This window comes from Crinia signifera, chromosome 1 (assembly GCF_055691185.1).
Source record: "Crinia signifera chromosome 1, ASM5569118v1, whole genome shotgun sequence".
Taxonomy (NCBI): Eukaryota; Metazoa; Chordata; class Amphibia; order Anura; family Myobatrachidae; genus Crinia; species Crinia signifera.
The window spans coordinates 415091755-415163843 of NC_139217.1; the positions used below are offsets into that span (position 1 = coordinate 415091755).

The 72089-nt window shown below is 40.9% G+C and overlaps 1 long non-coding RNA gene across 2 annotated transcripts; it reads right to left on the reverse strand.

Moving 5' to 3' along the window:
- Window positions 1-2001: 2001 nt before the first annotated feature.
- LOC146017620 (uncharacterized) lies at window positions 2002-59807 on the reverse strand. Of its 2 annotated transcripts, XR_014450496.1 has the most exons (5): window positions 59683-59807; window positions 10473-10534; window positions 8309-8418; window positions 6586-6671; window positions 2002-3631 (listed from the first exon to the last, which is right to left on the reverse strand). It is a non-coding gene; the product is annotated as an uncharacterized LOC146017620 (long non-coding RNA). The 2 variants fall into 2 exon arrangements; XR_014450490.1 differs by having other exon boundaries at window positions 2002-6671.
- Window positions 59808-72089: the final 12282 nt, after the last annotated feature.

Genomic DNA, 72089 nt, shown 5'->3' on the forward strand with positions numbered 1-72089 from the left:
AGTAGAAATGTAGCCAATCTAAGTGACAGATTAAATAAAGTGCAAGGTTCCTCTACAGACTCGTGCAGATACAGATACTGTTAATTAAAACATTGCTTATTTTTGCTTGTATCCTAAACATCCCATGGAATTAATTGACACACCACTCAAATTCCTAAATAATAAAAGCATACAATATTCATGGGGAGCCCCTGGAACTCTGGAGTGGGATGACAGTGGTCCTAATTTACCCTTACTCAAAATCATATTCTACAAATATATTTTTCTTTTTTGTGTAGAAAGTATTAAATGTATTATTATTATGATTATTTTTGAGAAATTACTTTTCAGAGAAAATGTTTCCTGTTGTAATCATTTATAATAAGGAAATGATGTGCTTTGAAATAAATGAAATCTCAATAAACAGATTGGATTTTAAGGCATATTACTGAAAAAAGTTATAAAATATCTACAAATTCTAGGAACGAGGAAATCTAGTAGATGTCAGTGGCGTGCGGTTGGTGAGGCAGGTGAGGCACAGCCTTTACTGTCATAATAACGTATACGCTGGAGTTTTGAGTTTATAAGTTATGTAAATACTGTATACAAAGAATATATAAAAAATATCTTATTTTTATGATTCTAATAATTTTTTTAGTCAAAATTCTGGGTGTAAAAAGTCTATGGCAGGTGAGGCAGTGCCTCACCTAGCTACCTTTTCTGCACATCTCTTATTAAAACTCAGCGAATCTACAGCAGTATATACTGCTGCACATGTGTATAATGCTGGCATGTACCCCATGGCTCATAAATTGTGTGCAAATCTGGCTCTGGTACTTGCCATGGACACCTCAGCCATTTACATCCCTGGTAGATGTTTAGCCAGTTAGAATGTACTCTGCATAAAGCTATATTAATGTTAATACCTACTATCGACCTACCATTAACATATCTATCTACATAGAAAGTGTGTTACAATATACGGTACACACATTTTCTAAATATATTAATGAGAAAAATTATTCCTCTAGTGTCATCAAAAAAACTGTTGGCTACATAACTGATTATAGTCCACTAATGATAAAAAGGGTTTACTCAGCCCTCTACTCACACCTCTGTAGTACATAAACAATATATACTATGTTTGGTAGATGCCTAGTAGACAAATCAGCAAGATGTGTATTAAATAATCATCAGATCTTATAAATGGTGTGCCACCTGATTCAGCATGTAGGTTGGAAGCTTCATTTATTACTAAGCCTATACTCAGGAATAGCATTTATTTTTCAGTGCTAACTAAGCATCTTTTTACTATGATGTAGCTGAAGGCAGGTCTCATATCAGATTTCCCCTGTAGTTGGTGACAAAGCAAATTTAAATGAAGCCAATCATTATTCTAATATGTTAACGTTAATCGTATATATAAAAAACGTTTATAAACTAGTGAAGTTTATAATATATGTTTAATTAAATGTATTTCTGAAGATGACCACTAATACTATGGTTTCCCAAGTACAGATGGAGCAGGTCCCATCCTGGCAGGGGATGGCGCTGGCGAGAGCCATATCGATGGCGAGAAGGGGACGTCCACGCACGAGAGGCGTGCGCGTCCCCTTCCGACGGTGCTTCCATCCACTCCCCTGTGTCCCCGCCGGCTTGTCGGTGGTAACCCGGGGTCCCCGCCACCTGCCCGCACCCCCCCCCCTAACCCTGTCCGTCTCCCTGAGGCAGAGACGGACAGGGTTTCCATCGCCCCGCCGACTGAGACGCGTGTGCGCGTGAGACGCACGCACGTCTCAGTCTGATGGATGACGAGGCTGCTGGCGGATCGCCAGCGGGGACGTTCTGGCGATCCGCCAGCCAGGATGTAGCCTGCCCCATCTGTATATAGACTAAATTACATGGTGGACAATGAAAAATTCAAATGAAAGGTGGTGATTTACCCATGGTGCTAAGGATCCAGGACATTCTTATTGATTGTAATCTGAATATAATGAACAAACGGACTATGAGAGATTAAAATAAATTATAATCCATCATTTTATTTTACACATTCGAATTATCAGTTAAACTTGTACCTGCAACTTCTTATAGGGAACTATTTTTAAATATGCGTCACAAAACGTATTTATCGCCACATCACCTTTGTCTTATGGGAATGTTACCAACTCATTTATGTTCTAGGTGCGAATCACAGGGAGCAGAATTGTTCCACTGCTTATGGGATTGCCCAATAATAAAATGGTTTTGGATTCAGATCTGGTCCTATGGTATGTACAGAAATCGGTGAACACTGTTGCGCTGTCTTAGATTAGAATATACTTGTAGTCTTCTCCTCATCCAGTAAATAAACTCCACAGATAATGACCACCTACAGGGATGAGATAAGACAAGAGAGAACAGGTCAAATAATATTGTCACCAAAGCATCTCAGTAGGTGAACAGCCTCTTTAAACTGACCTGTCTTCCATGCCCTCTGTGCATGTAAAGGTTTATTTACACACTCCTGGTACCAGCTCCCAGATAATAATAATAATAATAGCTTACCTTAGCAAGGTGCCCTATGTCCACCAAAAGGTATCTTTTACTGGGTGCAGGACCCCTCAGGTAAATTTGAATCCATGTTGTATTCACAGTTAAAGAAGGTATCTTTATTCCAGGTACAGAAAAAAATCCCAAAACACAAAGAATCCAAAAACACTTAAAAACAGTTTAAAAAGTAGCAAAGAATCAATTTATACACAAAAAGGGGTGACAAATTTTAACTGCGCTTAGAGCTGCTATATAGGGACTAAGATGAAGGTTGCCACCCCTCCCAAAAGCATGAATACAATAACAAAAGACTGATGGTCCCTTAATTGCGCTCTTATCACCTGATTTATACCGGTGATTCGTATATAACAATATCCTTTGAATGTTTTTCTTCAAAAATTCCTCTTCTTTTTTTATCTTGTTCTCCGGATGTTTATAATATGTGGAGACAATAAAGACAAGGAGAAAGTTCCATAGTGAAGTATGCCTCACAAATATGAAAAGACTTCTTTAACCTTATAATCGATAGTATCTCCCCTATGGGATGTTTAGATTCTTCTATAAATCAGGTGATAAGAGCGCAATTAGGGGTCATCAGTTATTGCAAGAATCCGTTTATCACTGGAGCCAAAAAAGTCCACCTCAACTTACCTGGGTTATACAGACGTCTATATGTAGATAAAAATTAGGTATATGGAGGAGCGCAGACAACTGTCCTTGGTAAGAGGGTAAACAGAAGAAATAGTATTCCAGTGCTGGCTGTATTATTATAAAAAGATGGGTTTCTCACTTAAAAAATGTATTAACAATCATAAAATAAGTCGAATAAAAATAATCACATTACAATATTGAAATAAAATCATGGGGCTAGTAAGGAACACTGAAGTATTAGGTATATATCTCAGGACTAGGGCCTTTTCCAGCAATGTTAGGCAGCTCAGTTTATTACCAGTTCCTGATAATCGATTTGGTCCAATCCTGTAGTGCTTTAGGAACATGGCTTTAGTCCCAGAAGATGGTAGCACACAGAGTCTTTCTCAGGTGGAGCCAAGATGAAACAGGAAGGTGCTGCACATTTGGAAGCGAGGTCCCAATCAGGTGTCCTGGTTCTGTGATTCACCTGGTGATACAGTAGGTGTTCCAATGGTATATGTAATAAACTGTCCCTATAGTATAAGCTCAACTCGTTTCTCTGGTAAGTTCCAGCTTCTTCAGGAGCATATGTGTTACTGATCAATTGTAGCCCTATACAGTATATACCCATGATTGATTGGGTAAAAGGTAACACCTGTGGTAGGTGTTGAGGTAAAGATAAAATAGATTATAATGTTTTGTTAAGTAAATTTATTTTTGTGTTAAGCAATATTGGTAGTGGGAATTGCATAAGGGAACTTCACTAGGCTGTTGAAGCCTGGGCTGTTGGGTTATATTCAAAGGGTTATTTAAAAGGGTGATGTAATGAAACCACAAATTCAGGACTTATTCAGGACTTACATAGTGACTATATCTGTGCCAGGGACTGGACTGTGATGTGATCTTGTGTCCTTTCCTCTCATTACAGGTAACTATCGATCCCTTGCTATATTGGCCTGTCTGCTCCTGCAGTTTATCAAATATCTTAATTTGGGTAACTATCGATCCCTTGCTATACTGGCCTGTCTGTTCCTGCAGTTTATCAAATATATTGATTGGGTAACTATCGATCCCTTGCTATACTGGCCTGTCTGTTCCTGCAGTTTATCAAATATATTGATGGTCTGCTTCCCTCACCCAAGACACCAGCCACTATCCATGCAAAATATCTTGATTTCTACTTCTGGGACAAGTTTGACAAGATCAGAGATGAATTGGTATGCTCCAACTCAGTTGGTGATAGGCTCAATTCCATACCTGAGCCCTCTGACACATTTGCTTCATTAGATCCCACAAATGAAGATGAAATATCTGCACTTTTCTCTGCCTCCCACTCTGCTACCTCTCCTCTTGACCCTATACCCTCACAAATATGTAAATATCTGTCTACTGTGCTCATCCCAATCTTAACTAAAATCTGTAACCTCTCTTTCTCTACTGGTGTCTTCCCTTCATTGTTCAAAAACACAGTTATCCCCCAGATTCTGAAAAGCTGAATTCTGACCTGAGCTCTCTCTCAAACTACTGTCCCATCTCTCAACTGCCATGCACCTCCAAACTACTTGAAAGACTTGCCTACACTTGCCTCACACACTTTCTTAACTGACCCATGTCCAAACTACTACGTCTTACAGCACCCCAGGAACCTTTCCATTCTGCAATAAAGAATATACTGTAAATCCTTGTGTATCAATTCCTATTTCCCTATAGATTCTAAGCTTGCGAGCAGGGCCCTCATACCTTTGAATGTTTGTAAATACCCAGTTTGTTGTATCACTGTCTCCTATTGTAAAGCACAACGGAATATGCTGCACTATATAAGAAACTGTTAAGAAATAAAATAAAATAAATAATAGTGGGTCATCAGAGATACTCCACCTAGGTGCCACATAGGTGGGTTCTATAGAGCCAGCACTTAATCACATTCCTATTGGAAAAATACATACATTTATAGATATAAAACACTTATCTGTCTCGAATCTAATGGGATACATTTACTAAAGCTTCTAAAATGAAAAGGTGTGATGGTGCCCATAGCAACCAATCAGATTCTGTCTATCCTTTCATAGGATGCTTTAGTAAATTTACCCCTAAGAATCAATGGCTATTATCACTCAGTTGCCCTTTATTTATTTATTTATTGATCTTTCTCACATGGTGCTGTAATCTTATTATATTATTCTTGATAGCCGTAGCTTTGTTCTTGCTCACAGTCCCTATCTGTCTGACCTGTTTTAACTTTAATATTTTTTCTATTAACTTTGTATTTCTGTCTGTTTTTTTAATTTAGTCTACTTGACCTCTCATGCCCTTTTGTTGGTTGATAGTTAGACATAATGGTCCGTAGATATAGCAACCTATACTGGAACTACTTTCAGAAGAGTAGTAGTAACTACACCAAGGGGCATTTGTACTAAGCATTTATTAACAGTTATTTATATAGTGCACACAGATTCCGCAGCACAGAGAATAGTTGAACATTCACATCATTCCCTGCCCCAGTGGAGGTTACAATCTATGGACCTTATTCTGGTCCATACGCAATGCTGTGAATTTTGCAGCATTGCGTGTGCACTAAGTGCCACCCGCCGCCCGCAGGGATGGCTGTCCCCCCCCCCCCCACATGGCATGATTCCCCGCACAACTGCAAATTGATTATTTGCATAATCATCCTTTCGCAGCCTTGAGTGCTGGGGAGAAATTATTTCATAGTCGGTGACCATGGAATGATTTTTCCAGCGCTCGCAGAACTGAGACACATCTGTCAGCTTCCCGCACCCACGTCACGGGCCCTTTTGAATGGGAAGGCCCAGCGCTTTCATGGGAATGCCCATGAAGCCCTGGGCATTCCCATGGGCTGTGCCCCCCCAGCCGCCCCACGCCCACCGGCTCCAGTGCCAGGTGAAAGTGGGATGGCGTACATGTAGTTCACTGTGCCCGCTCGCACCCAGCATCTGCACTAAAAACATATAGACATGAAAACAAATAGTAAGGAGGGTCCGGCTTGGGAGTTACTTTTCTCTTTAGGATATTGGAGGAATGGGGAATAACTACTATGAATATATTAGCAGATACTATCTGCCCCTATACTACAATGATGACTGATTCAGTCTCAAAAATGTAATTATTGGTGTATCTATTCTGCTTCTTCCATTGTCTACATAACATAAAAGATATTGTCATTCAATACAAGGAAATGACTCGCATTCTACAGATTCATATGATTTTATCATAAAAATGAATAAAAATATTCTACCTTTAAGAATGCTGATGAAATCATGCTGAAACGTGTACATTGCCATATGAGTAGTCGAGTCCACGTATTTCCTATTTCTTACCTACCCCTGATTAGTCATGCAAACCTGCCTAGAGATTTCCTATGTAAGTGGCAGCCAACTCGGGAGCTGTGTGCGACTTCTCTAGTAGTTAATTGTTGCTTACCATCAATACCTCAGACAGTTCTTCCCCGAAATTTTGAATGTTACAGGCTGTAATAAATGTCAATTTTGGAATGTATTCCAAAGTCTCTAATGGCAAAAAAAAATAAAAAATATGACAAACATCTCACATTATAACTAACAATTTAAAAAAAAAAATGTCTACACATTTGTTTTTTGTTCTTGAACTAAAGTATATATATTTTCTAGCCAATTTGTATCAGTCAATATTTAATAATGACAATTCCTCCAAAGTCTATGGCATGTAAATGGTATGGAGCTGAATGCTAGAAGTATAATAGTAAAACATGTATAAAGTTTAAACTGAACTTAAAAAAAGCTTAAGCATTTGTGACATAATTTCCGATACATGTAATATGGAAGAAAATGTCGAAGTGATCTTTAGTCCATTAAATATTTTCAGTCCGCTTATGATGTATTGCATATTCAAGCATGCCACAAGTAGAGCCAGTCTATCTTTGAGAGATAACTCCCCAGACATTAAATGAGTATGGCATTCAAGGGCATAATGTATGAATGTCCAAAACAGAGAAGCAATTTTCTCAGAATATTTTGACAGATTTGTGCTCAGTTTATTATACATGTAACCTTCATATAGAATTGCACCATGCATTTCGTTGTCTAGCAATGCTGAATTAGAAAGAGACCATCTCACATAATGTAATATTTAATATTTGTTATATTCTTTGTGAAGATAAAACTCAGAAAAATTATAATTCATTTTTGCAAGATTTGTTAGAGATTATATTCCATAGAATAAACAGGAAGATAATGATTTAAGATAATTGATGCATTTATCTTAGAAAGCTTTGAAAGCAAAATGTTTTACAGAGATACGTATATTATTTTTTTTAATGGAAAGATGGAAAGAGCATTTGCAAGGCCCTAGCAGCGGGGGTTATGGTTGACATTTGTTAGAAAAATTTACTGACATCAAAACATTAGTCAAATTTGTTTTCGACGGTTGGAAAAAAATTAGGTGTCGGTAAAAAATATGGCATCCTTCAGACACTATTGAATTACATATGACATGAACCACTAATGATATCTGTGCTGAAAAGATAACATATTGATATAATAGCTAGATATATTGACATACTTGAAAAAGGAAGAGATTGTGTAGAGCCAAAATATTGTTCTACTACTCTCAAACCCCAAACACCAGCAGTACCAAAATTGTTTCAGGACACGTGGGGAAGTAACTACGCCACCCCAATAATAATGCAAGCAGTTGTAATACCATGTGACATTTAAGCAATATTAAGGATCAGTGGTATTCATATCATTCATAATATCAATTAATATGCAAACAGTTTAAATTCTTTACAATCAAAACCTTATTATGTTTTTTGTTGACTCCAGGGCATTTAACTTGTAATGGCCCCAAAGTTATGTTCATCCCAGCATTCTGCACCCATGCTATGAATCCATACGTGCTCTGCTTAGGGGTGCCAACTGGTCCGTTGAGGTAGGGGTAATGAACTTGTGGGTGACCAGTGTCCTGGTAACCTTAATTCTATTCTCAATTTGTCTGTACTATTAACTGAAATGTATATTAATACTGTAAGTGTAATGATAGGCACATCATTCTAACAGCAATAGAAAAGCATAAGAAGGGCCGGCAATGTATCAGAAATCATACAAGCAGGGGGAGAGGGGGCATGATCAAGCATGGTGACATTCCCATAGTACAATATATACACTACCATTATTTGCACTAGTGGGTAAAGATCAGAAGTGCTGAGATCTGAATGGAGTAATGGTTATGGAGGAGAGAGCAGAAGGGGTCCAGATCCAGTAGATGTGGCCAAGGCCCCTGTAGGGGAGAAACGAAAAAAGTGTAACAGATGAACCTTGGTTAATCCAGCAATCCCAAGCCCGCATAATCAGTACTGGCCTTTCTGCTCAGCTTCCCTGCCTCTATTATACCGGTAATGGATATGCTAAGTAATATTCCAGCAGTAGCAGTATTGTCCTAAAATGTGAAAGGCAGAAAACATGCAAAAAATCTATGCAAGAAATAACAGAAAAACAGAATATGTATGATAGGAAATATTCTTCACCCATTAGATTTACATTACCTATATTTCGCACACTACATTTGTGGGCAACTGAAATGCTACAATGCAGATAATGAACAGTTTGTGATGTACTCTGAAAAACATTCTACCATTTTTATGCTGAATGACAAGTATAACACCTTTCTGCCCTTTCTATAGTCATAAATAGCTATGTCCTTTAAGAGTTTACATGTGTGCTTTTAGGTCATATTTTCATAACACCGAAATGCTCTTGCTTCCGTTACTTTTTGAAACTCTAATGCCAATGACCCTTTCAATGTAAAATGTATTACTGTATGCCGTTTTCAGCCTTCTATTACCAAGTGAAATGTACAGAAAAAGGATTAGGTCTTGAAAAAATAGCCGGTATTCAATAATGTATCTCTAAAGTTTTTTTTTTCTATCACATAAATTATTTAAAACAAATAAAAAAACAATTTTAAGTTTATGCACATTAAAATGAATGTTATATTTTTAGATTTAGATTTAGATTTATGCACAAGCAAAAAGTCCTGTGATTGTTTTCTTATTAAACTAAAGGTTTTTAAGGCCATATGAAAATATGGTCTGGTGGTTGTGCTAAGGCTCCATATATAATGTAGTTAATGAATACACCAGAAATAAAGAGATCATCACATATGTACACAAAACCCTCTACCAAATCTAAAATGAAGATTGACCAGAGAGCGATTTATCATCATATAAATCTGGATGAATGGAGTAATGAGTTATCTCTATGTTTAAGTTAATTTGTACAATGATTTCTATGCTATTTTTCTGCTTTGTATTAGAACTGGGGTTTATAATCAATAGTTTAGATGCCATTATATTATTATCATGGGTAATGACCATTGGCTGGAGCCATGATTTATTTAATTTAGTTTTTATTGTGTTGTACAATATGTATTGAATTTTACTTTTGCTCCAGACAAATTTGTTTGGTATACTTTTGTTATTATACTTTTCTTGACTTCCATTATGTTAACTCTAAGTTTGCTGATGGCCATGATGATAAAAAAATAAAAAGATTAACAACAAAAAAATCGAAATGCTAAATGCTTGTCAGTAGAATTACAAATAATATTGTAAACTGGTAGACTATTGATTGTTCTTTTACCGTTACTTGCATATTTTAAATTCTTTATGTAGAGAATATGCTCCCACTGCCTCTTCATCCATTGTCTCCATATTGTAAATATATAATTGAGGAATTCTATATTGTTTATAAGTACCTTTGTACAATATGTTATCTATTAACGCTTTTATGTTGCTTTATTTCTGTGGTTAGATTTGCTTCTTCTTTTAGAGATGGGGTACTTATCTGCTTATGTAAGTTGTACTTTTCCTGTTGATTTGTTTTCTATTGTGCCTTTTCTATATTCAAGTTCCTAACCTAAAGCTACTGTATCTGATTCTGGGTCTGTCTTTATTTCCATTTGCTTGAATTTACTAGGGCCGTTTTGACTATTTCAATTGTAAAGCCGTGTGGACCTTTATGTACCATATGATAATAAAAACACACTTCTTCCCATGTCATTTAACATTCTGTGTCTCTAGAACATACCCATCTCTTTCGTGACTGACGCTTTGATGCTGCCTCCGCTACTGCAGTAACCCATTTTCTATGGATTTACAAAACTCCAGAAAAGTAGATGATTCATAAAGGTCTGTTACCTTTCAACATGTTTTTGAGTTGTAACTGACAATGACTTGAATAAAATCCATGACAAGAATGGTCTTATTACAAGCTAATGGTCTTTGTGAATCACTCCCATTGGTGCCCATCAAGGATCATTTTTCATCAGCTTACCTTCCTCAGCATTAGAGACTGGAGTGTTCTCACTCCCATTTTGCCCTCTGCTTGATCCTTTCCTTTGTCAAAAAAGAAAGAAACATGCAATAAACTCCATTAAGTTATTGTACTAGCATCAGATAATAGGCTCAGTAGAAGGACTGTAACAGATGTAAAAGAGATACCTTTTCCCTACAAAATGCCTCTAGCATATGGCAACCTAAATGTAGACATAGAAAAAAATGTAAAGAGTTATATCTATTTTGTGTTCTATTGTTGATATTTACAAAGTCTGTGTATGACTGTTTATATTATTCATTATAGAAGATAAATTATAATTATACAGGCTTACTTTGCTAAACTGTAGGGTAGCTCAGCATTTCTGACCCCTCTTAGTGTGGCTTTATAGAAGTGGGGATGTTGACTAGAACAACCAATCAAATTTTACTTATCACTTATTTAGCACCTTCTAGAAAATAATAGCTAGAATCTGATTGGTTGCTATAAACAAGCGTCTCCACTTCTATAAACCTGCACTTATATACCTTTTAAGGCCGCCACACAATATTGCGATTTAGACCAATTTGACCCTATTCCGATGGATCAGGCCGATAAGTTGGACCAAATTACATGTGTAGACATCCCATCTGACTCGATGTTAGACCCTACAGACTGAACCTGCTGCACTAAAGATTTATTGGATCAGACCCATCAGCGGCACATCGCCCACCCGCAATTTATTGGGACTGATTTTGTAGGTGTGTGCCAGCGATGAAGCACTGTTGACACACACCTATCTGCAGGTCCGGGTGGTGGGGCAGGGAGCAGGCAGCAGAGGTCCAAACGACATGGCATGGAGCGGGAGGCAAGGTCTGGGTGGTGGGACAGGCAGTGGGCGGCAGAGGTCCAGGTAATGGGGTGAAGAGTGGGCAGCAGAGGTACGGGGGGCAGGGTGGGCAGAAGAATAAAAAAAGACAGTCAACAGACTGGCTCAACAATCAGTATTTTGACAGTTTAAAAAAAAAAATCTGCATCAAGTGCCAAATCATAAGTGAGCCATGCCGGGGAGTTGCCAGGGAAGCTCAAGGAGAATTTGGTCGGACTTGGGTACTTGTTTCCTAGCACGGCGCCCGTCGGGTTGATCGCATGCCTTAAGTTTAAGGTACTTAAGGCATGCGATCAACCCGATGGACCCGATTTTATGTCAATCACCAGTGTATTTGCCGGTGAAAGACAAAATCGCGTTGATCGGGTCCATTATAATGGGTCGCGACGCGACCGATGCGATCAACGCGATTTTCCCATAGAGAATAATGTTAAATTAGAAAATCACGTTGATCAGGTCCATCGCGGCCCATTATAATGGGCCGCGACGCGATCAACCCGATTTTTCCATAGAGAATAATGTTAATTATTTTTAAAGTTAAAATCGGGTTGATCAACCCGATTTTACATAGGGAACAGTGGGAAATGGGCCAATATGGCCAATTTCTCATTGTATAGGGTTAGAAAGTATGGTTAATGACCCCCCATTGTTAACACCACCCCACTATTGACGCCAACCCGAAGCGTAGCGGCCGCAGCGAGCCCGCGAGGGGCGGCGGTACGCATCCTCCGACCTTTTCATACCCCCACTATCCATGTCGGCGTGGAGTTGATTTTATATAGAAAGCCCGAAGCGTATACCTGTGAAGTTATGCGCGTCCGCTCGCCACGCTTCGGGCACTATCAACTCCACGTCGACGTGGATAGTGGGGGTATGAAAAGGTCGGAGGACGCGTACCACCGCCCCTCGCGGGCTCGCTGCGCTCGCCATGCTTCGGGTTTGCGTCAATAGTGGGGTGGCGTTAACAATGGGGGGCCATTTCAACCATCAGGGGGGGTTTGCTATTACAATGGGGGGTTGGGGGCTTTTTACATTGAAATCAATGTAAAATCGGGTCGATTGCGTCGGTCGCATCGCATGCGATTTGGATGGCATGCGCTGCGATCAACGCAATTTTCCGACCCGATCAATACAATCAAAATCGGTGGCGCCGTGCTAGGAAACAAGTACCCGGACTTGTCCTTAGGACGAGTTGGACTAGTGTATGGGGTCATTTACTCATTGCAATGATCATGTAAAGGATCAGTAAGAGAGACATGCATCCTACATAATAATAGAAATGCAAAAATTTCAGTTACATACATTTGCAAACACATGGGGAGCTATGATCCCTGGCAATGTGTCTCTACTCATTGTTTTTTATGCTATATGTATATGTAAATAACATCATTTCTAAATTAACCTTCTAACCTTAACCTCTAGTATACGCCCCATTCACTCCTCTCTACTCTCTCTCTCTCTCTATCTCTCTCTCTTCTTCTCTGAGGATCAACATGCAGTGTGCACTATAGAGACTAGATATAGTTCTACAATGTGAGCTAAAAAATTTATGAAGAGTGGGGGTGTATTAATACAATTTGTAGGTTGGAGGGGGGGTTCATATTTATCTGAAGACGTGTGTGTGTGGATTTGATGGTATGTGCATGAGATCTAACTAACATGTGAGGGAGGTTCTAATGGTATGTGGAGGGAGGATAGGTATATTCAGGGGTTAAAGTGAGGGGGAATGGGGTGAAACTGAGTTCGACCACCTCTAATGGTAGGGGGAACTGAGTTCCACCTCTACCACATCCTGAACAGTAATTCCAACAGAGAAGCCTGCAGCTTCTTCTTCTGGCATGGCATATGTGATGTTATACCATAACTGCTGTTGAAGTGAAGAAGGGCCAATAAGTAGAACAGGCTCTGTGCATGCTGCAGACAGGTAAGAGGGGGCTGGAGGGACTCAGAGGGGGGGGGGGGGGAGGAGCTGCTGGAGGGACACAGGGAATGGAGCTTCTGAGGGACATGGACAGAGAGCTGCTGGATTGACAGAGACAGATGTGTATAAGCAGCACAACTGTGCACATTATGTGTATAAGGGGCAGTACTGTGTGACTTAATATGAATCAAGGGCAGTACATGTGGTGTAATGTGTATATGATTGTTCTACTGTATGTTGTCATTTTTATTGGACTTACTATTGTGTGAACACACCCCTTCCTTGTGGGACCATTGTCTATTTACAGTAGGTCACAAATTCCATGGCACTGGTCTAGTCTTTGCCTAATGTACGGGGAGGGGTTAGGGGAAAGGAGTTCCACCACCTCTTTAGAACCACTTTAAGGCCTGGGTATATTGGAATATCATCAACCAAGAGGTGGTATTGGTAACAGATTATTTTGTATGCATAACATCTTTAGCACAAACTGTGCATGCTGTATGACCACAATATTCTCAATCAACATCTGTTTTCCAAACCCAAAGACTTTGTATTGAAAACCCTCCAGTCTCATATGCCTGGAGAAACACGAATTTCAGGTGCAGAAGGAGGTAAATATCTACTGAATGTAAGATTACATTTCTGCAATTTTTGAAGGTCATGTATTATGAGTGATATGTGCTTTAGGAGTTCCCATTTAAAGAAGCCATTTTCATATTCTGCAGTTCAGATTTGATAGTCTTGCCTATATACCAATTCTCTAGCTACCAGTTGTATAATAATGATCTAAAATGTGCTAAAAACACTTAAAATACATCAGCTCAGTCTTTAAATCAGTAACAGTTGTTAATGGCAAAATTACTGTTTTTATTTTCACAGAAGAAGGAATGTATCTCCATTATCAGTATTACATGACAGGCAATATGGTTATCTACAAGATTAAACACCCTTACACTCATTATTCCGATCTCTGTTAATATTACTACTCACAGAAACTTTTCCAGTGGGAAATAGATCTAGATGATTATATATAAGCTAAATTCTGTATATAGAACATATAGAGCACTGTACATTTAAACATAGACAATATACAATATGCAATAAAAAGCTTAGGGGGTATTCAATGTCAGCGGCACGGCTGTCGAGTTAGCCGTGCCCCTGTCCCGTTCTCGCTTTGCTCGACTGGAGCTCGGCAGTCGGGATTCAAAGTACCGGCCGCCGAGCGGCGAGAAGGGGGCGTGGCCATGAGCTCCCGGCCGGAAAAAGTCAAGCTCCGGCCGGGAGCTCGACTATTTCTGACTTTTCTCGGCAGAAAGAGCCCGACAGCTTCTGAAGTTGGACTCGTTCTGCCGAGAACCACTGTTCAATGCTGTCGGGGAAGACAGCATTGAATAGGGCCCCGCAGCCATCTCCCCCATTGGGAGATGGCTGCGGGAGCACGACAGACATTGAATACCCCCGTTAGTCTGAAAATTGGGTGCTTTGTATATTACTAAAATCTTCATTGTTACAATTCCCATGTTTAGGTTGATTGCAGAACCTAAATCCAAGTTATTATTGCTGAAGGCCCCTATACACCAGAACAACATTGGACCCGAAAGTCCAATCTCAATTGTTCGTGCGACGGATCGTGTGTACATCATGTGCACACGATCACACGATAGGGGGTCCCGTAGGTCTTGAGGTCGGCCCTCAGATGAGATAAGCTGCACGTGTCATCCGTCAGCTCTCATTACAGTCGTAAGCAGATCGTACGTGCTTTTTAAGCATAAAAGATCGCTCATTCGACTGCTCATGACCTTCATACAATCAGGTCGTCCTAATGTATGGCCAGGTTAAGTCTCCTAGTCTAAGTGTGGATACCAAGACATCATGTTTTTCATATAAGCATATAAACCTTATAAGAGGAGTTTTAACACATGGGGTGTCCATGTTAGCATAACGCAACATACTACATGTGCTCCAGTAGGTATATTTTTTCTAGCAATACCTATGGTGAAACATTTGCAGAAGGCATCAAAGACTCTTTGACAGAGCCTTCGCTATCTCCCACTGCACAGCACAGCGGTAATCTGTCCTGGGTGCATTGTGTGCAGTGGGAGAATGGGGGGAGGATTGTGACAGACGAAGTACAGTAGTTTACAAAGAATCCTTGCAGGAGATATTTACAGCAATGATAATAAATCATTTTTCTATTATATTTTTACCATAGTTAGATGGTTATTATTATTATTAGAATTGTGAATTATTAGAATTTTATGAGTACACTTGGGGGTAAATTTACTAAGGTTTTTAAAAATGAAGAGAGATGGCGTTGCCCATAGCAACCAGTCAGAGTCTATCATTTTCTAGGATGCAATATAGAAATTATAGACTGAATTTGAAAAGTTGCTAGGGACAAATTAATCTTCATTTTGAAAGCTTTATTAAATGTATTATATTAATATTATATTTCACTCGAAGCAGTGATCAAAGAGCCTGTTATTTTTTGGTAAAAAATGGTCAAAATCGAGCATTTACCAAAAATCACACATGTAGTGGGATGAGAATCGCACGTCTTGCCATGACCAAAAAAAAAAAGCCCATTCAAAATCTCATAGAAAACATCAAAATTGCAAATGTAATGGGATGCGATTTTTCAAATTGCACCTGAAACTATACCAAAATCCCAAAACAAAATAGACCGGGTCCAGGTTGGCATGTTTGACAGAACCATACGGGGGTGACTAGCGCTCTGGCTTTAAACTGAAAATAGGAGTGATGTAGTATCTGTAAGGCTGGATAAGTAGCAATGATGATGTAGCCAATAAATGTGATAAAATAAATATTTTATTCAATATAAATGGGTGTAAATACACCATATGGGGTGCGGGTGGAGGGGGGGATGGGAATGTGGAAAATGAAAAAGACCCCAGCGGGGTTGAAACGCGTTGGACGACACCAGCATACCTTCAAGACCTCTCCAGCAGTCTCCTCCCCACCGGGAGTGCAGCCCGTGTCACTCCAGGAGTTGGAAGCACCCGGTAAACGCACGCCAGCGGGACCCGGAAGTGCCTCTATTCCTGTGGAAGCGACACGGTTCTCTACACTGGTGATCTGCACGGCTGTGCAGACACCAGCAGGATTAAGTCCGTCTACAGCGAAGCGGCGTGGGACGGAATTACTGAAGATTCCAGCGGGCACCAGGTAAGTGTTAGGTGCACCGCTAGGGATTCCCCGAGCGACACCTGGCAAACTTACACTGACCTACTGCGAGAGACTTTCTGTTACCATCCAGGACCTGCACAGCGGTCGCTGCTAGAAGGACTCATCCTCCAATTTCCATTCCCCCCAGAACACACGGACTGCGTTCACCTCAGGAGGTGAAGCAGGGTGTGCTCTGTTTTCCTATCCCATCTATCTGGACTCAGGCTAGTTTTAGCCAGCACCCGCCCTCCTGCACCCCTGCAGAGAGCCCCATTTTCCACATTCCCATCCCCCATCCCCCCCCTCCACCCGCACCCCATATGGTGTATTTACACCCATTTATATTGAATAAAATATTTATTTTATCACATTTATTGGCTACATCATCATTGCTACTTATCCAGCCTTACAGATACTACATCACTCCTATTTTCAGTTTAAAGCCAGAGCGCTAGTCACCCCCGTATCTCTAACATTGAACCCAGGTTTGGACAAACCAGACTGAGCAGCCGGCACCCAGGCAGAGCGCCCATCTCCCTCTTTCTCTCTCTCCTGACAGAACCATAGACAGATCAGTGAAATATGTGCATGGTTCTGTCCAAAAAAGTGTGTAAAAATAATTAAAAAAATGGCCCCGGGCTTATTGAGCCGGTCCTGGTTTCTCAAATACAGGTGGGAAAAAGTGAAGGGGTCTGCCGTATTTAAGAAACCAGCACAGGGCTCTTGGACTGGTCCTTGTTCAGCACCAGCTCCGAGCTGCATCAGCCAGCAGGTTAATGACACAGCCGAGGGAGACTTTTTATACAAGGTCCTCAGGCCAACACATCACCCCATTGATGATCAGTCCTGGAAGCGGTCCCTGGGGAAGTGGGGACCCTTCTTATAAAGGGGTCCCCCAGGCTTCACCCTTCCAGGGCTAAAGCTCATGTCTATCCTCGCCACCCCTGGGCTGTGGATTTTGTGTAAAAAATGAACTTACATTTATCGTTGGGTTGTGCTGTGGAACTACAAGTCCCAGCATGCGGGGCATTAAAGGGCCCACTGGGACTTGTAGTTCCACAGCATTGCTAATGTTAATATAAATACACAGCCAGAAAAGTAGAGCTTTATTAACATACATGCATACACCCATTCATGCATGCAAACATACATACTCACCATGCCACACGCTCCCCCGCAGGTCTGTCCTCTTCTACAGTAGACTCCAGGTGGGTTAAACCTGGTGCTGCTTTCTTAAATACGGGGAGACCCCATCATCACTTCATCATCATCATACTGACAGTTGCTGACAAGAAACAGACTCTGCTATTTCAGTCCTGTTTTAAGGATATTCATCATCTATCTATTCACCTGAATACAAACACTTTGGCATATCTGGCCCGATACAGACCTATTCGGACACGTCTGAATTCGGCAGGTGGGGGGGATATTAGGCGTGCTGGGGTGGACCCCGGCATTTCATGGGATTGCCCACAAAAATGGTGGGCACACACATAGAAATGCTGGGAGGGCCCAGCCGAACGCAGAAGTTCCCTTTGCCTGCTTGGGGGGGCGCTTGACATCGGCGCCTGTCTGATTTCACATACATACATGCAGCCACCGAGTGACTCCTGGGTCACATGGTGGCTGCGGACAATGGGGGTTATTCAGACCCGATCAATGGGCTGCTAATTTGCAGAACCATGCGATCAGGTAACCATCGCTCAGCCAGAGTAAAATCCCGCCCTCTGCAAGGCTGTGATAAGCCTTTGAAAGTATTGCGGTCCTGTGACTACAGTAGCTGCAAATCCGTTCGCAACTCCCATGATTTCCCCATTCTGTGCAGTATGTGCTTAACCCAGGAGGACCTACAATACTTGGCCAGTGCAATAGAAACAGGCTGATCGGAGACGGAGCTGATGTCATATACCCTCCATGAAATTGCTTGGACACCCCTGCGATTTCCATGACATTCCCAGTAAGCTGCTAGGTGATGACAACAAAGCATACTTGCCTACCCGACTCTCTCCTTCAGGGAGAAAATGCTCTGTTCCTGGACTTCCCTGGTAATGTGTGATTGCCATCACCTGTGGTGAAACACCTTTCTTATCAATTACCTAGCTCCCCACAGGTAATGGCAATCATACATTACCCGGGAAGTCCAGGATCAGAGCATTTTCTCTCTCATGTAGAGGGTCAGGTAGGCAGGTATGCAACAATTGCCAACTTCCTGTCAATCAACTTGTGTAATGGGCAGCGATGAAAAAAGACACTGGAATTTATCACAGGATGGCCTCGATCTTGTCTACTGTGAGCCATACGCTTGTGCAGTCGATCAATATTCGCATAACCTGTGAATTTGCTGCCATGTGATCAGATCTGAATAACCCCCAATGTTAATGGTGGAAGCAGAGTATGAGATAATTAGCGCTGAAGAATAAAAGATTGCTTAAACATGTCTTTCTTATATTAAAGATTCCCCATATCCCAAAATTTACATTTTTTATATAGAGAACATTGTTGAGTGTTACTTGATATTCCTCTGCAATTCTGATAAATTGTAACGCATTACCACACCAATCTATTGCAGACAGCTGACACGCCACCCATAGCCCTGATAGGAACAGAACAGCTCATAAATCCTCAGTGACATTCCTGGCATTAGAATCTGTCTTATAAGCATCCCGGCTCCCAGTACTGAGGTGTTTGGCTTGTTCGATTCAAGAAAAGACCTGGTGTGGAGTTTGTATGTTACTGCTTCAAATGGCAGAATCAATGGAGTTTCTGCGCTAATTAATGACTTTATAGCACCATGGATGGATACACTCACACAGACACTGGGAATAGCAACAATAAATTGTATACATTTATTTCTATAATATCAATAAAAACGTAAACATTACTTAGGCGGCCGCCTAATAAAATATAATGACAATGTTACATAAAGTAATACTAAAATAATAATATATTTTTCTATAAAAACATTTCTATACTTTTACTTGAGCCTTGAAACAATTTAATAAAGAAATCGCTATTGTATTCTTAGAAGTAAATTGCACCAAGTCCGTACTCCAGCTACCGGTTATTTCACACTAGTACTTTTGTAAGCATGTACTTGCCATTTTATGTATAAACAGATGTTTCCATATGAAGAGTCAATTGCCAGGCAGTACCCGCAGTACCTGCAGTGGTGATGTGCCACGGCACCCACATTGGGGAGTAAGTCGGTTACTGCACCATTCATTAGAGAGTAAATATTGCATAGAAATTATGTTATGTAATGGTAAGCGTGTCTCTCGCCTGCGCTGTTGTGTATAAATGGTCTAGCTGGTGCTTAAATGTCAGAGTGTCTCTCCGGTGTGAGACTTGGGGAGAAGCCGTGTAAGTGATGCGGTTAGCAGGTCTCTCCCTCACACGCTACCGAGGATGGTACTTTGAAGGGGCGGTCAGCGCATCTCTCACCTGCGCTGCCACGTGCTTCCACTCTCAATGGTGTTCTCTGTAGACTCGATGGCTGCGGCTGTGCGTAATGATGCTGGATTCCCACTAGCGTTCCTCCAGATGGTTTGTAATAATAACTCAAACTTGGACTGGTGTAAGTGTAAACCGGATGGTTTCTGAACAAACTAACGCGTTTCACCCTCTGACATTCACCCTCTGAATTTTTATTGATATTATAGAAATACATTTATACAATTTTTTTTGTTGCTATTCCCAGTGTCTGTGTGAGTGTATCATCCATGGTGCTATTAATTCATTAATTAGGGCAGAAACTCGTTTTTTTTTTTGCCATTTTGGTTTTTCCCTGTCCCTACCTTGTACCTATAAAATATAGGTCCACGCAAAAGACAGGTCATTGTACACACACTTGTACATGTAGAGGACTGCTGCTTACTTCTATTAAAATTTACTATTTTGTATTGATATATATTTTTTGCATACTCATTAATATCACATCTTAATTATTTGATATATTAGCGCCAAATATAACACTAGATTCTAGTGTTTTTCTTGTTATGTTACTGATTCAGCTTTGTTAGCAAAGTAAAAAAGCACACAACTGGGCAAAACAATGCTGCACTGTAGGGGGGGCTGATGGAACATGTGCAGAGAGATTTAGATTTGGGTGAGGTGTGTAAAATCTATATTGCAGTGTAAAAATAAAACTATTTAATATCTGTGGGTTGCATGTGAAAGCAGCTAGTATTTACCCTCCACACAGAAGAGTAACTTTGGGAGGCAATGGAGTCATCTGCCGCCGGGCTCCTACGACTCAGTTAATTGAAAGCCGTTGATATGACATCTGTGGCTGACTCCCCCTCCTAACATAATATTTGCAAGTGTCACACCCTGTGTTAGAACCCATGACCTGTCTTACTGGAGACAGACACCTAACAGATTGAGCTATTTGGGGGGCACCAATATTTATATTGCCTCCGGGCAACTGGGACGAATTTACGCCACGGCTTCCACATAAACAATATAAATACATTTGCTCCCATGGTATGTTCCAAATCCAAAATTATTATTATTAGTTTTTTCGCATTACTTAACCTGGCCTATAGAAAACTAAAGAAAAGTCTTTGATTCTGCACAGTACTTAATAATTTCTATTTCATCTAAACCAACCAATATGTAAAAACAATGGCATATATTCAATGCCGTGGGCGAGCGGTGACTGCGAGCAGGACTTTTTGCTCACAGTCACAGCTCACCCTGTCAGTATTCAACTGACCCCCCTCATACGCAAATTCCCCCTCGCTCCGTTTTTTGAGCGAGGGGGAATTTGCGTATGTGCCTCCAAAAGCTGCGAGAATCGAGGCTAATTACAGCAAATTTTCTGCACTAGCCTCGGCTCTCGCAGTTTAGGGGAATCCTCGCCGTTCTGTGACTGCGAGGATTCCCCCGGAATGTTGCATAGTGCGAACGGCCGGCGCGGGGGTTAAACTGCGAGGATCACTGGTTTTCTGTGATCCTCGCAGTTTAACCCCCTCGCCGGCCGCTCGCACCGGCATTGAATACATGCCAATATATCAATGTAAATATAGTATACTAGTAAGCCCACTTAAAGCAAATGCTTCGAAAGCTTGTCTGCTACCTTGTGATTGCCTCTTTGTATGTGTATGTGTGAGAGAGAAAGAGATGTAATTTTATTCACTGCCAACAGATGGCAGTGTTTTGAAGACACACTCAGACACTAGACAAATTATATATATATATAGATAGATATATATCTATCTATCTATATATATCCAACGGAGACAGGGTCGGCACTCTGGAAGAAATGATGGATGCCTAGGTGCCTTCCAAAGCAATAATATACAAGTAGGAACCGAAGGTTGCTGGTGTGCTTCCTGCGGATGAAGAGGCGGCACTCAGAGGACTTCACATAAAGATTTTATCGGAATAAATGATGCATGTAAAAACGACAACGTTTCAAGGCCCACACTGGCCTTTTCATCAGGTCAAATAACGTGCATAGTGGTATAAAGATAATATATAAGTGAACCAGGAGCTTACCTGGATATCAGGTTCATATAGCATGTGTCAAACAACGTAAGACCAGCGTTCAGTAGCCAGGGCTTCCGGGCGTGCAGGCTCACGGAGCACCGCCCCTCCTCGGGTAGGCACTGCGTCAGACACCCCCCCGGCGCCATGGCAACCAGGACGCTAGAAACAAATGTGAACTCAAACTTAGTGACAAATCAACAATAACACCGTGAATAAGTGCTGTCAAGTATATAACAACAAACTACATTAAAAACTGACAGGACTACTAAACGACTTCAACTGCACTTTCGGCTTCATGAAGCTATGCATAAATATATAAATATAAATATAAATGTGACTGTAGAACACATATATACTTCAGAACACATATATACTTTACGGGTGCCCAGAGTCTTTCCAAGTCACCGATCAGGGAGCATCATTAGCGGGGACCGCGCTATGTTAATAGCGGAGACCGGGACCTTCTAGCTCGGTAACTATAACTTGACTATATTCTGGTCGGGGCCCCTTCCAGGACACCCGACTATTACTAAGGCACCGGACATCTTCTGTACTACAGATAATTCCAGTACGTAACGCAAGTGACACAAGTTGCTACCTTGGATTACAAATCGACACAACTGCATCGTTCACTGCAGCCACCATGGAAAAATTATCATTTGGTGATCTACAAGAACACTTGGGTGACAAATTGTCTTACACCACCGAACAGGCAACATCGATCCTGTTCCAACAGGACCTCAGCCCACCTCAAGACGAAACATCAGCCGAGGATCTATATAACTTACTCCTAAAATATTGTAAAAAGGAAACAGATTATCTCCTTCATGGCACATCATTGTCGGACTATTACCGAGCAAATATGATCCCTAGAGGATTTCGCATACGTAATGTGCCTACCATAGGTCGCAACAGTGCTGATTTCTGTAGGAAGTGGGTTTCCATCTTGAATAAAGCAAGTATGGACTTAATGCTCTTGGTTATTTCAGAATCCGGCCGGATTCTAGCGGAAACTAAATCCAAAATACAATCCATCAGGACTATCCATAAAACAACCATCGATGACAAGAAAAACATCCCAACGTGGGACAAATTAGAAGCACAATGCCACAAATATAAACAAGATCTAATCCAATATAAAAAAACTAAGCTACTGGCAGTGCAAGCCGATTATGAAGATCTAAAAGTATACCGTTGGCTGACAGGCTCCAACCAACCGCCTGCCCGACAATATCAAAAATCTAAACAATCCTGGAGAAATAGGCGACGGGATCCCAATCGTGGAGGGTCTCAGTCGAACAGCGATAGCGACTTTCAATGTCAGGAATCAGATGATGGAGTTTCCAGCCCGGCAGTCCCTTTAGGGACCGTCACTCGGGCAAGAACTGGAGCAAACCGACCCGTAGGGGGGGCCAGAACGAAAGACTCTTCAAGGCCACCAATAAACAAAAAGAAACCTTAGTGTTTAATTTGTCATCGCACCAATTATCCCCCACGGAAGCGGCAGTACTAAGCCGTGGCTTATCATTTGTTCCTACTACCAAACACCATGACCTGAATTGGAAAATACAATCTTATGACTTTCACAGGACTCTCAAAACCAAAGAATTCTTCCAAAACTCGGTTTCCAGCACAGCTCCACGTCCAGACTACATACCCATCAAAGGACAGAAATCTTCCTTTGATCCTCCATCGTCCAGTGCTACACTAAAAACGTTTCACCGCCTACTTGATGAGAATGTGTCTTGTACGACCACATCAGTTCCTAAATCGTACAATAATTTATCCCAAAAGGAACTACAGGCATTGAACAACTTAGCAACACTTCCTCAGGTAATTACACGCCCGGCGGACAAAGGAGGCGGGATTGTCCTGCAGGACAGAGATACATATGTGAGAAATTTGGACATTCTTTTGGAAGATTCCGTGACATATCAAAGACTTCGTTTCAATCCCACCGACAAATTTAAAAAAATACTGGACTCAATTCTTTCTGATGCACTAAAAACGGGTCAAATGAACAACCAGTTAATTAAAAAACTAACAACAGAGCACCCTATTGTGCCGGTGATGTACTCGATCCCTAAATTGCACAAAGATGCATTAAATCCCCCACCTAGACCGATTATATCGGCACGTGGATCACTGACTCATCCAATATCACAATTATTGGATGCTTATGTACAGCCGTACATTTCGAGGGAACCGACATTTCTTAAGGACACCTCACAATTACTGAATTTACTAGAAAATCTGAAGGAGGTACCCAGCAACGTGATCTTATGTACCCTCGATGTGAAAAACCTATATACGGTGATTCCACATTCAGGTGCGCTCCTGGCAATGAAAACATTCCTTCACAAATATCAGTTTGATCGGATACCTATACCCCTTTATCTTCAATTACTGGAATACACCTTGAAGCACAATTATTTTTTACATAACGGGCAATATTTCTTACAGAGGACTGGATGTGCGATGGGGTCCCCTGTGGCCCCGTCGCTAGCAAATATATTTATGTTTGAACAAGAAGCAGCATTTTTTTTCAATGATCCTGTCATAGCAGCAAAAATTCATCTATTTACGAGATATATAGATGACCTCCTGATTTTATGGCTGGGCTCTGAGCAAGAGCTGGTGTCACTTATACAGGACATTAATGCACGGGACTCCCCAATTAAACTGACGTTTCAAATCAACCACAATATCATTAATTACCTAGATGTGTCAATATCGCTGATAAATAACAAAATCATGACCACGGTGTACACCAAGGAGACGGACCGTAATACCTTTCTCCATAACAGTTCTTGTCACCCTCCTGCCCTCAAACGGGGTTTACCCCGATCACAGATGCTGCGGGCAGCGCGGATCTGCAGCGACAGACAGAATCTGGAACATACGTTGGATGCAATGATCATCAAATTCATGAACAGGGGATACAAGTACCGTGTATTAGTACAACAAAAAGATGAAGTTATGAAAATTTCCCGCACACAATTACTGACAGGAACTGCTCCCAAAATTGATTCAAACAAAATTCCTTTCATTACGTCCTTTACCCCAGCAAGCCCGTGTATTGCCAATACCACAAAACATCTGTGGCCGATGGTAAGGAGTGACAAATCTCTCCCATTCCAGAATACCCAGGTACGTCCCAGCTATAAAAGGGGACGTAGTATTAAGGACAGATTGGTTAAGACCAATTTATCTCCGATCTCCACCTTGCCTTCTCAGAAAGCAGGCTGCCATAAATGCCTGTCATGCACCACCTGTAATTACATGGAATCGGGCTCGTACTTCAAAAATCCTCATACTGGTAAACAATACAGTATCAAACACCCCGTAACGTGCACCACAACGCACATTATTTACACTATCACTTGTCCGTGTGGACTAGTGTATGTGGGACAAACAATTCGGGATCTCCGCACAAGACTGGCTCTCCACCGTTCGGCAATAAAGGCAGCCCTGGAGGGTAAGCCTATGGACCAACCAGTGGCGAAGCATTTTAAGAACTTTGGACATTCCCTAACAAGCCTTCGCTGTAAGATCATCGATCACATCCCACCCCCCCCTAGAGGTGGTGATCGCCAACGAGCGCTTTCCCGATGTGAATCTAAATGGATTTTTGTCTTGAATACGCTGTCGCCGAAAGGCCTGAATGAGAAGTTCTCATGGAACGTTTTCATCTAGTCACGCGACAGTTACCCTTATTGGATATAAATTTACCGAGCTAGAAGGTCCCGGTCTCCGCTATTAACATAGCGCGGTCCCCGCTAATGATGCTCCCTGATCGGTGACTTGGAAAGACTCTGGGCACCCGTAAAGTATATATGTGTTCTGAAGTATATATGTGTTCTACAGTCACATTTATATTTATATTTATATATTTATGCATAGCTTCATGAAGCCGAAAGTGCAGTTGAAGTCGTTTAGTAGTCCTGTCAGTTTTTAATGTAGTTTGTTGTTATATACTTGACAGCACTTATTCACGGTGTTATTGTTGATTTGTCACTAAGTTTGAGTTCACATTTGTTTCTAGCGTCCTGGTTGCCATGGCGCCGGGGGTGTGTCTGACGCAGTGCCTACCCGAGGAGGGGCGGTGCTCCGTGAGCCTGCACGCCCGGAAGCCCTGGCTACTGAACGCTGGTCTTACGTTGTTTGACACATGCTATATGAACCTGATATCCAGGTAAGCTCCTGGTTCACTTATATATTATCTTTATACCACTATGCACGTTATTTGACCTGATGAAAAGGCCAGTGTGGGCATTGAAACATTGTCGTTTTTACATGCATCATTTATTCCGATAAAATCTTTATGTGAAGTCCTCTGAGTGCCGCCTCTTCATCCGCAGGAAGCACACCAGCAACCTTCGGTTCCTACTTGTATCTATATATATCTATATATACAGTCCACAGGGTCAGATGATGACCAGGCCGGCACTCAACAGTAAAGAGATTACACCATTATGGTGTAGTCTCTTTATTGTTGATTCAAGTCTCCTGAGTGCCGGCCTGGTCATCATCTGACCCTATGGACTGTGTATTATATTTGAGGCATGGTCACCTGGAGCAGCTGCTATTTATCCTGAGTGCCGGACGCGATGGATGTCTATATGTGTTTACTGTTGATAATACAAAGGTTGGTGGTGCACCACATACAGTACATGGAATAGTTAGCTAGTCAAAAAATGAGAGAACCCCACTGGGATCAGAAGGAGCTGTTGCTTAGTAGTGTACTCCTTGGGGTTTAATATTTATATTTAAATTCACACAACATAGTAACATAGCAATTAAGGCTGAAAAAAAGACGTTAGTCCATTGAGTTCAACCTATCTAACTTGTAACTACTGGCTTGAATAAGTCATATCTATAGGATTCCCTTAGTGGCCAAAAATGCATCCAGTTTTGAATTAAATTCATGAACAGTAGTTGCTGTAACCACCCCCACCGGCAATGAGTTCCAGAATGTTACTGCTCTAATGGTGAAGAATCCTTTTCTTAATTCAGTACAGAATTTATTTTCCTCGAGCCTCAGTACATGCCCGCATGTCCTAACTCTAGGCCTGTTAGTGAACAAATAATTTCCCAGTTCCATACAACTCCCAATCCTGTTTTTTAACATACTAATCATATCACCTCTCAACCTCCGTTTCTCCAGTGAAAACATATTCAGCCTGGTTAACCTATCTTTGTATTCTAGTGATTCAAGACCTTTTACTAGCTTAGTCGTCCTTCTCTGTACCTGTTCTAATTCATTTATGTCCTTTTTAAGGTGCGGTACCCAGAACGGATTCAGTACTGAATCCCGGCGGTCGGGATCTCGGCGTTCAGAATCCCGACGCCGGAATCCCGTCAGCCGAAATGCCGACAAGGGGGGGACATGGATCGCCCCCCCCTTGCGGGCTCGCTGTGCTCGCCACGCAGCGGGCCTGGTGCCTTGCTACGCTCGGCACACTAATTTATTCTCCCTCCAGGGGTGTCGTGGACACCCACGGAGGGAGAATGTGTCGGAATTACGGCGGTCGGGATTCCGGCGTCGGGATTCTGAACGCCGGGATCCCGACCACCAGGATTTTAACTGCATCCCCCCAGAACTGAACCCAATATTCCAAGTGTGGTCTCTGCCTTGTAAAGAGGCACTATCACATTGGCAATCCCTTGAATCCATATCCCTTTTAATGCATGCCAGTATCCGGTTTGCTTTTGCTGCTGCATTTGAGCAGTGTGCTCTATTATCCAATTTTTCATCTATGATGAACCCCAAGTCCTTAGTAGTAGTTTGTTTATTTATAAGGCGCCACAAAGTGTCCGCAGCACCGTACACAAACAAAAAACAAATTACAAGGTAACGTACAGGGTGTGTTGATAAAATAAAGCATAAATAGGGGTTTAGCTGGTAGAACTAAAATCAGCATCAGTTCTGAAGTAGGTGTCGAAATTGTCGAGGCGACTGAAGATGAAGTAGAGGAAGGGAAGAACAGGGCAGGAGAACTGGTGAGGTAAAGAGGTAGGGTGAGTACGTGAGGTAGGAGGGCCCTACTCATAAGAGTTAACAGACTAAAAGGAGGTGGGTGGACGAATGAAAAACAATAGGATAAGTAGGAACGGATGGGAACGGATGGAGGGGTAGGGTAGGCAGGATAGAGCGAAAGAGGTTAGGAGGAGGAGGGATAGGCTAGTCGGAAGTCGGAAGAAGTGGGTTTTGAGGGAGCGCTTGAAGGAGGTGAGGGAATCAGAAAGCCTGATGGGTGGCGGGAGGTTGTTCCAGTGCAGGGGGGCAGCGCGAGAGAAGTCTTGGATACAGGAGTGGGAGGAGGTGATTAGATGATTAGGTTCTCTACAGCAGAATTCCCTATAATAACTCCATAAGGTACTCCACAAGAAAATATATACACCTAGATGCATATGGTGGGCTAGTAATTTTTGGCCAACAAATATTCCAAGAACCTTGATATATTGCTCTATATTAGATAGCAGAGCTTAATATTATGGATTGTGCATCAGCACTGCATGCCATTCTTTGTAGAACTACAAGTCCCAGCTTAATAGCACCTCATGATACATGTATGTTATTAGCAGGGGCGGATTGGCCATTAAAGTTACCGGGGAGTTTCCCGGGAGGCCATTCAATCCCGAGGCCGAAAGCTGCTGGTGGCTGCTCCTGTCACAGGTGCAGGGATCGCAGGGCCGGATTACCAAATAGCCCCACAGCACCTGGAAAGCTCTCTGCTGCTGCTGCTGCTGCTGCTGCTGCTGCAGATGAAAAAAAGTTTTTTTCTTCTGTTCTGCTGCAGCGTCCTAAGCCCCGCCCCCTCCGACCTCAAAACACAGTGTAATGTGTAATGAGCATAGCTATTGGTGCGGGGTCACTAGGGGTGTGTGGCTGCCCCTTCCCCACAAAGCTGCAGCTGCACAGGAAAGGGAGGGGGGGTGCCGTGATTCGCGGGTATTAAGGGGGCAGGGCTTAATGCCACAAAGTGCCCTCCCCCGATCAGATACCTTGGCTGGATAAGGTAGTATACTGTGCTCTCCCCCTGTACCTGACACTCTCTCCCCCTCTGCCGCCCTGCCCCCCCTCCCTCTCTGCCACTCTACCCTCCTGACATCCTGGCCCCCTCTCTCCCTGACACGGGGGTATTCAATGCTGTGTGCGAGCGGTGACAGCGAGCAGAGCTTCCTGCTCGCTGTCACCACTCACCCTGTCAGTATTCAACGCAGCCCCCGCAAACGCCATACTCCATTTTTTGAGCGAGGTGGAGTTGGCGTATGCGGCTCCAGAACCAGCGAGACTCGCGGCTAAATACAGCGAGTTTTCTGCACTAGCCGCAGGTCTCGCTGTTTTAGGGAATTCTCGCCATCCTGTGACGGCGAGGATTTCCCCAGAACATTGAATAGAGCGGGCAGCCAGCGCGGGGGTTAAACAGCGAGGATCGCTGGTTTTCTGGTTAACCCCCTCGCCGGCCGCATTGAATACCTGCCTCTGTGTCCCCCTCTCTCCCTTTCTTTCTGCCCCCCCCCCCCCCTTCATCTCTGCCTGACACTCGGCCCCCTCTCTCCGTGGCAGTCTATCCCCGTTTTCTCTCCCTTATACTATGGGCCTGATTTAGCTTCAATTGGCCCGCAGCAAATTTGCGGCGTGGACCAATGATGCAGTTTTGCAAATGCGTATCAGCAAATATACGCATGTGCAGGGCCACAGTACGAATGCCTTCTGCGACTGTCACAGTCGCCGAGGTGTTTGCACAGAGGGGGTCGGCCAGTAAACTGGCTCATGGGGGCTCCCAGTGTTTTGTGGGTATGCCCAGTAAAACGTTGGGCATTCCCATACAAACAAAGGTGGGTCGAAGCCTGCACAGGGGGCGGCTGATGTCACATGATGTCAGCACCCGCCCCCTATTTGCCCATCTCCGGCCCAGATAAAGTCAGATCAGACTGATTTTAATCTGCGAGCGGGAGAAAAATCATTCAATGGTCGCCGACCATCGAATGATTTTTCGCCTATACGGCGGCATCCGAATGGATGTGTAAGAGAACACATCCATTCAAATGCAAATACGGTCTTTCGCTCGGCGCAGGGGGACAGGCGTTCGTTTGCCTGGCAGGCGACGTTTACCCGCTCGGTAAGCAGCAAATTTACACTGCTAATCTAGCCGACCTGAATCACCCCCTCTCTCCCCGTCCTCTCTCCCCGTCCTCTCTCCCCGTCCTCTCTCCCTGACACTCTGTCTCTCTTGTCCTTTCTCTGTGACTATACTGTCTCTCTCTTTCATTGGCTAGACCACCAGGAGTCCCCTTGTGCCATCACAAGGAAGCTGACAAATCACGACGCCCAGGGGGTCGCACGGTGTGTTTTTTAAAGTGGCCTGTTCCAGTCGCCGGATGTTGTGTTCAAGAGCCGCCATAAGAAGAGGACTAGAAGCCTCGCCGCTGGAAGCTCAGATCGGGCCTCGCTGCGGATGAACCCACGGGAATCAGGTAAGCCCTCACTGAGGCCCTTTTTCTTTTTATCTTGCTCCCACTACACCACCACCAATCTGGTGCTAGACCAAGGCCCCATTGTTCTCCCCCATTTCCTCATGGACCCCTCTCACCCTGCTTCTCCCCTCTAACTGCGTCCTCTCCTACCTTGCACCCCTGACTCTCACTATGTCCCACCTCTCACACTGTGTTCTCTCCCTCCCTGCGTCCTACCTCTCTTACTGCGTTCCACCTCTCACTTTATCCTCTGCAACCCTGCGTCCTGCCTCTCTCACCACATCCTCTCCCACCCTGCATCCCTCCTCTCACCCTGCAGCCACCCTCTCACCCTGGTTTCTTTCCCAATCTGCACCTTACCACACTGCATACTCTGTCACGTTGTACCCCCTTCTCACCCTCCGTCCTCTCCCACCCTGTACCTTGTAGCCGCTGTGTGGACCAGCCATTCTTCCGTCGCTGCTGGAGCCTGTTGGGCACTCACGTGGAGTGTGTGGCCTGGCTCTCCTGTCGCCCGCTGATTGATCCCCTCCGCCGTGTGGTCTGGCTCTTCTCCCGCCCATCGATGGATCCCCTCTGTCAGGTGGCGGGGCTCTCTTCCTATTCAGAGACGCTAGCAACCGGGAACTCCCATCTTGATTGAGTGAGATTCTCTAAAGCAGAAATGCAGTAAAACCCCTGTTATCTGGGTTTTTACTGCATTTCTGTATGCTCCAATGGCCCTCCACAGTAACAGCGCTGCGGAAGGAATCGCCAGCAAAAGCTGGCGATTCCCTGTTGAAGCCTATGGGCTTCTTACTGCAGCGCTACTGTGAGGGATCCGTCCCAGCATGCCCCCCGCCGTCCCCGTCACTCTGCGCATGCGCAGACGGACTCCCGGGTCTCTGACCCGGAAGTCCAATGCCGGCACCTCATCGCAAGGGACAGCTCTTATCGCAAGAGCTGTCCCTTGCGTTAATAACCGCATATGTTAGAGCATAAGCGATTATTAAGAATGTGGTGGCCGGCGAAGGGGGGGCAAAATGGGCAGCGAATGTTAGAACATCCCGCCCTGAGTCTGGACAAGTAAAAGACATAAAAGGCAGCTGACTATTGAATTGGGCGGCGGTCGTTGACGTCATGCGACATCAGCCATCAACATGCCTGCATTTGCAGAGGTACGCCCAGCGTTTTCATGGGCACACCCATCATTTTTATGGGTATGTTAATGAAATGCTGGACTTTCCCCTGCGTCCACCCCCTGCCAGCGCACTATGTAGCAAACGGCTCGGCTCCCGGGGTTTGCACATGCGCATATTTGCGATGTACAAACCCAGACAAAGTATAAAATTCCTGATAGGAAAGGTATAGAGCCATTCTCATTATGAATTACTCACGTGAAAATGTAATGGTCATATTTAGTGTAAGCCACTCTGTCACTGTCCTTATGTCCCTGCTGTCACCCTCTGTCCCTGCTGTCACTGTCCAAATTTCCTTGCTGTGCCCCTGCTGTCCCTCTCCCTGTGTCCTTGCACCCCTGATTTTTTTTTCAGACACATGTAGCAGCGTGCGATTTGTGCTAAAAATAGCAAGTATTGCCGTGACCAAACAATAGCTCATCCAAAATCGCAAACATCAAATTTAATAGGGTGCGATCTTTCAAATCGAAAGTTATTTCTGACTTTCATTCACCCGGGGACCCTTCAGGAACGGAGATGAATGCTTCAAATCCTGTATACTGTTATGTTAGCTCCGCCCATTGTTGATTTGTTGCCGCCCACATGAGGCCACTTCCAGAAATTTTCCAGGGCCACTTTTGGTCCCCAATCCGCCCCTGGTTATTAGGGTGTGCATTTCAAGATCCCCCCCCCCCCCATATAATCAAATATTAAAACTAATAGTTTAGCAAACACCCTGTAAGGACATTGTAAACAATTAAGGTCAATGTTCCCAGTTCAAGGCATTATGAACTTAAATGTAACAAGGGGTATGTATCATTTTATCGATCACAGTTAGGTCAACAGTCATTAGGTCAACACCGTTGGGTCGACAGGGGTCTAGGTCAACATGGGTGAAGGTTGACAGGTGTCTAGGTCGACATGGGTTTAGGTCAACACATGCGTTAGATCAACATGGGTTAGATCGACAGGTCATTAGGTCGACAGGGTTTTTTTCTTTGGCAAACTTCCATACGCTGCATTTTGATGAGACAATTTCTCATGCAGTATATGCTACCAGTCTTGTGCCTCTGGCCATGAAGCCCTAAAATATAAAAGAGTTAAATCATATGACAACATTGGATGTCATTGCTATAGTTGTAGAAGCCATCCCGCGGGTGTTGGCAATGGTTGCTGAAGTAAAAAACAAATGGTTCGATACATATATGCATTGACCCTGTGCATCTGAACAAAGCTGTGATGAGACCGGATTACCCACTAAGGCAGGCATGTCCAAATTGTGGCCCTCCAGCTGTTGTGAAACTACACATTCCAGCATGCCTTGCCATAATTTTAGCATTCCTTAATAGCAAAACTGTGACAACAGCTGGAGGACCATAGTTTGGACATGCCTGCACAAAGGACTGTGCTGCAAATAATAGCTGATATGCCACTCTGAATGCCAAGTGTGGAATCTGGCAGATCCCATTAGACAAGGAATCATCCATGCTTATGCTCGTGACTCCTTTGGGCATGTAATGCTTCCTCCAAATGCCCTAAGGCAGGCATGGCCAAACTATGGCCCTCCAGGTGTTGTGAAACTTCAAGTCCCACCATGCCTTGCCACAGTTTTGCTATTAGGGAATGCTAAAACTAGGACAAGGCATGCTGGGATGTGTAGTTTCAGAACAGCTGGATGGTCATAGTTTGGCCATGCCTGCCCTAAGGCATATACACTGGTAGTGAAGTATTACAACATTGAATGGAGCATCTCTTTGAAATATACCTTTGTGAAATTCATCAATTGTGGATGACATCTTCATTTGGGATCACACCATGGAAGAACAAAACATATGCCTCCACAAACACCTACAAATAATCTTTTAAATCAACCTACAGTTAAACCTTCCCAATGTTATATCAGTCACATAGGTCCCATATGTTGGTCAGCTCCTAACAGGGGGTGTTATACCAGATCTTGCTAAGACACGGACTATCCAACACATGCCTAGCCCCACTGATAAGTTGCAGTGCTTTTTGGGTATGACCAACTACAGTACTTTATAACATTTATGCCCCACTACATTAAGGCCACAGTTCTGCTCCTCCAGCTTTTACAACAATGTTGAATTGTGATAGTTGGATTTCCATGCTGTTGCTATTTCTCACCTAAAGGCTGAAGACATAAAAGGAATCCAGTGCTGGTTGAGAAAGACCACCAACCATTTAGCCATTCAGAACAAAATCAATGGATTTCTATGTCCCTGATGCTAATGATGACCTGGAGGGAATGGAGTTTGATAATGTGCCAATGAGTTGTTATACAGATGCCAGCAGTAATGGACAGGTAAGAAGTTTTAGGGTGGTGGAATCTTCTCCCTGGATCAGCCCCTGTACTAATGCGATACAAGTTTGGATTATGTGACATTTACACAGTCCACCTCTGGACATGTCACCCCCTTTCTGCACACCTAAATACACTTAGTGTTTACATATATATAAACTGAACATTGAGGGCAGGTATGCATCAATAAGTAGGAGGCATTGAATGCGCTTCATAAATGAAGTCCAGTTACAGCAAATGTTTGAGTAATAACTATGATTCTAGTGATTGTTAAGAGTAGACACAACATCATGAGAGGTTAAAAGGTCAAAGTATTTATTCAGTTTTAACTTTAGCTGGCTTAATTCAACGCCTGATAAGTCAATCAGAGGACTTTAAAATGTGAGGAATTTTAAATAAAAATTGTGATTAAGTATTACTAAATCAACTGAAATTCTAACGGACATCCGCAATCATTCACAATATTATTTTCATTGTTCCATGACTCATTCATCAGTGTGTATGGGCTGCCTACACATATCATTTGTCAATGTCTTATTTCTATATTTGAATCACATATTTGAAAGAAAACAGACTTCATGTACCCAGTGTCTATGCATAAAGTAATGTAAAGCATCTAGCAAAAAAAGGCAATGTAATACACAACATGTAGAACATAAAGTATCTGTAAGGTACAAATATGTCTCTTTGGTTCTGGTGTTGTAATCTGTCCCTCTAAATTGAATAATCAGGGAATTAATTTGATACAGCATAAGCAATACAAATAGTAGAGAGTGGTATAGCCAGAACTTTGTGGGGCCTCTGGCTACATATTGAAGGGCCCAACTACCCATTGCTTCTAAAGACAATACTCTCTTTGCAGCAATTCATCATTTTATTACCAAAGTATTGCCCTAGTTCATTTTTATGCCCCATAGTAGTGCCATAGTTCACATTATACAACACAGTGCCCCAATTCATATTTTTCCACAATGCATTGCCCCCCGTTAACAATATGCTACATTATATTGTCAATAGTCCATATTCCATCACACAGTGCCACCGGTGTGCATAATACCAGACAGTGCTTGGCAGGCAAATTATGGGTATTGGTTGACAGATTTTTGACTTTGGTACAGTTGAGATAGCAACTATAGCAACACCCATGAGTTGAGAGTTTCACAAAGAACAGACATTTAAGGACGTCCTACTGTACTGGCTTCAGAAATAGATCATTTAATCTTTATACTCTTACATTTTCCTACTATTCATTTTAGAGTGATTATAATTTTTAGTTAAAATATGATATTCAGATGAAAGGTGCTTAGTAAATTTATTAATTACTGTATATATTCATTTTACTCTTAATTATGTAAAAAAAATATAATCTAAAATGGAATTTGTAATATTATTTTCAATTTCTTAAATTAACTATTTAAATGTATAATATGAGTGTATTTCCTGCATTAGTGTTCTAAGATTAATACACTTTTGTATATATCAGACTAGAATGAAAGGTTTCGGTAGTTCAAGGTTATTTAATCTTTTGGTCTTTGCTGTGTGAGGTTTGCTGATGAAATCCAGATGTTTTTTACTCTTATTTCAAATTTGCCAATTAAACTACTGAAAGATATGTGGCAAATTTGGCAGCAGATCCAGTAAAAGTCTACTAAACATCAAACACACAATTTTAATAAAACATATTTTTCTTTCGAGCAACTATTATCTCTTAGACTTTAGATTAGACTATCACAGGTTTAATATGAAATAAATTTTACTCTGCAGAAGCTGATATCGATGTGTGCATATTGAGCGGATGTTTCCATCAATTATTTCTTGATAACTGACATATCTGAAGATCACACCTATTTGCGGTAATTCCAACACACACTAACTATTAAATGCTTTGAAAATAGCACACTGCATTGCTTAAATGGCGACATTTAAAAGTAACATGAATAAATAATGCATGCCTGTTTCTGACAACATTTTGCTGTCTATATGTAGTCTCTGTGCTCATATAGATAGCATACACAAGACTAATATGGATGAATTAATCACACACAAACATATATATATATATGTATGATATATAACAGTATTTATTAAACTAGATAATATACTTTATTTAATAGCAACAGCTGCCTAATGCCCACTGACAATCAAACAGGCAGTGTAGTGGGCAGCAGGAAAGCTGCAAGCCCCCTTAGGAGCCGAAGCGTGATGTAATGACATCACACTGTCGCCGCACCAGAAGGACAAGGAGCCAGGCTGGCAGAAGAGTGAAGGGTGAGTGGCATGTCATTGCCCGCCCACCTGTCTGTGTGTTGGTAAATACTCAAAGTGTGTGTGTGGGGGGGGCGGCTTGTGTGTGTGTGTGCGCAGACTGAAGCCACAAACTTGCCTATAACTCATACTGTTTCACCGTCACACAATAAAAACCTGCACAATTGTAACAATAGCTGGAGGTTGATGGGGGGTCCTGACTATTTTCTAAGTCCTAGGCCCCACAATTTCTGATGGCAGCCCTGGGTGGGAAAGGGTCCTCCGGACATAGCACTGTGCAATGTAAGGGGAAGCAGATCTCCGGCTTCCACTTTGCATTGTGCACCTACAGTAGCGCTGACAGTACCACCATTAACAAAATTCTACTTGCACCGATGGGCATCACACGGTGTGGCATATGTATAATGGGCATCACGGTGTGTGGTATATTTATAATCGGCTTCATGGTGTGGGGTATATGTATAATGGAGCACAGTCGCCATATTTGGGGGGGGGGCTGGCACTTCAAAAAATCTTGCTCGGGGTGCTAGTAGTCCTCATACTGTTTGAAGCCCCACCCCTGCAAAAGCTCCACCCACATCTCCGCCCACCCTGCTCCTTTCCAGAGAGTTCTTGAACCTATAAAAATAGTTGTTCTACAAGATGTTTTCTACAAAAATAGCACTGAACACATAAATATACAACAATATAAATAGAAATGTGAAACCGATAACATAGACACTATTGGTCTATACAGAGTCAAACCTGTGACCCTGAGTACTAGGAACCATTATTCTACCTCCACACTATCTACATCCCTGCTTCAAGACTTTACTAGAATACTATTAATAACAGAAGCTAAAAAGAACATCTGTGTAACCATTAGTCCATTTATTCCTCTTACATAATCATATAATATGGGTATTAAATAGAATAAAACTAAATTAAGAGAAATATGATATATTATAAATAGAAAAAATGAAAATGGTGAGAAAAAAATAATTATGAAAATAAAAATAATTATAAAAATAAAATACAAAATGAAAAAATAACATTGGTTACATTTCTATTATATTACAAGGGAGAGGGAAAGTCTAGTGTGTCACAATAGAATAGTTGTGACCTAGAGACTATAGTCATAGGCCAGTATTCAATGCTCCCGATTCACCGTTTTTTCGGCGAATCACTCCTTGCGGTGAAATTTTTACACTGAAAATCAGATTCACCCTATTCAATGTTCACTGTTCGCCGAAAGCAAACAGTGAATGCCGGCCAGTTCTCCATTTCATGCTCACTGCAATTCGCTGGTGTATTTCAATGGAGTTTTCACTGGGATTCGCCGAGAGTGTATTCAATGCTAGGATGGCGAATTGCTTTCTCCCTGATTTTTGCCATGATTCACCATTTTGCATTCGACATATTTTTAAGGTGAACTGGAACGTGATCTTTTAAAATAAAGTTTATTTTTTTTTTATTTTTTTTTGGTGTCATAAAATCTGTTTTTTTTTCTGTGAAGGGTCATGCTATTTTTATTCATGTGTTTAAAGCACATTAATATATATACCATTTTTATTTAATTTTTTTTAAACTTATTTTTTTTTACACTTTCAACAGCAGGATCCGGGAGCCGCTCATTAGATATTCATATATTCACTTCACTCTGGTCCCGGCTTGTTACGTGTGGGACCAGAGGAGCGGCTCCCTATCCTTGCCCCCCCCCCCCCTCTGTCAGCATTCCCGGGGGGGCAGCCTCTGTTGCCTGTGCCCCGGGAGCCCTCCCCCCACAGAAGCCCCTGCTGCATTGAATAGGGTGACAGGGGGGGCAAGCAGCGAATGCTGCAGCCCTCCTGAACCCTGCGAATGTGCAGTGAATCCTAAACAGGATTCGCTGCACATGGAGAATACAAACATTGAATACTCCCCTCAGACTCAAAATCTATAGTGTCATTTAATCCTTGTGGGAATAGGGTTACTAGACTCCATATTCAGTAGGCTTCCTGCATACACATAGTGGGGCAGATGTATTAACCAGCGTTAAGTGCATTTCTGCACTTAACGCTGGTTAACGGGGGGATTAGGTTTTTCCTGATGTATAACAAGGGACAGCCCGCGCAACAATGCTCTGTGGGGCTATCCCCTGTATTCCCCCCCAGTATATAGTGTCCGGGGCGATGTATTATCAGCCACCCAGGCCTTAAATTTCCCCGGCAGCAATGCCAGGTCAGGGCAAGCATTGTCCTATCCACACTGCAGGGACAACGCTAGCCCTGTTGCTGGCTCTGGTGTGTGCACGAAAAAACGGCGAATAACTGTATTAAATCATAACAGTGCAAAAAACGTCAGTATTCATTGGCACTCAAAAAAAGGTGAATAACTGTATTAAATCATAACAGTGCAAAAACGTCAGTATTCATTGTCTAGACAGACAATGAATACTGACGTTTTTTGCACTGTTATGATTTAATACAGTTATTCACTGTTTTTTTGAGTGCCGCCTCCTGTTTTCATTTACTTGGAAATCACAGCTATATACCTTTTTGTGGAAGGCACCGTATCATTTATTTTTACTGGATGTTCTAAGTGCCGGTCCTCAAGACCCCTATATATATATATATATATATATATATATATATATATATATATATATATATATATATATATATATATATATATATATATATGATAAAGAAAGAGAAGATAGGGGTGCGCTAAATATACCACTCTGTGGCTTTACATACAATGAGTCAGATAAAACTTAACACGAATCCTCGTGTGAATCCACATTTACCAATTCTGTGAGACTAAGATCACTCTAACGTGGTGGGATACAACAGAACATCTGTAACTCCATTAAATAAATTATATTCTGAGATAATCTTCCCCCGCTCAACTGCTGGTGGTTATTCCATTAAAAACTTTGAGAGACTTTAATTTCAAATACAAAGGATTTATATCCCTTACTTCGATTGGTTCATCGCCCCTGATGAAGTCCCAAGGGACGAAACGCGTTGGGCAGCGGATCTGAACTATATGTGGCATATATATATATAAAAACTGCGAAATGAAAACTGAATGCTGGATTTGTACCTTGTAATAAATGTTACTTGTTTTTATTTAAGTTTTATCTGACTCATTGTATGTAAAGCCACAGAGTGGTATATTTAGCGCACCCCTATCTTCTCTTTCTTTATCCTATCTAAACCTGTGCCTTTATTTAACAGCAAGGTACGATAGAGGTGCTGCTCTTAAAGCGCATTATTGGGGCCACATCTTTTTTGTCATATATATATATATATATATATATATATGGGGCGATGTGCTGGCACACATCCAATCTGATATAGCTGCCCTGGTGCCGGCTCAGGATAAGATGATATAGGAATGCTTCAAGTGGCCGCACTCATGGGTCTCTGCTCGTCAGGAAAAATAAACACGCAAGAGCCGTGTCTTACAGCAACGTTTCGGGAAGGTTTATTATCCCGTCCTCAGGCTTCAACAAAGTATAACATAAATTAGTATGTTATACTTTGTTGAAGCCTGAGTACGGGATAATAAACCTTCCCGAAACGTTGCTGTAAGACACGGCTCTTGCGTGTCTATTTTTCCTGACGAGCAGAGACCCATGAGTGCGGCCACTTGAAGCATTCCTATATATATATATATATATGTCCAGAGATAGGCACTCTATTGCTGCAACATTGTTGTAGATGCCGTGGTGCACTGGAAACAAATATATAAGACTAAATATATCAGATGAACAGTGTAGGCACTCTGCGGACTTGTGTACAGTCAATCAATAAATGACACTTAAGTCAACATGGGTTTAAACCAACGTTTCGAGCATTTATTGCTCGTCCTCAGGCTCCTTTATTGGACCCGATGTCAGGCAGTACAGTATCCTGCCTGACGACGGGTCCAATAAAGGGATCTGAAATGTTGCAAACGCAAACTGTGAGCCTGTGAGTCTTATTGATATGTGAGTGCCGGGTTATCGTCTCCTACATACCCCCTTGCCCCGTGCACCACGCTGCTGAAGACGAAAGCGAGTGCCGACTGTTCGCTAAAAATATATATATATATATATAATATGTATACATGTACGTATGGTGTATAAGGGAGACGAACACTCCTCCAAAGCAAACTGCGGGGTGCACTTTCAATAAATTCAATATTGATAATCATGGGACAGGCCTCACACCCTTGTTAGATAGATCGGGCCAGCACATCCTTATAAATCCACAAGAAAAACTTTAATATTCCAATATAACAGTGATCATCAAGGGCCTCAACCTATTAATGGATCAATGAGGGTATATATAACAGTAATGTGTCTCTGCCAGGGGTTACATGCTCATTGCCAGGGGCACATGCACGTTGCCTGAGAGGATTACCCCCACCTCTTCACTCTCCCTCCCCACCATTACCATGTGCGGTCCAACAGTCAATCAGGAGCTACCACTTCCACTCCTGAATGCTTGTCGAATTGCGAGCTTCCGATTGGCTCATGAGCCGCCTCAAATTTTTTAAATAGCTATGCCGTGGACCTGAAAAAGTTAAAATTGGGTTTTTGCTGCGCCTTTATAAATATACAGGACTTTTTGTGAATATTGAAAATGTATTTATTATAATCCAATAAAAAGAGAGAAATTCTCTCAATAAGCATGCATTTTTGTTAAAAAAACAAAAGATAATATATATCATGACATACAAATGGCCATTATAAAAAGAAAAAGTGGGTACATCGAAATTGTTAAGTAGTGGTGCATGAGATTGTTAGTATATTCACCCTTGACCTCAGATCCTTGAATGTCCAATGGATATCAGTCCTGGTAGTTTGCATTGTCTTTCAAACGGATGTAATCAAATGTGGATTGCCAAAATACTGCTGGTGAGGTTTCTTGCCTCCGGAAAGATGGTAGATGGCTGTATGGTAGCAGCAGGCAGGATATACCTATCTTCCTTGAACCAGTAGGAGGGATTTGGCTGGATGGTATCCACAGAGCGTAGTGTAACAGGTTGCGGGTATTGCTGTATTTTATCCCCAAATGGTATTCCAAGGCTGATAGAAGACAATTGCTGGATTGTAATGGATTGGATCAGGGTCACTGGATGTGTATAGCAGGGTCTGCACCACTCCACCTTGATATCTTGATATCATACCCTTGCAACGCCGTGGACCTGCTCTGATATAGCCTGAGAAGTGTGGGTTGTCCACCGTTCGTCCCGGCTGTTGCATTAACCAAGCCACCTCTCTGCCCAGCGTGATCTGCTTCCTGGCAAATCTGGTCGCCTGGAAGCAGAATCTGGTCGCCATGGTGACCTGACCCAAGGGTTTTGTTGAGCCCTGGTTTTAGGGTTACCACCTCATCCCTTTAATTCTGGACACATATTAATTACACAGGTTCTGTGGCTGTTTAAAAAAACAGTTGAAATGGTGTCTTGATGGCTGTAAAAAAAACAAAAAAACAGTTGAAATGGAGTCTTGAAGTCAGCCAGCCACAGAACCTGTGTAATTAATATGTGTCCGGAATTAAAGGGATAAGGTGGTAACCCTAGCTGGTTTACATTCAAGGATACAAACTTTATGAAGATTTCTACAATGTGATAATACAATGCAGTTCAATGGCTAGTGATGGATAGCTTCCAGTTAATGCATAAATGATTACCGAAATCTTCTACTCACAAGTAGATAGGTTGCTAACATAATTAGTATATTTACTTATTTTCATCTTACATTAATCTTACATTATTTATCTTACATTTATTTAATATTGTTATCAATCAGGAAATATAAAAGTAAAAATGCATGGTGCTCCTGTCCCACATATCTATTGTGTATAAGTGTTGCCATTTCCTAGTTCTGATTCTTTTCCAAACATGGAAATATGTAATTGAAGGAATATGACTCAAGGAGATGACTCATGACCATGACTGCTGCAATGCCAGGAACACATTTCGCACTAGTGACTGGATGTCAGCTCCAAAGTCATCCACCTTCTATTATCAGTCAAGATAGATATACAATAATGCAATATTAATATTTCATTTGGGCACATTTTTCTCATCAATTAGTAATATTAATAATATTTAGAATAAAATACCAAGTGAAGAAAATATTGACAATTATTATTATCATATTCTGAAAGCCATGTTTTCATTCCACGAAGAATATAATGTAGCATTTATGTGCTGTATCCCAGGAGAGGATAATTATTACAGATTTCTACATTCAGAGTTTGCAATCTAGTTGTCGTAGGCATTGTAGTTAATTGGCGATGTTTCATAATATTGTTTTATTTGTTTTCCTGAAGGTTGTATTGTGTTAGAAGACATTTACTATTTACTATTGGGGATCTAATGTTCTTATTTCACACATTATTGTGTTGTCAAAGTTATTAAAACAGACAGAATATTTAGTAGTCACTGTATAATATATTAATATTTTCCTTGCCTTAGAGAAGCAACACTATCATCATATTCATCACTGATTGTGCTCACATACAAGACCAATTCCTCTGTTTGTCTGGGGTTGGACTTGATCTAAGGGTGTCCCTCCCAACTGGTTCCGGTTGATGGGTTGACAGTCAATAGGTAAACCACTATTGGCCGACAGACAATTTTTTTTAACCAACGTGTTCTTATTTCTCCATCCATAGTGTGTCGAGCAGTGCTGGAGTAAGCCTTTGGGGGGCTTTAGTAAGCCTTTGGGGGGCCCCAGGTCACTTTAGACAGGGGGCCCCATCCCACCTGTCATAACTGGCGAGGAGAATATTACACTGTCAAAACACAGGGTAAAGGCAGTATAAGTGTTGTCAATGGGTAACTGCAGGGGGGGTTTAATATATATACAGGTTGAGTATCCCCTATCCGAAATGCTCGGGACCGCGAGCATTTCGGATAGGGGAATTTTCCGGTTTTTAGAATATTTTTTTTTAAGCCATACTTACCTGTCCCCTGATGGTCCCCGGGCGTCCCTCGGCGTCCGCGCAGTCCCCGGGCGTCCACAGCAGGCCTCCGGCATCTTCTCCTGGTCTCCAGCGGTCCCAGGAATGCATTGCGCGAGTGTGCGCGCGCACCGGTGACGTCACCGGCGCGCGCGCACACTCGCGCAATGCATTCCTGGGACCGCTGGAGACCCTGGAGAAGATGCCGGAGGCCTGCTGTGGACGCCCGGGGACTTGGTAAGTATGAAAAGAGGGTTAGGGGTTAAAAAAATAATAATAAATTCGAATGATTCCAAAAACCACGGTTTTTGGAATAATTCGGATAAGGGATGCACGGATAGGGGATACTCAACCTGTATATATATATATATATATATATATATATATATATATATATATATATATATATATATATATATATATATATATATAGCAAGTTTGGGAGTCCAACCGCGCACAGCCACTTTACAAATAAAAAGTGCTTTTTCCTGTCGGTATGTCTGCAGCCTTTCCTCTCATAGAGCCTGACCAAGGCTCAAATGACGTCCAAATAGTGCATGTAGAAGAAAGAGAGAATGGCGCAAGCGAGTCAGATGAGGGTAAAAAGTAATTTACTCATGAAATAAAAGCTCACATACATATAAATTAGCAGCAATCAGCTTGCCCGGTAATTAGAGTCCTTGGATGCAGCCTTCAGTCAGGGGAAGCCAGGACGTAGTTCCCCGCCGTTGGTGCTTCACTTGCTCGGACCAGGAACAACACAAGTTGTAAGGAGACAGCCCAACCTCAACGCGTTTCGTCACGTGATGGACTTCGCCAGGACGTAGTTCCCCGCCGTTGGTGCTTCACTTGCTCGGACCAGGAACAACACAAGTTGTAAGGAGACAGCCCAACCTCAACGCGTTTCGTCACGTGATGGACTTCGTCCTGACGAAGTCCATCACGTGACGAAACGCGTTGAGGTTGGGCTGTCTCCTTACAACTTGTGTTGTTCCTGGTCCGAGCAAGTGAAGCACCAACGGCGGGGAACTACGTCCTGGCTTCCCCTGACTGAAGGCTGCATCCAAGGACTCTAATTACCGGGCAAGCTGATTGCTGCTAATTTATATGTATGTGAGCTTTTATTTCATGAGTAAATTACTTTTTACCCTCATCTGACTCGCTTGCGCCATTCTCTCTTTCTTCTACATATATATATATATATATATATATATATATATATATATATATATATATATATATAGTGACAAGAACACTGGAATAGTGTTTGAGGGCAGGTATATATTTGTCCCAGGTTCTTGTCTTACACCTTTTAGAAACAGGAAAACTTCTATGAGAATGTTTCTTTTTTGTTAAAGCTGAGTAAGGCCCAGCTCAGGTGTTTGGCCTCACAGAGGGATAATCAGCACTTGTAGCTGTGCAAGGCCCATGGAGAGCTCCTGGACTGATCAGTGTGTGCAGAGATAGTTAGGAATATCCTGTGTTTAGTTAGTGCCGGACAGGCAAGGTAATTTCTTTTGTTGTTCATTTTTATTTTCTGCTGAATAAAACTGGACTTGTATGATTTCTCAGCTGCTGCTTGCTGCCTTCTACCCCAGGAAAAGGCATCCAGTTCCCCTACAGTGTTACTATATATATATATATATATATATATATATATATATATATATATATATATATATATATATATATATATATATATACAGGGACGCCAATTTCCTGTTTTCTTGGTGGGTGCTCCCTACCCCCGCCAAACCCCCCTCCCCCCCAAAAAAAAACACAGCCCCCACTCCTGGACTCACCCGCTGCTCGCTGTCAGGGCCCAGTAGCAGCAGCAGCGCCGCAGCGGGGTCAGGGAGCAGCAGCAGCGCCGCAGTGCGATGCCAGCCGCATATGTTACTACATATGCGCTGGCATCGCGGCGGGGGCGTGGCGAGAGGCGGCGATATCTGTTGATACATCCCACCCAAGGAGTGCAGCAGTGGGACCCGGGACTTGAGCAAAGAGTCCCCAACCCAGGCTCTCAGCACCACTGATGCTGGACAACTTACACTGCAACTTATTTGGCTAGTTCAAGTTTCTCTGCACATTTTAAATCTGCCCCACCTGCAGTGCATTGTGGTTTGCCAGGATGTAAAATTAACTACTTTTGCTTTTGTGCAGAACTCAATATCAGGCCCCTTTGTGTGCAGCAAAATGGTAGTGTATGGGGAAAGAGGTGCACAAAGAGGAGTACCCAACTAGCTGAAAGCTACAGTATGTTTGTTTTTTCAGTGTATTATACAGCTTAAACATTATTAACTACATTCATGCATCTCATCCAAGGGATGTGTATATGTTTATGGGGAGACATGTAAAGTGTTTGTGATGAACATATAGGACTGAACAATATGATGGTAAAATTGATTTTTCATAGGATGAAGTTGGGGATGTAATTTCTGGACCAGTGTCTAAGGCAGACTCACCCCAAGTGAAGTCCCAAGGAAGACTGGAGGTAAGTGATTTCATTTACCAACGGACAGTGCTTGCAAAGTTTCCATTTTCCTTTCATCAATCCTAATTGCAATGTACTGTATGTACACCACTAAAGACTGTGATGGGGTACTCAGTGAAGTCTATCCAGGACTGGCACTAAACAAAATATTATTGCATGTTAAATTTGATGCTGTGGCTAAATGGTTGGAATGGTATTCTGACTGACATAGTTTTTGTGCTTTGGGTTTTTAGTGGGTTTTCATTTGCTTGTCACAGGATTAGCTTGGGTGTTCCCTGGAATGTGAAATCCACCCAGGATATGCTGGGTGGGGGGCAAGGTTATGAACGTAGGCGTGCGCAGCTAATTTTATTAGGGGGTGCACTGTCAAAGCGGTGTGCCTAGCACCACCTATTGGGCATGTCTAACACGCCATTGGGTCTGTCTAACACCGCCAATGAGGCGTGCACTCACTACAATATAAAACATCTCTCAGCCACACCATTATATCCTGCCTATTTCAGTTTTAATCTTCTAATTACTCTGTAACATTATGTGTAAATAAAGTCAAAATCATATCTGGATGACACAGATGTGTAGTGATATGACAATGGTGTAATACAATTAATAATGCAAAACACACATAAATGATTGATGGGCGCTTATTTTAATGGAATACAGGTCTAAAAAGCAAAAGACTTTGGTAAAAGGTATTGCTAGTATTACTAGCAACAATAAGTGTGGGGTGGGGGCACAGCATTAGGGGGTGCCTGTGCACCCTTAACACTCAATGTGTGCACACCTATGGTTATGAAGGAAGATCAGACTTCTGTTAATACGGCCAAGAAAGGCAGTAGAATCATTTGATGAGGAGCCCTTTTGTGAAAAAGGGATATAGAATCAACCTATTGCTATCAACCAGAATTTGGGCATTGGGACTATTTCTTAATGGAAAAAAGAGTGGTGGTAGCAGTGCTAATGACTCTTAAGTAAGAGAGTTTTTGTGAAAGATTTGTGAAAAATCGGACTTCACAATAAAATGCAATTTAATATAATACATTCATGACCAATTAATCATATATCTGCTATAAATAACACTATTAGTGCACATATTAGATTAAGACAAAATAAAATAAGGCCTCCCACAGGGAGAGATTGGGTGGTGGGACTATCCATTCCTATAGTGCCTCAGGGTGGGTAGGGGCCACTGTAAAAGTCAATGAATAAGATGTAATTACCGTCCACCTTAGTAGTAGGCCAGGGAATTCCTAAACATCCCAAGAGTTTAGAAAGCTGGGCACAAAGTGCTGAATGATGTCCAAAGTGAGGGAGTGATGATCCACAGCTGTAGCCAAGCGGGGTGGCGGAGATATCCTTTTCAAATATAGTGCAAGAGAAGCAAAGGCGATGTCATCTGAGGCTGGTTTGGGTTAGTCCAATAAAATGAGTGTTGGAGAAGTTTTTAGTGCTTATTTATAAAATTGTTGCTGTGTTATCATAAGGTTCTAATTATAAGAATTGTTTTGTTTTAGCTGTTCCCAAATATTGAGATTCAAAAGGTGTGGAAGGAATTCCTGCATAATAAACCGGTAGCATTCTGGTACAACCAGCGGCGTAACTACATTTTGGGCGCCCCCCCGCCGTTAAAGGGAGGGCGCCCAGCCACCCACCCGCCCCTCCGCCCACCACCCGCCGCACCAACCCCCGCAAACCCCCCATCCCCAGTCTTTACCTGTGTTCAGTATGTACGCGCTGGTCCCGGCTCCCTTCTTCTGCTATGAGGACCACCACAAAATGTCCACCCCCATACAGCAGACAGTTTCAGAGAACTGTCTGCTAAATGGGGGCGGACATTTTGTGGTGGTCCTCATAGAAGAAGAAGGGAGCCGGGACCAGCGCGTACGTACTGATTACTGAACACAGGTAAAGACTGGGGATGGGGGGGTATGCAGGGGTTGGTGCGGCGGGCGGCGGGGTGTAACTATAGCACTGCAGCCCCCGGCGGCCGCACATGCATAGCGCCCCCCCGCGATCGCGGGGGCTGCGGTGCTATAGTTACGCCACTGGGTACAACAATCTCTGGATGGTTCAGGATGATAAAATAGCAGTGTGTCTTCCCAGCCCATGGTTCATTTGCTAGTGCATAGGGCTCTTTTGACCTAGATTCTTGACCCTCGCTGTTGAGGACAATTTGAGGGGATACTTATGAGAGACTTGTACCCTTCTACTTTGTAGCAGCTTGCCAGACAAAATTATAGGAATGGGAATGAGATCCCTATCTCTGACCACATCGCAAACTTATCAAGCTGCTTTGCAAGAATTGGTTTCATATTGGGATTGCAGAAGATAATGAAAGTAATCAGTCAAGAGATATTTGTGTCCCAATTCCCAGCAGGATGAAGGCAGGGCGAGGGGGGCTTTATTGCTAAACTTTGCTAAACTAATGGGGAACCAATCATACCAAGTTAGTTAGGACAGCCCTGAAATGGGGTTTCATCTCCTCTAAAGGAGGCTTTCCATCAACATCAAGCTATTGGGGCTATTAATTGATTGGTGCTGTAGTGGTGGATGCAATCGACCCAAAGTTATTTAGCTTAGCATTTGTTATGGAATCTATCATAGATAATAATACATAAATCATAAGGATCAATGAGCTACTTTTTCAAAATGAGTGGATTGGTTAAGTTCCTGTATTGTTTATGGTTCAGCAGTCAAAAACAGACCAGTTTTTCCACAGGGCTTGGGTTTACTCTGACTATGGCCCTTATTCTGATCGGTGCGGCCAGATCAGAATATGCGGCCAGGACCGTGCAGGCGAATCCCCGCCTTCCATACGGATCGCCACCTCCGTCCGTACGCGGATATGTGGCAGTCCGCATGAAAGTGGACGGGGATACGCCTCCTCCATCTTGGGAGCAGCCCCTGCATTCGATGGTCGCCGAACATCGAATGCAGGGCCGCACGCTCCACCAGCGCCCGCCACCCTAGACCACACGGACACTTGTCCGTATGAAATCATGTATGGGGGCGGGCAGCTGACATCCGGCGATGTCAGATGCCCGCCCCCTACACAAGCGTCACGGCTTCATTACCATGCATACGCCCCGCGAGAAATCCGCACCGATCAGAATAAGGGCCAGTGTAATGGAAAATTTGTCTTGCCCACTTAACCTCATGGTGGCAGTGTGTGTGGTTGTTACGCAGGTGCATTGTGTTTTACTGGAAATAAGAGCACTAAATAAATACAATTATTATCAATTTTTATTGCAAACAGTACCAATTTAGTACTAGGGGCCTTATTCTAGTTACTCTTTCTGACAAAATCCTTCTTAGATGGACAAAACCATGTGCACTGCAGGGGGCAGATGTAAAATGTGCAGAGAGAATTAGATTTGGGTGAGTTATTTTGTTTCTGTGCAGGGTAAATACTGGCTGCTTTATTTTTACACTGCAATATAGATCTCACTTTGAAGTTAAACCCCACCCATATCTAACTCTCTCTGCACAAGTTACATCTGCCCCACCTGCAGTGCACATGGTTTTGTCCATCTAAGAAGGATTTTGTCAGAAAGAGTGAACTAGAATAAGGCCCTCTGTGTAAGAGTTGCATAGTCGGAATTGGCCTGTATGCTGCAGATGTTGGAATTATCTCCTTTTATATAGGAGTGGTTATTTTGCCAGAAGAAAAAGGATTACCATTGGATAGCATTAAAACCTCAGGCCAATGAAAATCTGATAACTTCAAGAGGTATATGTGAGATAATCCCCTTGTTGTATGTGCTCCTTACCATTAACAGTGTGGGTGAGGAGGGACTTACAAGTTTTTCCCTCCCTAGACCCTTATTGGCTTCTGGAGTCTATGACGGTTTTTATGCATTTGTTTTTACCTTCATAGAACATTATTGTCTACCTTCATAGAACATTATTGTTTGCTATGTTGTTTGCGAGTAAGTTAGGGGGTTCTGTTACTGTATTCTGTTCATGTTGGTCAGTGTTCTTCCCTTTCAGGTGGTTGGATGGACATGCAATGTGACAGACAGAGTGGACGCTGCTGAATCATTGTATTGGCACATCACAGTTGTGTGTAATGCAGAGAAGGACTGCAAGTTAAGAAACGGTACTTGTGTATTATCTGGGCGCCCGATTTTCTTCATCGCACCTTAAAATCGAATTGTATCGCATCGCATACAATCATATTGCATGCGATGCGACACGATTTGACGCGATTTTTAGATGTACAGGCACCCAGATGCCTGTTTCATATGTGAAATGGCCCCCCAGACCCCATTTTTAATTGTATACCCACCCTGATGGCTAAATGCCCCCCATTGTTAACGCCACCCCACTATCAACGCCAACCCGAAGCGTGGCGAGCGCAGCGAGCCCGCGAGGGGCGGCGGTGAGCGTCCTCCGACCTTTTTATACCCCCACTACCCCAATGTGAATTACATGTGAAGCAATACGCGGCCCCACACGGGGCTCGCTGCGCTCGCCACGCTTCAGGCTCAGTGGCTCGCTGCGCTCGCCGCACTATATAGAATCAACTCCACGCCGATGTGGATAGTGGGGGTATGAAAAGGTTGGAGGATGCGTACCGCCGCCCCTCACGGGCTCGCTGCGCTTGCCACACTTCGGGTTGGCGTTGATAGTGGGGTGGCATTAACAATGGGGGGCATTTAGCCATCAGGATGGGTATACAATTAAAAATGTGGTCTGGGGGGCCATTTCACATATTTTACAGGCATCATGGTGCCTGTACATATAAAAATGGGGGCATTTAGGCAAAATCGCGTCGCATTGTGTCGCATTGTATACCATACAATAGCATACAATGCGACGCGATTTTGACCTCAAGGGAATTTGAAGGGAAATTGCGACAAATCGCGTCGCATCGCATGCTTTAGGTACTGGCATACAATTTAAACATTGGGCGCCCAGATAATACACAAGTACCTAAGAAACACCTTAATGTGATGCATTTAGTTATTATGAAGGGTGTAAGTCTCTCTTGCCAGGCCATTAAAATTGTTGCTGGAATTTAATTTTCTTTTTCTTGTCTAGAAAAACAAATCCCTTTCTCATGTTTAAATGAATAATAACCTAGGTACTTATAGGACCCGCACTGGGGTTAACATGGGCTTGGGGTGCGGTATCTCTGGATTGGTGTGGCTAGGTGGCCCTGAGTTGGCACATTATTACATTCTATTTAACACTTCTCTCCTACTAATAATCTCACTAACACTATTCCTTTAACATTTAATTCGCATCATCAGTTTTGTATTACTTAGCTCTGGTTTCTTACACATACTAACACTTATTAACACTTTAGTTTTTTCACTGGTGCGCTGCTCTGAGCTTTATGGCTTATGCTGATTTTTGGGGTGCCTCAATACTCAGAGAAGCCTTGACAGATGGCTTGGGCTTACCAATGTATTTGCAAATATATGTATCAAAAATCTTTAAATTCTACTAACAGTGCTTTTTCAATCTGGTTACTGTTATCATTGAGGGGTAGATGTATGAAGAAGCGATAAGGGAGGAGAAGTGATAAAGTACCTGGTGCTTTATCACCGGCCAGTCATCTCCTGACTGTTAAGTTACATGCTGGGTTTAAAAAAGAACAGTTAGGAGCTGATTGGCCAATGATAATGTACCAGGCACTTTATCACTTCTCCTCCCTTATCACTGCTTCCAACATCTACCCCGCAGTGATTCAAGATCACTCCTCCCTTTCGTGCACCTGAGTGATCTCACTAAACTGATTGAGCGTCTGCCAGTATTTACATCTGTTGTGAGAGGCATAAGGGAGCTAGCATTAGGAGGAGGTGCCGGTCCTGACATGCCATATAGAGAATTATGGGGTTGCTCTAGATAGACAGCTCTTAGTTTAGGTATATTTAAGTAGGAGCCATTATCGTGTGGCTCTATATTAGTTAATTATTGGACCCACGCCAAGGCTTACAAGAGTTTGGAGCATGGTGCCCCTGGATTGGTATGACTGGATGGCTCTGAGGTGGCATATTACATGTACAAATACATATAATTTAACCTGGTGACCTGATCCCTAGTGGAGGAGGTGGGGCCCACTGGTGATTTCCCCTGTACCCTTGTGGGCCAGACCAGCCTTATGTATAATATTTCCCAGTGACTGCATGGTGCATGTATCCACACTTAGATGCTGTGATGACAGCTTGTAACATAACTGTGCAGCTCGGCAATTAGAATTTCATCTATATGCGTAAAATAAATGCATTACAAGAATAGTATGGAATATACACAATGACTTTCATTTTATAAATCAGCTAAATGCCAATCTGAAAAGAGCAATCATAATGGAATAAAATATTACAAATGTTCCATGAAAATAGATATTTTTCTATCAATCTTAAGGAAGATATATACACAATGTCATACTGTGCTTTATAAAAACAGAAATTATATTATTGTACAATGATACTTATTCTGGCCATGTTTTTGCTACTAATTTCTCTCTAATAGGGGTATTTATAAAAAATTGCAGAGATATAAAATTGCGAGAGATAAACTACCAACCAGCTCGTAACTGTCATTTTTCTAATTTGTTTGAAAAAACTGCATTTGCAAGCAGTGAAACGTTAGCCTTTTCCATCACCCATTTGTATTGGATAATCTATACCACCACTACACCACTGTGATCAGACCAGTCCTTAACCCCTCCAAATCACCTTGTGGACTTGCCACTTACTCCAAGCTTATACCATTGCCACCTACCACTTCACCTGGCTTGCTCATTTCATCTCCACCACAAACTACACTAATTCATTCGGAGAAGGATGGACCACTACTCCCCACAGCCACCAGCGACTTTAAGAGGTACCTGGAATAACATAAACTTTGCCCACATACCAGGGACATTTAGTAATGGGGTCATTATATGAACAATGTAATCTATTATCTATCTATCTATCTATCTATCTATCTATAGCAAGTTGTTGGTAACCATAAAACAGATAGTACTTGTGGAAGGAACCTTATTACATAGTATAAAATGCCATCTACTGTAAATTCTAAGGATAATACAAATCTCCAACTTTCTTCTGAGAACAATAATTGACAGTAGGGTAAAGTGTTAATACTTATTTATATGCCACTTTTTAATATATTTGAAGTGTTATCAAAACTCGGGGAATTTAAGTGATAAGACAAGAAATAACTGTTTACAGATATTATTTACAGGTGTTTAAACAATTATTAGACATACTTTTGCATTATTTTCATGATACTATGGTTGTCACAAGAACAACAACTGGAATGGGCATACTGTAATTCCGAACCTTTTGCACATTGTTAAAGTATCATATCAATTAATAAATGCAAAGTCAAAACCTTGATAATGTTCACTATTGTTTAATCAAAACCCCTGTGGAAGGAAAGTGCTAAAATTTGCTCCTGCAAAAGGAACATCAAATTCAAATTTTTCCTATACTGTATCTCTTTAAAATAAAAATGGACTCTCTGTGCCACATGAAAAATGTACAGTCAAATAACAAAGTAAAAGCCTAAAAAAGGAGCCTAAATCCAGTTTTTCTTTTGTAAGGCGAATATTCCAGATTGTATTCCTACATTGGCCTGGATGTATTAAACCTCTACATTTCTACAAAGGTTCTAATCATTAGTGATTGCAAGAGATCTTGCTTTTCTATCTATGAAATGCAAGTAAAGCCATGAAGAAAGTATTTCAATCGCAATAGGATAGCTTTATGTAAAAAGCACAGGACAACGCTTGCTGCATTTCGCTTTTGCTTTGTCACCATACTGTGTTCCATTTCAGGAGAACAAAGAGCGTATGCATACTGAACGTATGCAAATTAAGTTAAATCAGCCATAGCATTGTGCGTGAGGGCGTTTTGAAACCTAGCAGAACTAGAAAGATGAGGGAATTCTGAATTTAAATATTTTATGCCTGTGTATATTTCATCTCTCAAACGTCTTTAGATGGCTTCATACGGGGCTTCTTTAAAGGCCAAAACGAAAACATTTCCCTTTTTTTTATTTTTGTACCAATAAGGTTAGCGTTATCATTAGTTCGGGTAATATTTTATGCATATGCATAAAATATTACATCTGTGATATTACAACGATCGTATGTGTTTTGCACTCTTCTCCTCACAAATGCTGTGCTGCTAATAAGGGGCTGTGTTTTTGCCCGACTGCACTGTATGCCAGCCTCCCATCCCTAAGCAATGAAAGGGATTCACAATACAATGAACGCTGCTACAATATGAATTGCAAATAGATGGTACAGCAAAAAGCTTTTATTGACTCTCAATAAAATGAACAACTCCGTATAATTTTATGTACTTACTACTTCAGCTACACGTGTTGTACTAATAACATTTTAATTTAGAGCATCACCTCCCAATGATTTACCCATACAATAGTAACAATTGCTATTAGATTTTATTTGGACTATTCAGTGGACGCGATATCAACTAAACATTGAGCAGGTGGCCAAAACACAATTTGGAGACAGTATAAATAATAATAATAATAATAATAATAATAATAATTAAGGTTGCAATAAAAAAATAAAAAATAGACCTTTCTATTTTTAGGCAACATTTTAGGCAAATCTGTAATTTTTAGGTCATCTTATTTATCGTTGGCGAACTCAGAGCCAAGGCATGTCACCTATTTTAAAAGATAAGAGGGATTCCTGATTTGTTCTTTCTCTTTCATCCTACTGAGTATTGTACACTTCTTGAACGATGGGTTTAACGAAGGGAAAGTTTCTTAGTAAAGAAAAACACTAGAACAATGTCTATGTTATCATGTAGCTGTATACTGTAAGCACAGGCACAAAGTCTGTTTCACCAGTGTGTCTGTATGCTTGCACACCAAAGGGCCAGGCATTGGCTAGATGCTATAATGCAAGCTCTGCACAGACAGAGAAAGGGGGAGATGACGGGAGGAGGCAGAAGGACACAGCAGTCACAATAACGCATAATAATGCAATGTTAACATTCCTGCATGTCTAATAGCCTAAATACAGAGAGCCTCACCTTTAGTGAATATAGCTGCTGATATAGAGTAATTATGTATTCCACAGCCTAATGCATTTTCAGTTTCTTTTCAGAAACATATGAAGCACACGACAAGGTTCAGCTTTTATGACATGTAGTAAATACAGTACTGCAGGCGCCATGCATTCTTCCATCCATACATTAACGGTCTTCTCTAATCAACAATTTATCCTTTCCATTCATTATTAACAGGAACGTGCATGATGAGCAAGCTGTCAGTGCAGATAGCGTAGAGTTGCAGCATATTTTGTTGCATGCGATATGGCCTATGTTTATTAAGCGATGCCTATACCTTTAACAGGGAATGAATGAATTATCTTAACAAAGAAAGTGATGTTTATACACGCTGAATATGGCTACAAGGAAATCACCCTTTTCTAGAGCTCTTAAATCCGCAATATACTGTATGTACTGTTGGTACTGAGTGGCTTTTGTTTTCAATGTCTTTTGTAAGCTTTTAGGTTTTTTTTTCTACATCAAATGTCAAGTTAATTTACAGGGCGCTACCACTGATATGTTTCCTTGGTTTGTGGTTTTCTGTGAAGGGCAGGCAGCTGAGACCAAGTCTTGAGATAGAGGGGGAGGGGTGATCAGAGAACCCATAACACATACAGTATGCCAGTGAGTGTAAATTGGCTGTCTATTTGACAGCGGGTCGAGGGAAACCTCAAGCATTCATTTGCATGCTGAAGAATATCTGGGATTAAATTAAACTGATTTTCTTATAGGATTTAGAGCATTCGTTTAACATGCATTTCACGGATCTCTTGAAAGGAAAGTTTGCTTACATATGAATGATATTAGACATGAATAAATATTATATATATATATATATATATATATATACATACAACATTAGATGGGTTGTGTTCCCCCCATTAATTTATTTTGCATTATGTTATCAACATGAGACTATACTTGAGCACTGTAGGTATGGTCAGCGTAGAACGGCGGTCTGCATGAGCAAATACAATCTCTCTCTTTAATTAGCAAAAAACGGTTGCTGAGTAATCTGCGGCGGTTTATGCAAAGATTGCTGTATGAACTGAAAACAGAACGAGTCACGTGATTAGGAAAGACTGGAAAGACACAGTGCCCCTGTTCTATCATTAAAATGCTGCCAGCTCTCGCTCTCTCTCTCTCTCTTTTTTTTTTCCTATGGAAGTCACCTACTTTATGTGAATTCATTCATGTTTAAATATTCATGTGATGAGATTGTTTTTGGTATTACAGTGGCAAAGAACAAGTGATCTGCAAGTCTTTTTGAATTCCAGAGCTTGCAATCGCAACCTATGTAACCATGATACCACAACACCTATAACAGCACTGAATTCAATGCCTTTGCCAGATTACACTTTTTGATAGCTTTACCGATGACTGCTTCGATATCAGTTATTGTTAAAGTATATATCCTATTGCTTCTGAAGAATTCAGACATTTTATGCTATAAATATGTTTTTTTTAATAAAAATGTGTTCTCAATATTGAAAGAACAATAATAACTGGATAACGCGTTTGCTAACGATCATAATTGAAATGACATAACCTACATATGGAAACAGAGGAGGCCATTCATTCAGTAAATCACAATCATAAATGAAGGTTGTACTATAAAAATATAATAGCAGAACATTGGTAATATACATGGTATATTCATAGATAACCGACACTTTATACACCGATATAAGTAAAGTTATGTATGTATACAAATGTGTGTGTGTGTTTGCGCGCACGTGTGCATGTGTCATTATATATTTGGATGAATTTTCCTTAAATTATTTTGTTATATACAATTGAATGAAATTGTTTCATACATGTGTAGGCAAAACACATCCAGTTTAGTTAATAGGACAGCAAATACATTAAATCTGGAGATATTTACTGTCCATACACATTACATTGGAATCTCATGTGCTTTGAGGGTTAAATTAATTTCCATTATGAATGTGGCTACTTTATCATATGAAATTCATGGAAATACATATTCTGATAGCCGTATCTGATCTTTTTACACTGGCTAGTTTGGGTTTGAATAAACGTCAGCGTGATGGTGTTAATGATGTACAATGTTTATTTTGTGATCATTGTAAAAGTGGCGCTCCGCTCTATTTTCAGCATATTCTGCCATATTGTTTTTCTCCTATGCAGCTAGGCTTTCTGAATATTACACAGTTATATGTGGTGTCATTATTCATTGCTTCGCTTGCTACTTATCTTCCGCAGCAGGCATCACTAATTATATGAAGAGTATGCTAGATTGTGTGGCGGCCTCTTAAATCCAGAGCACAGAAAATGGAACTGTTCTGATAAATAATTACACATTTAAGACATTTACTACATAAAATATATATGCAGAATATATCTATCTATCTATATCTATATATATATATATATATATATATATATTTACATACACAGATTTTTTTAGGCATAACATACATTGTCTATTTGTGTGTATAAACAAAGAATGTGTGTTTAGATATGCACTTATGTATGTCATGTATGTGTGTGTTTGAGTTCATATATGAAGGAATACTACACCAGCACGTGCATTGATAAAAAATATTCTGTACAGTAAATTTGTATATTTACAATAACTAAAATACATTAGGCAGAGGAAATTGTAATTATAGAAGTTGCTGTCATGTATGAAGCCACTGTTCATATTTTTTCATTGGCTTATACTTCAGATTGGCCAAAATGTGCCTTTTTGTCACTAGTCTTTATATTTAAATGTATTAAAACTTTTTTGTTCTTACCTGTCACCTGTGAACTAAAATAGGTGTGTTGTAGGGTATAGCTAGATTATCTGGTACCATCTTATCCTTTTAACGAATTAACGTTTATAATGACGCACTTTCAGTAAATATATATCAAACTAGCGATCAAATCTGTAGATTAAATGTCTTCATAGCGACGCCATACATTAATATTTCCTTACGGGTTTTTTCTTAATTACGTGTCAAAACTTCAACTTAGAGCCATTCACATATAAATAAAATATTAATTAGACCGAGCCATTTTATGATGCAATACATTATATATATATAAACATATATAAGCGAATGCACGCACGTGCACATGCGACACACACAATATTTGATTGTGTGTGTGTGTGTGTGTGCAATTTGTCTCTACTCCCCTGAGATGCCACATGGATATTGAAAATACTATAGAAACAAAAAAGCTACAGTGTTTGTCACCTCCATTTAAATTGATATATGCTGCTGTCCTATAAACGTCACATTGGATAACCCTGAAAAATTACCATGAATCTCCATAATTACGCATATTCATGATGCTATTTTGCATAGAGCTCCAAGCAAACTGTATGGGGGAGGTGACTATTGCCTGAGATTTGACAGACTGAAATTATTACCCAAATCATAGATAAAGACAAAAAAGGGTAAAAGATTCTCGCATAGAAAGGAAATTCTGTACGGCCTATCAAGGCATACAAAGGAACTAGTGAAATAGGGATCAGTTGGCAGCGTATTTTTGGCACAATAATTTCCAACTGCATGATCCGTCAGTCAGCGAGGGGCATGCTAAAATAAAATAACAGCCATTGATTACTAGGAGAATTTCTCCATTATGAAAACGTTCAGATTTAGCAAATGTTTGTCAGCATTTAATTTGCCGTGTGTAAAACAGGTTTGTAGGCTCTTGTTCTGTGATAAGTAGAAGTCCTCAAACATACCCCTGAAAACTGTTAAAAGACCATGGTAGAGAAAGCTCTGTCCTGTGCCTAGTTCAATGGTCTTTTGTGCTAAAGCGGAGAGCAGAGTTAATCAGGGCTCTAGAAGTAATTATCAGCAGAGTTTGGGTAGTACAAATGCTTGGGTAAACAGCAATTGTTCTTTCCACAAGATTTCGAAAGGAAACAACAATACTGGTATTGTCCTGCACTTCTCATTAGGGGGATTCAGGGGTAGAGCTCAGCACTCTGAGGCGCATGGGAAACTGACAGGCAAACTGTGTTCTGAACGAATCTCTCATGATCCCACTACAACGGGCTCTGGCTCTGGGCATCAGTAATGCCAGCTGCATCGGGAGAAGCCAAGCCTGTCATACCATCTTCACGTCAAATCTTTCTGTGTACAGAGGCAAGCGCTTAGTTGGGGCTTAATGAAGAAACAAATACAAAAGGGGACGAATAGGCCTTGTTAACACTTGCATTCATTTTCCCATATAAAGGATGCAATGCTTAGTTCCTTGTTAGACCTTGTTTTTTAACAACACAGGACTCATGTCTTCGTGCCGTCAAGAAAATGGCTATATTATAAAGCCCAAAAGGATGCACACATGAATAAACAACAACATAAAGGCACCAAGAAAAAAACACACAAAACAGTGTACTGTATAGGCATACTACACAAGGCTTGTCATCTTTATGTTCCACAGAAATATATATATATATATATATATATAATATATATATATATATTTACTATTTATTACCGCTTAAAGTCACATTATATTTATTTAACTTTAAATACATCTATATCTATATATGATTTGCCGAGTTGCATTTTTTTCCTGTCAGCATTCTTTAGTTTTACGCTTGCAGGTATTAATTTTGTTTGCAATCAGTCAATGGCTGTATACCGAACAATGGAATGTGTTGTACAAGTAGGTAGCACAACCCATATATGTGGAACGTCATGCAGCAATATGCAAATACTACTTATTATGCCTAAACACTATCATTCCAGTGGTGCACCAGAGTTAAAATATTCTACTTTGCATATAAATGCATTGTATTTTTCATGACAAATGTCTGTGTTTTATCTGAAAGAACGCAGCGTTATGATTTTCCCTTGAATAATGAAGACAAATACATTTTACGCTGTAGTCGTATAGATTAGTACTATGCTGTACAACGCAGGCTTTTTGTTTTACCATTATATGCCTTTCCTGAGAATGGCTGTAATGGCTAAGTCTGGGCTGGAATTATTTCTGTAGAGACACTTCAGATTCATTCAGTAAGTAAAAAACCTCTTACCATAGAAGACAGGACTAACCAGCAAAATGAAAGCATACCTCTAAAATACATACCTTTTCTGGCTTCAGGAAATAGCATTCCTTGCATTCATTATACTGTACTGCCACATTGCTGACTCCTAATGACACAAATAAGACATGCTTTATGCAAATGGCGTATGCAGGTTATGCAAATAGCAAGTTCATTTTGATGCAGCTGGGGCTCACACCATTTTATTCGATTTCAATATTTTCAAAGAACGCTGTTTCCCCCCCTCAGCATAATAAATTATAGCAAGGGGGGAAGCAGCTGTCTATATTTTACATGTGAAAAGAAAAAAAATAATAAAAACCATAGTTTTTAATTGTTTCTTTGGATGCATTTATTGACATCATGATGCTACACCATGTGAGAAGGGTTACAGAGGAAATCTGCAATTCAGATTTTCTTTTGTGTGGATCGTATATGTTAATCTTAGAGGGTAGCAGTCCTTCAGCCCTCATGCATTAAATACATTTGCCTATACGTGTATTTTATTTGTGTCGTACCATATCAGTTTACACGGTTACCACAATACAATAGACTGAAGCCTAGACAGTTATTGCATAAGCTTAAAAAAAGAAGATATGATAGTTCAGATACTATGGTCCTAAGAGCTTACAATCTATGCTTACATTAAGGGTTAGGGCGATTTGGAGATTTGATTTAAATTCCAGGTTATTCTATAACATCAATGTAAGAGACTATTTTTGCCATGTGTGTTTTATATGTTATTTTACATGATTGGTTATTATACCGTACAGCTTTATGATTGATGATGAGCCATATATGGTCAATTATGGTAAATAAGTCAATGTCTTTGCTGTTTCCCATTTTTTTAAAGCGGCAATCTATTACATGGCAAAATCGGCCTGTTTTATTCAGTGTAAATGATCGCCGCTTTAAATAAATGGGAAAACGCGTCCAAAATCTCTCACTTTCTGATTCTCACGCCCTATTGCATTTAGCTCCCAGTTTAATTTTTTACTGTTGAGTATTTTAATTATTTTGGAACTTAGATACGTAAGACGGACCAAAATAATTCTTGAGTTGTATAAATGAACGTGCCTTTATATTTTATCACCAATTCTGTTATCACGGTAGTGTAACGACTGCTAAGGAAAACAATTGTTTCTTTTTTTTTTTTTACTTACAGTTTTATTTAATTGCCTGGGCCAGTAAAGGTGGCACAATTCCACTTTTGTGGTACCAGTAGAAGTTGCTGCTCCATTTGTAGTGTCACTGTGCAGCCATTAGCTTTAGTCATGTTATCCTTTGCAAAGTAATTGAGCATATATATTTTTTTCCCATATTAGTGGTCCCAACAAACATTGAAGGTCAAATGTAATAGGGTGTGAGAATTCGAAAGTTAGAGAGTTTTTAAAGCAGCAATCAATTACACTGCAAAACCAGGTTGATATTGCCATGTATGGTAATTGATTGCTGCTTTAAAAAAAAAATGGGAAAACTCCCAAATTCTCTCACTTTCTGATTCTCACACCCTATTACATTTGGCACTTTGTCTCTAAACAAATGTTTGACGAGATAGTCAAAACAAAAATAAAAGTAATATAGTCATCCTATAGCTTGTACTGTAAAACTGGGCCATACATTATTAGCATTTATAACATAGAAAATATATGGAGGAATGTAATGCCGCCCAAGTTCGGGGGTAGTGCGGGATGCCGGCCAAACTCAAATGTTTTTTTTAAGGGGACAATCACTTACAAACCATGCCTTGTAAGGGATTGCCCCTTTAAAAAAAGTTTGAGTTTGCACTTCCGCCGATCAAAGGCGTAATATCATTCTGTACTGTTTGTAGACTACTCACTTGATCCCAGATGACATGTTATATAAAATAACTAGTCTATAGCATTGGGCAAGACTGTTGGACCCAAGCTTTACTTAGGGTTTCAAACTTTTCAAAATTGTTTCATAGTATAGTGCTCGTTCTTCTGTGGGGAAATCAAACCAGCAGGTATTGCCATAAGACACATGAAACAACTAATGATAAATGTACATATGTATCCTAATACACTGCCGCTTCAGTGACATCACATAGCCCTTCACAGGTGAAGTGGCTGCGCCAAGCGGTTTTCTCAAAATATGTATTAATAAAACAACTGGGAGCAAGAAAACGACAGTGCTAGATAACGCTGGTTATTTTGATGTGTGACATTTGTATAAATGTGTGTAACTGAGGAAAAAGTCTGAGGGAAAAGGGCACATACGCTATGGCTGCAGCTCTCATGCAGTTTCTATTAATTTAGTCTATGACTTTGTACATATGTAAAACCACTGTGCAGTTAATGTCACAGCCCAGAGTCTATAGTACACTGTGGGTGATGGGTCTGGGATGCAGTACAGAACACTATTCTTCTTCACCATATGCCTCATGCCTTTGGCATACAGGTATTAGATCTATAAGGAAACCTCTGTAATAATTTCCAATTTGCCAACTTGCTTTTGTCTTTTAGAAATTATAATTTCATTTGAATTGCACTGCAAAAATTGATCAGAGTGTTTGGCAAATAAGAAGCTATTCTTTTGGCCCTTAATCATTGTAGACCATACTGGATCAGCATTATGGTGTGAGGAGTTCACAATGATGGCGTTTTCTGGTCAATATTAGTTATGAACCAAATCACTATATCCCAGCACCATATGACTGTATAAACCTGGAGGACAGCCATTGGTCCGTAGGAAACATTTAACCCCAGTGAATCATTATATTAGTCCACCAATAAAATCATTAGATCTATATAAATTGGTTGTCTGTTATGGACTTAGTCACCTGGTGAGAAGAACCAGATAATGCCATCTTTGGTTTACCAGCACAAAGCGTTACAGTGTGTTCTAGAATTCATTTAATATATTTAAAGGTTGCCCAACCTTAAAACATGTTGACAGACTGGGTTGGGTACAAAAACCAGAAGACAGACAACAGTGTCCTGATGGACCGAATCCTAAAGCATCCCGATATCAATAGCCATACCCTTATCCTGAACCATAACCCACACCTCCTGCAGCCTAATTCTAAATGGCTCCTCCTGCAAACTATCTCTAACAACTGCCCCCCCTCCCCACAACTTAAACCTCATCACCGCAGCATAACAAAGCCCCCCTGCAAACTAACCCTAAAACCCCTCTCCACAGCCAAACTTTAAATCACCACCTGGTGCCTAACCCTAACCTCACTGCCAGCAGATTGTATTGGGATTCTGTCCATTGGTATACCGCTATTGGTCTTCTGCCTTCTGGGATTTTGACCACATATTTATTAACCATTTAGGACACACTGATATTATCAGGATCAGATCACACAACTAAATAACAATTGAAAAAATAGCAAAAACATCAAAACAGTAAAAATCTAAAAATGTTTGTGCAACAAGAAGCACTGCAATGCTGCTTTTAGTTTATGTTTCAAAAATAGCAAACTCCAGTCATGTTTCAAATCCATGAAAAACAGTCACTGGTTTATGACAGGAGTGTGCATTTGTTATCTTATTAAGATGTTTATATCTCTTGTGCAAACTCCAGTTACTTGGGTTGCTTAGCATTAATTGTTAAGGAACATTATAAATAAGGCCAATAGAAGGAAAACAAGGAGCATCTCTTGGTGACCTTTCTTCCATAATGTGGTTTTAAGAAGGAATTAGAATTCTAGAATTAATTGTATTAGAAATGAGAACATGATATCTAAATTCGCTGATGATACCATCAATAACAGATTTGAAAAAAAAATTACTGATAATAAATAATAAATTCTTCAGGAATTTATTGAGTCCTACAACCAATACACATCATTATTATCATTAAGAACAATCATGAATTAATTTAATATTCAGTGGAATCCTAGACCACAGGTTCTCAAAGTCGGTCCTCGGGACCCCACACAGTACATGTTTTGCAGGTCTCCTCACAGAATCAAGTGAAATAACTAGCTCCACCTGTGGATCTTTTAATATGTGTCAGTGAGTAATGAGTGCACCTGTCGGGTGACCTGGAAAATGTGAACTGTGTGGGGTCCTGAGGACCGAGTTTGAGAACCACTATCCTAGAGGTGTCTATAGAAAAATCCCAGTCAGCCAAATATTTAGAAAACTGAATTCCGATTCCCCTGAAATTGTATATGCAAATCACGTTCATATTGCATTTACATATGCAGATTAGGATTTGGAATTATTTGTAGAATAATTTCTATCTGTTTACATGCTGAAATGTGGGTTTGGTGTATGGCTAATCACCGTACTTTATATACTGATGATGTAGCAAACAAGTTCCTTTACAAAAAGTAGTCATCATCTTACTGTAGGGCCACTTGGTAATATTTACACCTTTGGTGAAATATGTCACAACTTGGAGAGAGATAAAGTACTAACCAAACAGCTGCCATTTTTTAAACACAGTTTGAAAAATTGCAGTTAGAAACTGATTGTCTGGTGCATTATCTCTTTCTACTTTATTTCCAAGGCTCCACTTATGCTAAGTACACACCAGAACTATCATGATCGTGAGCAGATCGTGAGACGCCGATACGATGGTTGCACGATCTGCTGGAGCATACGATCTGCTCAGGATCTGCATACGATCTGATTCGATCCCGATCTGTATCCCTTACTGGGTCTTTTCAAATCCTGACTGCAGCAGGTAGGATCTGTAAAACGACCAAAAGACCAGCTGGGGCGCGCATTGGATTGGAATCGGATCTAAAACATGCCACAACATGCTCAATTTACATACAATCGGTTGAGATTGTATCAAAATTGGGGAAATTGAGGCCAAATTGTTCTGGTGTGTACCCTGCATTAGACATGTAATACTGTATGTCATATGTAGAAGATGTGAATGGAAACAAGTGGCCTACTGTATTTATTACTTGCAGAAGAGTGAATTTGTCTAGTCCCAAAAATGCATGTTCCCATACTGGCTAATATATGTCGGATGATGCTCCAGCCCCCCCCCCCCCCCCCCCCATTTTACTGAAACATGATTTCTTGTGTCATATAAATGGATTATTGTTATATTGGTTGAATTGTTACTATAAATTTACATGTACATGCTGTGTTACTCTGTATATAAGTGATGGATATTCAGTGTTTGTTCAATTAACAATGAAACTATAATTTTTGTTCATAGATCCACATAAAAAAAGATGCCCTAAATATTACTAGTTCATGAAGCCTGATGCATTTTGAGATATGACCACATGCATTTGTAGTCTGATGTCTGTATGTAGGCCAGAGAAACAAGAGTTACAGCTCAAGGATTTCAGGTGACCTGTTAACCTAAATTTCACATCAAAGTCCTTTGGCTCTTTCAACAAAAGCCAAACAAGGATACGTCTCTAAGAAATGTTATTTTACAAATGCCAGTATCATACACAATTGCATAAATGTACAGTAAAAGATGATTAATGTTATTTCCAGGACCGATCGTGCAATTTGGGTAAAAACAAACAAACTGTATTTTGGCAAATTCTATCAAATGGAAGAATTGAGTTTTCGCATAACTTCATGATGAATTTCATAGGGAAAGAGTACAAAAATGTGCATGCACAAACAGTGGAACCTGCTTTGCAAAATACTTCAATTAGGTGTTTGAAGCTTACTCTCTATACCCACTAGAAACATATGTTAATTAAATATATTCATATGGGCATATTCTTTGTAATCCTACAGCTTGTTTAATGTACTTCCTTCCCTTTAAAAAACCTTCCAGGAAATAAAAAGGAAACATTGTAACTTATAACATCTTTAATAACAAATATGGATAATAAAGCATTAATAAACAATTATAATTTTTTTGTCGTTTTTACAAAATGTGGACAATTACAATTTTTGTTGTTTTTACAAAATGTGGACGTCTGGTGATCCAGTTTCCAGTGTCACCTTGTAGACATAGGGGTAGATGTATAAAGCAGTGATAAGGGAGGAGAAGTGATAAAGTGCCTGGTACTTTATCACCGGCCAATCAGCTCTTAACTATCCCTTTTTAAACCCAGCCTGTAACTTAACAGCCAGGAGCTGATTGGCCAGTGATAAAGTACCAGGCACTTTATCACTCCTCCCTTATCCCTGCTTCATACATCTACTGCAGAGCTTTTGCCATCATCTAAACCCAACCAGCCACCTTTCACCCAACATATACAATATCACAGTAGTCTAGTCATCAGGAACATTAATAAGTAATAGGACTATAAATACTTACAAATATCCCCATATTATATATATATATATATATATATATATATATATATATATATATATATATATATATATATATATATATACACACACACACACAAAGATATTTACTCATAGTTCTAGTTTCCTTTCTTTATTCCTGTTTTTCTTTTTCCTTCATTACCATATTTATATTATTATTTTATTTCTAGCACTTCGAAGACTTGTTTTTCTATTTTTGCAAATTGTTTTATATTATATTAGCAAATGATGTGTTATAAAATGGATGATCAATTTCTAATGAAAAATATGTGGTCACCAATTTCTGCATTGCCTAAAATATCATAATATGTATAGAATAAAATTCATTAAGCATCTCCTCAAATTGTTTAATTTAAATAAAAATGGAATGCCAATATTTGCTCAAGAATGTACTGTTCCAATGGCTGCCTTTTCACTCAGTTTTGACTGGTTAGCATTTTTAAAAGTTTTCTATATTAACACAAAAAAGCTTTTATAGATGTGTAAATGGAAGATTCACGAAATACAATTTCTTAATGTACTATATATAATCATAAAAGCAAACTGTATACAAGATGATACAAGACATTTCTACATAATGTACCTACAATTGTGGCCAAAAATAATGTAATGAATAATATTTAAGCAACGGAATGTATTTGAAATTCATTGGTTTAAAGCTAAATTAAGTATACAACCAGTTAGACATAAATGTGTATTGTGTTGTGGTTCATGTACCAAATTCACTTACAGGTTGTCCTTAAAAACAGCAAACAATAAAGATAATTGTTGGTCTCAAAAATGTTATGGTTTTCAGGGTTCTAGAGGCAAGTAAAATAACTCTTATCAGGGTTAAGTTACTCATAGAAAATCAAAGCTTGTTCTTTATCAATAATTAGCCATGTAATTTCTATATTTTTTGAAGTCGGTTCCATGTAATACCGTTTTCAGACTGCAAATGCTGGGTCACACCCGGGATTAGGACACGGGTCCCATCCCCAGAGCGACATAGCATTTGTGGTCTGAAAGCTCTGTGTCCAACCCGGCTTATTGCCGGGCCAGTGACGTCACACGGGGCGGAGCTGCACGGCGGCACGTCATTGAGGGCTTGGGAGAAGGCAGCACTTGGAGCTGACAGCGCTGCCTCCTCCATATTTTTAATGAGACCCGGGTCGCTCGACCCAGGCACCTGTTCACACTGGGTCGACACTGGTCAGAGCCGTATTCAACCCTGTTGCTCGACCCGAGGTGGCCCTTTCAGACTGCACCTCCACCCGTATTGGGGCCGCAAGGACACTGCAATCACCTGTATCTAGAGTGCAGTCTGAAAGCGGTATTATTAATCCTACACTCCTATAAGAAACAAACAAACAAAAAAAAACAGTAATAATCTTCACATTATTTCCACATTATGTTCATGTTAGAGGCTTAAGTAAAGATGGACGTATGTCATGCACTGGTCAGATTCTTTATTTGTCATGAGCAGAGGATTGTGACCACGGCAAGATTGGAGTTTTCAGAAACAGAATAGTATAAATTAAAGACTGGTATGCTATCTTGCAATGGTAGCTAAGTACTGGAGTCTTAGATGGGTTATGGTGTGTACACACGGTAGATGTGCCTTAAGATCCTATCCACGATCCGATCAGATAGGATCGTGGATAGGATCTTAAGGCATATCCGATTTGAATCCTATCTTGACTATATAGTGCAGATCTGCACTATATAGACAAGGCAGCCAAGACTTTCTGGCTTACGATACGTGAACGCGCATCGGGATCGGATCGGGATCGCAAGGGTTAAAACCCTTGCGATCTGCATCCGATGCCGATCCGATGTTGACTATATCGTCAACATCGGAAAGGAAATCGGACCGTGTGTACACAGCATTAGTGCTAGTCTGAACTCATTATGGGTAGTCTAAATCCATGGAGCGGGATGTACTAAACCTTGAAAAGTGCTAAAATGGAGAGTGATAAACCTCCAATCAATCAGTTTCTACCTGTCATTTTTCAAACCCAGTCTATGACAGGGCAGTTAGGAGCTGATTGGCAGGTGGTTTATCACTCTCCATTCTATCACTTTTCAAGCTTAGTACATCTGTCTCATAATAAGGATATGTATATCTTTTAAAGCAGAAAACCAGTCAGTAGTAGCAGTTCATTTAACAGGGAAAGGCAATATGTCACTTGTACTGGTTCTGAGGAAGCCGCCGAAAGCGTCCACAAACACCGTCGGAAAGACTCCAGTGATAGAAGCACCAGCAGCTGGGAGAGGACGGTCCAGCATACAAGTAAAGGTTCCTCTTACATAGTCTGGCCAGACAGTAAGCTATTTCATGTGAAGTTGCTACTCACTAAAAGGACTGTACTAACAACTAAAAGAAAAAATGATCCTCTAAAAACTAACATAATAGAGAAATAAGACCACTAACAGATGGACTAATAACAGATTTATTTATTTATTTATTTACAGTTTCTTATATAGCGCAGCAGATTCCGTTGCACTTTAAATCCTAACAGTGACATTAAAGACCACTAACAGATGGATTACTAATGTGATAGAACCTAACAGTGACACCAATCCACCTATACTAATTAACAATATCTATAAGACTTCTATGTTATATGTTGTATGTTCATTGTTTCTAGTACAATTTTCACCGTCTATATCTACTTTTTATGTTTCATTATTGTACTTTTTTATTCTATCACTGGCCAGTGAACAATGTTTAAATACATTTACATAATTAATGGTAAATTAATTCTGTCTATCGCAGTTTTTTTATGTTTTCGTCTTTTATGCTATACAAAGGGTGAAAAAATCCTTTTAAATTGCAGCTGGACACCTATTGTAACTGAACCGAGCACCTCACTTTAGATATATATAAGTGTTAGTGTTTCAAGTAATGTTGGGAAAAACACAAAGGAAGCTGTAATGATAATCTACTGCAATTAGCAGTGCTGCATAAAAATGCAAGAAATGTTGGAAACAGGATGATACAATTTATTATTAATATTTATTAACAGTTTCTTATATAACACAGCATATTCCGTTGCACTTTACAGTAGGAGACAGCTAAACAACAAACTGGGTATTTACAGATAGTCAAAAGGTATGAGGGCCCTGCTCGCAAGTTTACAATCTATAGGGAATAGGCATTGATACATAAGGATAGATACTGTTTTCTTTATTGCATTAATTCCACCAGAATGCAAAGGTACCTGGTGTGCTGAATGATATGGTGACCAAGCAGTTTTGCCATGGTTTAGGAGGATGGAAAATTAGAAAAAGAGTGGATATGTATGGACTGTACAGTGTTGATGTGATTAGATAGGAACAGTATATGAAGGTTAAGGCTGGTTCTGGAATTTGATAAGCTTGTCTAAAGAGGTGAGTTTTCATGGAACGCTTGTAGGTTTGGAGACAGGAGGAGAGTCTTGACAACAAAAAAGACTGAAAAGTCCCAAGGCGCTACCAGTCCTTGCAGCCGAAATTCCGAAACGAGGACCACTCAGTAATCCTCCTGTACGAATCTTCCAAAACAAATGGGAATTCCTGGCGCTGGACTTGTATGTTCAAAATATCGATAATTCTCTCATGCAAATATGGAGACAAGAAAAAACGTGTATAAATAATAAATCGGGTACAACCAAATGGGGGGTGAGTGGACCCAAAAAAATGAAGTCGTACCACGACTCACACTTTGCGTGCGGTTACAGGTGTGTAACGGTTTCTTTAAGGTCCACCAACGTGTGAGACAGAGGGTAATACCAAAAGACAGGTGAAATCAAGGGTGCATACCGTACTCAACTGTATTAACAGGAGTTGGAAACATATAAAGGTTTCTTTAATCCCAAGGATCACATTCACAAGTTATGTGGCAATGAAGGTACTTCGTACCATACTCACAAGAAGTACTGGTACCATAAACACATAAAGGTATCTTGTGGAGGGACTGGTGGGTGGCAAATCTCCACTGATTGGTCCCCACGTAGCAGCAGATATACCCAAAAATGAAGGGATACCAGTCTCAGTACCAAGATGATTTATTAAAAAAACTGTAATCGTGACCCATTGGCCAAGGGCACGATACAGATTATAAAATACAAGTAAAGCAGAATGAACATAAAAAATAGCATAAGAACTCACTTGACATCCAACATGTTTCGGCGGGCTCTGCCACCTTTTTCAAGGATAATCAGTGAGTAAAGCATACAGAGTTCTTATAGCAATATGGAGGAACCGTTTCCGGGTCATAGTTCATTTCTCTAAAGTGGTGTAAATAACACTTTTAGAGTCTAGTGGATGGCCTGCATTAACTATTCGCTAGGTCGGGTGATGAAATAATATAGTGTAAAACATATAACAACTGCGTTTAAGCGGTTGAATGAAAATAACCTGTAAACGGGCGATGGTTTCCGGCTATTGGAACGCATCCCCGGAAGTGCTGGAACGCATATCCGGCTGGTGCGCCGGGTTATGCGTACGTGCATAAATAGCATGGGAGATTGCTTCCCATCATGTGAAGTGTAGATGGGGGCGTGCACAGAAAGTGTCCGATCATTGGGACCCATATCAGGTGGCCGGATACAGGCGCGCAACCACGTGGATGGTTGAAGTTACTTCCTGGAACGCAAACTATGACGTCTGCGCTCCACAGTATAGGAAGTAAAATGACATATATAGTATATAGTGGGGCGAACAGATGATATATACGTTCACCTGAAAGTGCAATAAGTGTGATAGATAATAAAGTGCAAATGTGCATGGATTGTAAAAATGAACAGGTTCCTCCATTTACAATATATAAATACATAACAACAAAATGAATTTTTTATATAAAAAACACATATAAAAATGTACATATATTAACATGAATAAATAAAAGCTAGAGCATCATAAAAACCATTTTAACTCGAATTCATGGTTTAGACCCAATGGAGAGAGAGTGGATAAATTAAATATCCACCTCATCTCCGTTTGGAGACTGGAGAAATAATAACAGAGATGTTAGACTGGCACAAACGGAGATGAGGTGGATATTTAATTTATCCACTCTCTCTCCATTGGGTCTAAACCATGAATTCGAGTTAAAATGGTTTTTATGATGCTCTAGCTTTTATGTATTCATGTTAATATATGTACATTTTTATATGTGTTTTTTATATAAAAAAATTCATTTTGTTGTTATGTATTTATATATTGTAAATGGAGGAACCTGTTCATTTTTACAATCCATGCACATTTGCACTTTATTATCTATCACACTTATTGCACTTTCAGGTGAACGTATATATCATCTGTTCGCCCCACTATATACTATATATGTCATTTTACTTCCTATACTGTGGAGCGCAGACGTCATAGTTTGCGTTCCAGGAAGTAACTTCAACCATCCACGTGGTTGCGCGCCTGTATCCGGCCACCTGATATGGGTCCCAATGATCGGACACTTTCTGTGCACGCCCCCATCTACACTTCACATGATGGGAAGCAATCTCCCATGCTATTTATGCACGTACGCATAACCCGGCGCACCAGCCGGATATGCGTTCCAGCACTTCCGGGGATGCGTTCCAATAGCCGGAAACCATCGCCCGTTTACAGGTTATTTTCATTCAACCGCTTAAACGCAGTTGTTATATGTTTTACACTATATTATTTCATCACCCGACCTAGCGAATAGTTAATGCAGGCCATCCACTAGACTCTAAAAGTGTTATTTACACCACTTTAGAGAAATGCACTATGACCCGGAAACGGTTCCTCCATATTGCTATAAGAACTCTGTATGCTTCACTCACTGATTATCCTTGAAAAAGGCGGCAGAGCCCGCCGAAACATGTTGGATGTCAAGTGAGTTCTTATGCTATTTTTTATGTTCATTCTGCTTTACTTGTATTTTATAATCTGTATCGTGCCCTTGGCCAATGGGTCACGATTACAGTTTTTTTAATAAATCATCTTGGTACTGAGACTGGTATCCCTTCATTTTTGGGTATATCTGCTGCTACGTGGGGACCAATCAGTGGAGATTTGCCACCCACCAGTCCCTCCACAAGATACCTTTATGTGTTTATGGTACCAGTACTTCTTGTGAGTATGGTACGAAGTACCTTCATTGCCACATAACTTGTGAATGTGATCCTTGGGATTAAAGAAACCTTTATATGTTTCCAACTCCTGTTAATACAGTTGAGTACGGTATGCACCCTTGATTTCACCTGTCT